The sequence below is a fragment of the Acanthaster planci genome, linkage group LG10 (genome assembly GCF_054643075.1).
Source record: "Acanthaster planci isolate LZ-2023a linkage group LG10, COTS_SCS, whole genome shotgun sequence".
Taxonomy (NCBI): domain Eukaryota; kingdom Metazoa; phylum Echinodermata; class Asteroidea; order Valvatida; family Acanthasteridae; genus Acanthaster; species Acanthaster planci.
In genome coordinates this window covers 10,302,431-10,374,051 of record NC_141786.1, presented here as the reverse complement: position 1 = coordinate 10,374,051, position 71,621 = coordinate 10,302,431, and the positions used below count along the sequence as shown (strand labels likewise).

The 71,621-nt window shown below is 42.5% G+C and overlaps 5 protein-coding genes across 31 annotated transcripts in view; 3 read left to right on the top strand and 2 right to left on the bottom strand.

The window, feature by feature from the left end:
* LOC110983906 (uncharacterized) overlaps nt 1-1,812 on the top strand; it is a 47,807-nt gene extending 45,995 nt beyond the window's left edge. The window contains exons 19-20 of one of the 4 annotated variants that reach the window (XM_087141978.1): nt 582-650; nt 804-1,812. In XM_087141978.1, coding sequence (XP_086998104.1) covers nt 582-650; nt 804-904 — 170 coding nt within the window. In that variant the 3' untranslated portion in view covers nt 905-1,812. The remainder of the gene's footprint in view (nt 1-581; nt 651-803) is intronic. The other 3 variants (XM_087141977.1, XM_087141976.1, XM_087141975.1) reach the window with 3 other exon arrangements.
* The window catches only part of LOC110983904 (tereporin-Ca1-like), a 49,932-nt gene extending 28,660 nt beyond the window's left edge, over nt 1-21,272 (top strand). For 2 of the 21 annotated variants that reach the window (XM_087141986.1, XM_087141985.1), the window contains 5 exons: nt 9,999-10,067; nt 13,017-13,058; nt 14,961-15,011; nt 15,797-15,933; nt 18,477-21,272. In XM_087141986.1, coding sequence (XP_086998112.1) covers nt 10,028-10,067; nt 13,017-13,058; nt 14,961-15,011; nt 15,797-15,933; nt 18,477-18,899 — 693 coding nt within the window. In that variant the 5' untranslated portion in view covers nt 9,999-10,027 and the 3' untranslated portion in view covers nt 18,900-21,272. The other 19 variants (XM_087141982.1, XM_087141988.1, XM_022243561.2 and 16 more) reach the window with 19 other exon arrangements.
* Nucleotides 21,273-24,966: 3,694 nt separating this feature from the next.
* Nucleotides 24,967-35,645, top strand: LOC110983924 (UDP-glucuronosyltransferase 2B33-like). The gene is made up of 6 exons (XM_022243601.2): nt 24,967-25,152; nt 28,858-29,499; nt 31,014-31,329; nt 33,765-33,993; nt 34,479-34,698; nt 35,003-35,645. The coding sequence occupies exons 2-6, from the start codon at nt 28,886-28,888 to the stop codon at nt 35,289-35,291; spliced, it is 1,668 nt and encodes a 555-aa protein (XP_022099293.2). The 5' UTR covers nt 24,967-25,152; nt 28,858-28,885; the 3' UTR covers nt 35,292-35,645.
* A 1,539-nt stretch (nt 35,646-37,184) lies between these two features.
* LOC110983913 (solute carrier family 15 member 4-like) lies at nt 37,185-62,382 on the bottom strand. Of its 4 annotated transcripts, none has more exons than XM_022243580.2 (9): nt 57,565-62,382; nt 50,971-51,431; nt 49,108-49,315; nt 47,826-47,995; nt 46,784-47,001; nt 43,704-43,890; nt 43,089-43,289; nt 40,975-41,106; nt 37,185-39,019 (listed from the first exon to the last, which is right to left on the bottom strand). In XM_022243580.2, the coding sequence occupies exons 2-9, from the start codon at nt 51,326-51,328 to the stop codon at nt 38,778-38,780; spliced, it is 1,716 nt and encodes a 571-aa protein (XP_022099272.2). In that variant the 5' UTR covers nt 51,329-51,431; nt 57,565-62,382; the 3' UTR covers nt 37,185-38,777. The 4 variants fall into 4 exon arrangements, with proteins under 4 accessions (XP_022099272.2, XP_022099274.2, XP_022099273.2 ...); XM_022243582.2 differs by having other exon boundaries at nt 50,971-51,419; XM_022243581.2 differs by lacking the exon at nt 57,565-62,382 and adding an exon at nt 53,913-57,553.
* Nucleotides 62,383-62,553: 171 nt separating this feature from the next.
* Nucleotides 62,554-71,320, bottom strand: LOC110983918 (uncharacterized). The gene is made up of 4 exons (XM_022243589.2): nt 70,977-71,320; nt 68,508-69,499; nt 66,935-66,997; nt 62,554-64,023 (listed from the first exon to the last, which is right to left on the bottom strand). The coding sequence occupies exons 2-4, from the start codon at nt 69,442-69,444 to the stop codon at nt 63,872-63,874; spliced, it is 1,152 nt and encodes a 383-aa protein (XP_022099281.2). The 5' UTR covers nt 69,445-69,499; nt 70,977-71,320; the 3' UTR covers nt 62,554-63,871.
* Between the last annotated feature and the right edge of the window lie 301 nt (nt 71,321-71,621).

The following is a 71,621-nucleotide window of genomic DNA, read 5'->3' as shown; positions in this document are numbered from 1 at the left end:
ACTTCAGCTTTGTTCCCTCCTAACTAGTTAAATATTTGGTAGAGAACTTGGTTCTCAAAAAGTACTCGACTACATCACTGTTGCTTTGGTTATGAGTGGAACAACAGTCTTAGATGAGTTTTAACAATGTTTACCTTGGGGGCATCTTTGGTTTATACCACAACAGACTGTATTCATGTGTCGACCATCTTGAACTGAAGGTGACGTTAAACTTTTCATTTTTGGAACATGAGAGAACATTTGAATGTTTAATTAACACTCTGATATTTTCATTGGCGCTCATATTTTTGTAGGCCCTTGTTTCTTGCTTAGGCCCTATATAGTACCAACGTGTGACGTCGCTGTGAACCAGGCAAAGCATAGCAAACGAATGGAGTAGCCGCACGTGTTTGTCCATGCGCTGGTTCTCGCCTTTCAGCCTTTTACACAAAAATCTTGGGCGAGACTTACTCCCTTCGTTACTCTATGGACACAGTGGCCGCTGCAACTATTTGATTATCTTATACTGCTAACACATCTACACCGATTTTCTCAATATAAATTACGGCTTACATTTTATTTCTCGAACTATACCTTCGAAGGCCATAACCAGTCAGAAGAGGTGATGAAAGCACGTGATGCTAGTTTTGAAGAACAGCTTGATTCAAGAGGTAAGTTAATGAAATGCGATTGATGTATACTCCAACGACGTTCAGGCATCATCCAGTAAGTTAGAAAAACAAATAACAGATGTTCACTCAAGTACTTCCAACGTTGTTCAGGTTCTTCCTGTGATTTGTTTTTGTCAACTACTATCCCTTCAGGCCATAGCCAGTCTGCAGAGGCGATGGAAGCTCGTGGTGCTAGTTTCGAAGGACAGCTCGATTCAGTTGGTGTGTTTTTTGTAAAAACTCGATTGTTGTAAATCCTGGCAACCTAAACAGACAATTCACACGGTCATACTTTTGTAGGATCACATATTTTTTGTCGGTCCTTCCATTTGCGTAGCCCCATAAGCGCAATACCTGCTGTAGACATTTCATATTTCGATCTTAATTGTTGACACCTCTAAATTCCTTCTTTTAATTAAAAAGTACAGCTGAATGGAATTTCTCAAACTCTATCTCTGAAGGTAATGGTGGCACGTGGTAGTTACTAAGGACAGGTCGATTCAAGAGTTCAGTTTATGAACACACGATTGTTGTAAACCCTAACAACATTCAGGGATAATTCACTAGGCAGGTGAAAGACATGGTAAATGGTAACTCATTTACCTCAAATACTTTGCAGGTTCTTGTGCCATTTTTGGAAACCCTAAAGACCCCGTTCAGGGATCATTTACTTTGGAGGAGGGAAGATATTCGCTAAATCCTTGCAATGCTATTCAGCACTCTAGATAATCATGCTTTGGGGAATTTATTTAAAAATACCAAACAATATAGACGGGTGAACAATATAGACGTTGAACAAGTATTATGTTTAGCCCCTAAGAGTCTTAATGGCTCCCATTATTGCTATTCAGGAGTAAAGAGAGTCCAGGCAGCATATTGGCAGTGTTCCGAGGGCTTCTGCTTGTGTGTTGCCGGACGCTTCACCCAGAGTCGATTTGGCTCAGACAGGAACAACAGGGCATGGTAAACAGACACGTAGTTGAAGGGTCAGCGGGATTTTAATTAATAATCGAGATAGCTTGTTGGGCCTACTGATACATTGTAGCCTTTTACAGTTGTCCTCAAAATTATTTATACCTTTTGGAAAATAACATAGTTTTCTAAATTCTTCATTTGTAAAAGCTTTTATGTTGGTACTTCCACTGTATTTTTGTCTATTTGTTGCAATACACAAACCCACACGCGTATTGGCTAAACTTCATTTGCGTAATAATAGATACGGCCTGGGTTTTTTGCTTTGCTCCTAGTCAAAATTATTCATACCTCAGGTTTACATAGTCCAACGTCTCTTCTTAATAATCAATAGCGTGACTTTTGTTCACGATGACTGCATCAAGACGGTTTCTATAAGTGTCCACAAGTTTTCTGCATGTCTTCTGTGGGATGTTGGCCCACTCATCCTTGGAGAAAACCTCCAGCCGGGTCAGGTTAGATGGTCTCCTGGCCATCACTCTGGTCTTCAGCCCCCGCCACAGATTCTCTACTGGATGTAGGTCAGGACTTTGACTTGGCCATTCCAGTAAATGGACACCATTGTCCTTGAGCCACTGCTTTACTACCTTGGCGGTGTGCTTGGGGTCATTGTCCTGTTGGTAAGTCCAATCAGGTCCAAGCTGGAATTTCTCAGCGGACGCTTTAAGATTTATTTTAAGGATCTTGGTATAATCCTCCTTTTCCATGATGCCCTGTATCTTATTGAGGCTCGTGACACCTTCGTCCCTGCCTTGTCAAGGGTATCCATTAGGGCCTTGGTTGTGATCCATGGGTTGTTGTTGGCATCTCAGTAGATCTGTCTGGCGAGTCTAGGAGATACTTTGCACTTCCTGCCACGCCCGTTGAGGTTTTTCACTGTGTTGATGGTCTTATGCTTCCTGATGATACTCTGAACTGTTGCAACAAGGACCTCATATTGCTTGAAAATTGCCATGTAGCCTTCACCTTCTTTCTAGGCATTCACGATACGCTGGCGCATATCCTCACTGAGTTCCTTCTTCTTGGCCACGGTGACGAGTAACTGAGAATGATCTGAGAACTTTTTTTGTTTTGATACTCTTTGGGGGTGACATTTCATCAAAATCTTGAACTTAAAGTCATTAAAAGGAGATATATATTATATTGGAATATCTCGAAATAGCTTCCTGCCAAAGAGTCTTGCAGTCATAGAAAGTGAAAAAGAGCAGCATGAATGAAAGGACATTTTTGGGGGGGATTTTGCCTGGAGCAAAAAAGAAAGAAACGGCCATATCTATTATTATGCAAATGAAGTTTAGCCAATACACATGTGGGTTTGTGTATTGCAACAAATAGACAAAAGATATAGTGGAAGTACCTACATAATAGCTTGACAAATGAAGAATTTAAAAAGTATGTTATTTTCCACAGGGTATGAATAATTTTGAGCACAACTGTAGGTGGGCTGATATAATTATTGACTCCAATTATTACGTTGTCTACTCTTACCTAATTAGAATATGAAATAACAACCCATATCGATGGTGATGGGTTGACTTCATAATCTGTATGAAAGCCTGATTTCTGACTTATTTAGTCGTTTTCTTTAGTGCGAAAAACTGAAACAACTTGATAATTTAACGGGAAATTCAGGAATTTTGGGCTCCACATGCTACGACATGGCAGACCACGGGCAAGGTATTACCTACAGAGGACATCGCACTGCTTTTGTATGTTCATCACAATACACCGGTTGTACAAATAGCGGTTTATACACAACTTTCACCTTATGTTTTCGAAAGACATGCATCACAGAAAAAACACTTTGATTCAGACGCTAAATACAAGTTACGCCAGAATACCAAGTTAATATCATATGTGTATCAAAACGTATAACTGTATCACTACGAAGTGGGTAGTTTGTAGCCGAAAAACGTGGAACGTAAGTGTCTATTAACTATTGTCTTGGGGGCGACTTTGAACGTTTCATTAGGTGTGGAACTGTTTCCCCGTCGAGTATGCAGATCCTTGTCAACAGTGCAAGTCCCCATTTCTGTTTAATCGGCTAAGTTCTTCGAGAGAAATGTAGGTCTCATATAATTGTTACCTGTATGTGGTTGCCTGGCTTGAATAAAATAAAGTGCGTTGCAAACTTCAAGTATTTGTACATGTATTTGAGTTCATCATTGCCATTTGTATAATATGTTACCAAATTGACCGTAATGAAAGGCATGGTTTAGAGCAGAACCGTATTGGTTTCTTCAGAAAAAGAGATGCAAACAAAGTTGCACATGTGGCATGTCAATTATACAGGTCAGAGAATTTGAATTAGATGTGAATCTGCTGGGACGCTTACACAATTCCGGGCGAACGGGAAACCACTTTGACATTCATATGGGTTTTGCCGATGACTTTCGGCAAATAAGCAGCCAATGAAACCTCCGTGCCATTCCCTTTTGTGCTATAGGCAAAAGTACTATTGGTTAATTTGATTTAACAAAATTATCACCCAAATAAACAATTCAACCAAAAAGCATTAAATTTTGCAGGCGCTTTTGTGAGGCGTGTGTTCATTCACTCTCATTATTGGGCAGGCAGCCCTGTTTCTGTCATTGTGCAATCTCAACAACTCAGTCTTAAACATGTTGGAGACAGGCAGGTTGCCCGGTAAGCGCGAATGAACCTGCGGCCTTGGGAAGTGCGATCTACACTTCAGCAAGCAACCATTCAGAACGTTGATGCTATCACTCAATACCTGCGATTCACAGTAGTGCACCTCTAAGAGTTTGCAACACGTTGGCCAATCACAATGCGCGAAATCTGTCGACCCAATGCACGTTTGAAAATGGCCAACAAATTGCGCGCGTTGTGATCGGCCAAAGCGTTGCAAACTCTAGGAGGCGCACTATTGTGAATCGCCCGTATTGAAGTGCATGCAGTGGCATAATCATACCCAAACATGCATGCCTAGATGTGTGGCATGCCTACAGATTGATGGTTGAGGAAGATGGAAACAACACAGATAAAAACCAGATATGAAACCAGGATAAATGAAAACCATGAAGAAACATACTAGCAATAATAGAAACGGGATATTTCATTAACACAATCACAGAAACAAAATAAGAAACCGTCAGCTTTTGACGTAAAGACCACACAAAAAATGAGGATAAAGAAAACAATTACCAGTACTGAGGTCCAACATCTTCGGGAAACAGACAGGAATAAACAAACTGTTAAACGTGGCGGGGCCTTAACTAATAGAATACAATACCGTGTGGTTAAGACTGAATCGTTGTACTGCACTATAAATGCTGCTCTTATGAAAATGTTTCAGCTTCCGGTTGTGTTTAAATGAGAATTGACCAATGTATTTGGTGATTCTCCGAGACCGCTTTCTGAGAGCGACGAAGGACAAAATCGTCAACGTGTGTCATGCTGGAATATCCTTCAAGGTAAGGCCTAAGAATCACAGGTTTGGATTTTGCCTCTCCGGTCCTCCGTAACGTCTCTTGTAGACCACTCTCTTTCCGTTTAATGCTCTCCATCGTTTGGAGTGCGTTCCGCGTGTGTTCAGACATTTTGTTCAATATCTCGAAAGTGGGTCGACGGTATACGCACTGACGAAGAATTTACGCCATTCAACGTCGACGCCGACTTCCTCTTCTGGGGAAAGCGACACAAGTCTCTTCTGGCACCGAACTTACCAAACTCGGTTTCTGCGATTGACTCTATGGTATATTCACCAAAGATTTCAGGATGCAACTTTCAGGATGTGTCCAACAAAAAGAATAACAACCAACCACCTGTTATGGGGCCTGAGGAGAATTACTCTTCACGAGACACTGGTTGGTTTGTAGCCTGACTTGGACACCGCTGAAGCAAGCCTCGAAAGTCATTTCCCGGGGCTTCGTAGCGCGGAAAACGGCCGATGCTCCTGAAACGACCCACCGTGCACACACTACCCTTTGCTTGGCGATCTTGTTCATTTCCGTCACACTCACTGAACTTTGTTTCAATAACATAACCTTCAAGTAGGAAATGGAAACTGTCTGCAGGAATGATACAAGTGAAAAGGGAAATGTAATATAGTCGACATGAACAAAATTGCCTCAAATCATTCTACTTAACTTGTGTGAGCCCACAACGTCTGTATCACCATATGTCTGCCCTCAGGCTGGTCCATGCAACCGCTGCATGCGGAATAGGCGCCGAGAGGAACGATTTGGAACTTTGCTCTTGTTTGTTCCTAGCCCATCTAAGGTCAAATATAGCAGTCACGAGAGCCGTATGCGTCACAACAGAACTGGGTGAACTTGTAAACCGTAACTAAGAATACCGTGAAATTCTCCAGGTCATTTTGCAAAACTGTACGGTGCCCGAGAACGGCCGCAAAAAAGTAAAAATCTACACGTGACTTTGTGTTGGCTTTATACTGTAGTTATTTTTGCACAAACGAGTAAAGAATGTTCTCATCTGCTCTTACCTATTTTAAGATTAGCTCTGTAACATGATAATAATTTGCTCTTTTTGCGAATTGAAGGTCATTAATTAGTCATTAATTAAAGGGTTACAGAAATGGAAAACATTTAGTTCGCGTGAAGTATTTCAAAATAACAATAAATACGTAATCATTTTAAAAAATCATAAATTCACTGTTTACCCCATTAGTTGTGACCGCAAAATGAATAAAAAGATCCTGCGTTTCCCCGTCCACAAAAAAATCTCCTTTTGGCCGTTCGCACTCCCCGGCTGATTGGATGACGTCATCGTCAGAACAATTCATGTACAGTGTACATGTACATAGCGCACAGTACATGCAGTATCGCACGCAACAGACCACTTTGTGTTCGATGTAGCTTAGCCAACAGGACAAACACTATCTCAGTTCAAGCAACTCACGGCAGGACTGTGTCCTTTAATTGTTCTGCCTTGAAGTGATCATAGTGTTTTCCCGTGGACCACAATGCGGTCATCATGCATGTGTATATCACATCCAAGAAGCAAATGCGGCTTGCATCAAGGTCAGATAGTAATAAATTGACTGTTCGATTTCGTGCTCAAGGTGGTGCGCAATAAGCACATATTGGACGAAGTCGGCGAAGTTGGGGCACGATTCAGTATACAACGTCGACCACTTTTTGAGGCCAAAACGGGGAAGGCAGCAGGAAGCTACGCGGTGAGGAGGTTGTCACGATGCTGATGCACGCTGATGATCTGACTTGCTGGCGGCAGACGCGGACGAGGTGGTAAAGGTCATAAAATTCCTGCACGACGAACGTCAGCGTTGTGGATTGTACGTATCTTTAAAGAATGAACGTAAACTCAAATATGGTCACTGGGCACAGACAGGCCAGACAAGATGAATAATCACAGCCCGATGACAGTAGATGGGCATGAGATTGGCAATGTACTTCAGTTCAAGGTGCCATAGGTCAGCTGCTCCACTGTAGCCTCCACATTGACCGTTACATCATGAAGAGAATTGCGGAGGCGGTTGGGAAATTTAAAAACTATCGGCAGGTTCCGAATGATTGATTGGTGTGCAAGGTGGCGAGAGTGAGATTCTTCAGTTGGTGCTGTTTGCCGAGTGCCCAAAAAAGGGCCAGGTAGCAAAATAGACGTCATTTTGGTATTAGTGTTGTGGTTTTAGCCAAAAAAGGCTGATTCCGGAGAGGATATCATGGCACTCAAGTTCACAAATGATGATCTGAATGTGTATTTTGACGCCGTCCCACTCAAGGATTTCATCCATGTCAGTTTTCTCAAGTACATCACGCATGTGGTCAGACGCGACCCCTCGCATCCAACAAAGCAAGCCTTGTTCATTCGTCCAGCCCCTAAAAACGCACTAAGCATATGGGCGAAAGTCTAATTCTTACCAGGACTTGAGCGGGTCGACATCATCAAGAAGAAGTCCAACAGACAAGCATTTCAGCAAATTCTGGCACGATAATACATGCACCTAGACCAGAAACGCAAGCTAGAGAAACCTTCAAAGTCTAAGTGAGGAGCAATTAATTTGCGAAGGTATAACAAACGAACGAACGAATGCTTGCGTTAGAGCTTAACTTAAAAACATTTGCCGATGCGCCATACAGTACAATTAAGACACCGTGACATTTCTTTACAGTTCTCTCGCCTGCGCAGGGTTCCCTGAAAGCCACCGTAAGTAAACACGCGCAGGCGCAATACGGTGTTTTGCCAACGGCCTAATCTAGGGACGTATTCGAGTGAAAACCATTTTGCCACCAATGGTCGATTTTCCCTGGTATCCCCGCACAAAATATCGCCTGGATACCAGGTAAAACAGGTTACAGCGGTTGACAGTTGCTTCCATCGAACTTGGACCTGCAGAGTGCATAATATCGGGACACGAGTCTTTGTTCAGACGTTAAGCGAAGCCTTTCAGCGTAATCCAGGGCTGATACAAGGAATGCCGTGAGGAGTCTACATTGCACAGGTATTTCTGATTTAGTTAACACGTTTTATACTTTTCGTTACAGCGCTATTTTTCCAGCTCATTTGAAAAGGAAGGTTAAGTAGGCCTAAGACCCCAGTACAATGACCCCCTGAAATTTTGCCTTTGCAGAAGGAGCGATTTTTCAATCTATATTTTTGGAATACTTTTTTCCTCAACTTCACAATTCAAGTTAATATATCGGTGGTCACATATTTATTCTAACAACTGTACCTTTTATAGACCCTGTCTACGGAGAAAATATCGATGATCCTCTTAACGACAGGTTTCCACCAGTGCGGCCATCTTGATTCGATGTCAGTAAGATAGCCTTTTCTGTATGTTACTAAGTTTATGCGGGGTTAAGAAGGATTGTGATGTTATCTTGTTGAAGAAATACGCTCCTCCAAGTTTTCACATAGGTCATGTTGAATTAGGCCAAGAGGAAGTGGTTTTGACTTCCCATTTTGAAAGCTAAAATAGGGAAGGTTTTCAAGCACTTTATCCTTTAAAATCGCCCCGGAAATAACAATAAAATTGTCAAAGGAACCACATTATTTTCTGGAAGCTTGGACGATGGAGAGAACAAGGGACCGAGCTTTTTGGGGAGGGGTCTATTTTAAAAAAATTAGTGTATCAATGTTTATATTATTTTTTTTGGAAAACGATGTTGCAATGGTACCCCAATGGTGATTTTCATGATCATATCTGATGTTACAATGGGAAAATGATTGTACACAGTTCACGTAGGTAAGGAGTATTTCATTAAGTAATTTTTACTCTCCAAATGGAAATAGGCCTAAGTAACAATGAAATTGCCGGTGCAGAGTCTTGTCCAGCGCTCTGAATTATATAGGCTTATTAACAGAGAAAAATACCATTGCGAAATGTTAACATTTTAGGGGATTTCCAAGGGAACAAAAACAGCCATGGCAATAAACACCTTCTGATCGTGGCGGCAACCAGACTAATAGTCTGATGCCGGACATCCTTTACGGGTAATTGTAGTTGTCCATTACCAGACTTAGTCTGGCGCGCGGTATGAGCGATCGTGCTCAGCCATTCCACGTTAACGTGCCGTGTGAAACGGGATCCATTCAGTCTATTTGATAAATGTCAAATGTCAAAATGGAGTAATTGCAGAGTACCCTGCCACGCGAAAACACTCCCTAAAAATCTATGGCTGCGTAGTCGAGTGGTGGTTGTTCAACTTCCGGGTTATCCTTGCTGCGTCGAGGTACGTGTTATGTAGTATTGAAGTCATTTTTGACAACAAAGCACTCACTTGACATACATTCAACTCACTAGGGGAAGATTAAAAATAATGTCCAAGTCCAAAGTGGGTCCCGGGGAGCGGCTACGCGGATACGGGGATACGACGTGGGCCTTGTGGATGGAAGCGTGAGTCCGTATCCGTGTATCCGCAGCTACGAGGTGGGCAAGGTGAGTGGCGGGATACTCTATAATTGTGCCTCAAAAGGGGAGTAAGTGCAGAATGATGAAGAGGCAAACAATTGCCCGCGTATTGGACATATTCTCAAACACAAGTAGGAATGCTTCCAATATTGTGGAGTTTTTGGGGAGGTTTGAAGGGTATTGATTGTTCAAGGGTGTAGCTCTGTAACATTCATTGAATTATGCCACTTTCAAACCGGCAAGCCAGTTGGGCTTGTATATCTGCAATATTTTAGTTTCTGCAAGCGGACAAAACTTCTGCTCTAACCAGCATGCATAGTCATATTAAGTCCCATAAAGGTCAGCTACATGTGGCAAGTGCACGGTCAGCTAAATGCTAAATATATTGCGGATACGATTGGGAGTCTTTAGTGAACTGTGGGTGAGGAGCACAATAATAAAATGTATGCATTGTGTGGTGCTTGTTTGTGGTTATACACATGTACAGTGTTAGAGTGAAAAAAATAACATTTCTCTTACAGAGTTGTATCTGAGGATCTTACTCGGCAGCATGTCCAAAAGGCCACTGATGGTACAGGACCCTTATCGTGGTATGTGCACCGAAAATTAATTCATTCACACTTACGTACGGTGCCCCCCAGGGCTGTGTACTTGGACTACTTTTATTCAATGTGTATATGTTGCCATTAGGGGATGTTATTTAAATAGGCATCGTGGACTGAGGTGTCATTTTTATGCAGATGACACTCAATTATATTTGTCAGCACAGCCATCTGTCAGCAACATACAGCAACAAGTGTCAGTTTTGGAAAAATGCCATGACGACATCAGATGTTGGATGGCGATTAATTTTTGAAGCTAAATGATAAGACAGATCTGTTTATCATTGGATGGCATATGTCGTTGAGCCAAATTCTTAGAACTGTTGTGAATATCGGTAATCACAATATTACCGCAGTCTCTGAAGTCAAGAGTCAGGGTGTTGTTTTTGACAACAAAATGAATATGCAATCCCACATCAAGAATTTCTCTCGCACTGCAATGTATCACCTGTACAATATAAGCAAAATATTTGGGTCAATCAGCCAAGGAGCATATTATTCATGCACCTGTTGCGTCTCGCATAGACTATTGTAACTCTGTTTTTATCGGTCTATCGGCGCCAGCCCTTGCTCCTTTGCAGTGAGTCCAGAATTTGACCACATTACTCCTGCGCTGATGCAATTACATTGGTTGCCAGTAAAATATAGGGTAATTTCTAAAGTGTGTCTGTGTCTCCTGGTCTTTAAATGTCTCCACGACTGTGCTCCGAGTTATTTAAGTGATTTGCTTGATGTTAGGATTCCTAGTCGATTCGTTTCACTCGTTCCACGCTGGACTCGTGTAGGCTTACTCTCCCAAAAACTAGGCTGTCTTCTGCTGGCGAGAGGATGTTTGCTGCGGCTTGTCCCCATCTCTGGAACCAGCTTGAAGTTCATCTTATAGAGTCTAGGAATGTGGAGAGTTTTAAGACCGGGCTGAAGACGCACCTTTTTAAACAAGCATTTTTAGTCTCTTAATATTGATTTTAATTGTGGTACATGTAGGTTTTATTTATTTATTTATATTTTGATGTACGGCGCCTGGGAGTAGCTTGATGGATTAGGCGCTTTGTAAATGTCAATTATTATTATTATTATTAGTCATTAGATGCTCAACAAGCAAGGATTTGTTCACATTGATACAAAAATTATAATGGGCCCAACTTAATGAGGAGAGGATTATGAAATTAATGATTGATTTACCGGGGTAGTAAGACACCGGCAAACTTGCCTATGTAAATTTTGTTTTAGTGTCTATAGTATCTGGCCTTCTTCTGTTTTAATTTCAAGTTAAGTGCAGGCTCAAAACCACTTGGTTCCAATTTATTACGTCCTTCTCATTTTTTTTTATATATATGCCTGAAGTGTCTTTAATTTATTTGTTTATCTAACTTCTTCGCCAAATATACAGTATTGCCATAAGTAAGGCCCTCCCCCAAAAGACTCCGGTTTCTGGTCATGGGCGTGGTCCAAAAGTGGTGCCGTGACGCTTTTTTTTTTCTCCTCTTTTTTCCCCCTTAGAAGTGATTTATACATGCACATATAATTTAAAGCGCATGGCCTTGTTACTACGAGACGTGTGAATTAATAACTTTGAATTAATAAAAAGACCATAAAATATGACGAGAGGCGATGGTTTCAGTCATCTCACTCAAGAGAGGCTTCTATTCTTGGCAAGATTGAGCTTGTTAAAAATACAGTAGCACAACCATGGAAAATAATAAAATGTGAAAAATAAATTTTCAGCTCCAGTTTCCGGTTTTAAATGAAATTCTCATGGGGTAGAAGTATAAGACATTCTTTGCACATTGCTTTCTGCTTTAGCTTACAGAGGAAACAAGTTGCACATCAACTAGCCTATGAAAAAAATTAATAAAAACAGTTCAGATCCAGAGTCAAAATGAGATTAAAACTCTCCTGAGGTAGGGGAAATTATATACTGTGCACATTGTTTTCTGTTTTAGCTTATAAGAAACAAGCTGCATTTAACATACTGGGGAAGAAATTCAGCTCAGAAAAAATCTCCTCTCACTCTAATCTGCTTTTGTTCTTGGCATGAGTTGTTACATGTATGGCTGCCATAACGCGATGTCCATCGCCCGTGCATGCACTGCATGTGTATGTAACCGCCACTGCCTCACCGACACTGAAATAGACTGGCCCCTAACGGTTTATTGCTCAAAAGCGTTTTCAATTTGCATACTAACTCAGGACACAAGACCACTTCGTTTGTCTGGTTCACAGACGTACGTGGGCCTGCATGGGTCGAAATCAATTGGCTACTGCCGGAAATCACACTGAGTATTTGGCAGCATCCACGGCTAGTTCCCATAGAATCATGCATGATATCAAGCCGACGCCAACTGATTCGGACACGGCCTTCGTGTAAAGAAACACAAATGACGTCATCTGATAAGAGTGCCCGACTGAAACGCATGGAGGCCTAGGGGGATTCTTTCACCGTACATATTACCCAACCCCACCTATTAAAAACACGTTAAAATTACGCGGTAGCAGAATTCCTGCCGATCAGGTAACGTTGGCGGCTTTTAGAAATCGTTTTATGCAAAATAAAAAAAAAGTATTTTGCCAACGCGCAGGTCTACGGCGACGCGCGCAGTGACCAGAAACCAGAGACTGCTTTTTTTGCCTAATAGCAATATCAATATGGGTTCCTGAGGGGCGAATGCATGAAAACATGGGACAAAATTTGGGACGCTTCAGAATTTCCTCTTCCAAACCAAAACTAGTCACGTCAATATATCGACTGCGATCTAGACAACCTCCACTCAAATTACTGATAAGCATCATGGATGCCATCACGGAGAACGACTCAGTGATACCATTTTGGGTTTTCTATCATGACATACCGAGAAATGACGCCTCAGGCACCGTGGTAAGCGTACTTTGTGACATTTGCAGTGGTTTTAGTATAAAGTGTATCATTCTTGTTCGCAGAAGTCGAACTTGCAATGCCGGTTCAAGTTCAAGACAATGAAGGTAAGATTTTGAAGATTATGTTCACATAAAAGAGCGATGATCAGCATGACATTTCTTCAAGGTCCCCGTCATTCAAGTGACACACCCTGCACATTGAGCCGAGAACTACAATGGATCCATTCTTTGTGAAATTAAAAAAGATCATCTATACATTTACACGAATACGAGGAAACAGTTACGTTTTTTTGTTGACGTTGATCACTGTTAATGAAAGATTCTCTTACAAGGACATTAAAGATCCCAATCCGGTGTTCTTTGCTGTTTTCTTTGCACCTGTACAATGCCAGAGTTCCTATTGTGACATGCTAATTGACAAAGTCCGAACGTCCTCTTATTAATGAGGTTGGACTGTATTTGTAGTATTTAATACAATGGATTATTGATGCCCAATCACTGGGTGCAGCGTCTGCCTTTTCTTTGGCACAGACAGTCGTACTTTTGACCACCAATGGCTGATAAAACTATAGCTGGCAGTCGGTGAAAAAGCTGACGAATAATTCACCGGATCCCATGAATCTACCAAAAGCACCAAATGATAACACTGGTACTAAATAATAAATGAAATCGAGACCTTCTTTAAAACTTGAATCTGACCCCTGCTTTTATTTCTTCGAATTATGGCTACCCATACGAATGTTACGCAAGATAATGAGAGCTGTCCATAGATGGATCCCAATACGAAGCTTTTAGCGTCGATCTGCGCACTTCCGCGTTTGAAAACGAGCTGTATGTGTCAGCTTCAATTCTAAATACTATCAGATGCTTGAAAGTAAGGAGTTAAAAACACAAAATACATATATTATGTTAAATTCAGACTTTTCAGGCTGCAAATTTTTGTGGAAGAGTCTTTCAGGATGACTCCACATGTCAAATCAATCGAAAAAATAACGGCAATTTTCCGCGAACTGACGTACCTGCGATGGTCGTGTATCTGCATGTGCAGTGGGCATGGTTCAAACTGAAGTGGCATCACACTTAAGAACCGGATACTCCATGTACTGTGTCGACTCCGCGGGCGCGCGCGACTGAGTTCAACACAGAGAGCCTCGGTTTCGATGCAGATATGCGCAAACAGTGCTAATATGAAATTTCTCTATAGAGAAACATTTGTAGATAAACAGCTGAGTACTGGCATGGCTAAGTGTATGTGCCTTGTCTAGCACTGTGCCTATGGCTTTGATAACAGACGTGTGTTAAGCCAGCTGCACAATAAGGACTTGTGTAAAATAAGTTTTGATCGGGCGGAGATCCAAGAGGTGGGGGTCAACCCCCCCTGCCATATGTATTTTTTTGGGGGAAGGGGCTTCTTCAGGTTGGAAGACCCCTTGATAAGCACAAACCATGCAGGTGTCTTATTTTGCTTGTATACGTTATACGATTCGAACCCATACCCCAAGCATCACAAACCATTATGTTGTAACCGCTTGACTACCGCAATTTACACAGTACAGGTTGACGGTGTTTTTACTGTTGATATACCGATGAACGCTGCAACGCGAGTCTAATACACATTGGGCATGCGCAATACAAACACAACCACCGCGGTTTGGTTTCATACGTAAGGTTGCATATATATCTCCGTCGGGGGGAGTCCCCCCCCCGATACGCCACTGAACGAATCAAAAAGTCTGTAACTGCTTCAAAAATGGCAACAAATACAATACCCCGTGCACCAAAATGTTGGATCTGCCCCTGTAAGATACCACGATAAAGAGGACAAATGACTCCGTGTTGAAACAATGAAAGCACAATTAATATTTAATCAGTGGTTAAGTTTGAAAAACACATAGGCCAATTACCTTAACAGAAATGCTGGCTGCTGCTTGTACAGAAAACAACATAAATTCAGTCGCAGTTTTGAATCAGACTCGTTTTCAAACTGAATTTTCTTCATTTGTACAGATTATTTTCAAGATATTCATCGTTCACTTCGAAGTAATGGAAATCCTCAACGTAAGTTTTCGGACAAAACGGAACTCTACATTTACTGACTGATCGATCGAGGTTGACAAATATCTGCCGACCGACTGATGGAACAACCGACAAACGGCGACCGACCGTTGACTGACCACTCAACTGACTGTTGAACCGATCAAGCTTTACTGGCCGACAAATGGAACAATTAACCGAGGGACTGACTGATCGACCTATCGATCAACGGATCAACTGACTCACTGACCGACGATTGTGGTTCATTGACTGACATGTCTGCCTCGATTGACTAGACTGACTTGACAAATACCGTCTCACATTATCAACTGCAAACGAAAAGGACGTCAATTGGAGGAAACGATCATAGTGTTTCTTCTTCCAAACTGACCAGCGGGAATGTGTGATTTCAAAGTCCACTCTTTGTTGGTGGAATGGCTTGTTTCGATATAGTTTTGTTAATTAATGCCTGGTTTCCAAGTTCTTGTAGTCTCAGGGAAAGCGCACATTGCGAAAGCTGTGTTTGGTATTAAAATAAACACTTTTCAAACACCTTCTTTACAGCATGTAAACATGTTTAAATTAATGACACGTTTAGAGTTGATGGCGATTGAACATTAATTTCAGATATTGGATACTTGATGTTTTTATAGATGTCTGAAATGTAGTCGCTAGATTGCTAATTGCCCCACACAGTTCTTAGAGTGTAATGAATGCTATATTTTACAAACTAACTCCCTAGAGCTTAAAACTAAATCAAACTTTTCCCCATAGTTCGAAACAAAAAAGTTGTTATAATTTCTCTTCAGATGTACACCCACCCATCCGGCCTGGGGTCAGTCTGATAAATACTTCAGTCTCTCAGATGATAAGAAATGCCAACAGAATTCGAGTCTGCGCCGTGACGGTGGTCAACCACACCCGCTGGAGGCTGGAGAGTGCTGGGGTAAATGTCTCACTCTGGCCTGTGAATGACCAGACGAGAGTCTTATCTAAAATATGACCCTTTTCTGGTTATTTACACCCCCTGGTTCACACACGTGCATTAATGACCAAATATCGGCCGGTTTGTGTTTAGTTTAATACGGAAGCTGGACTTTACCACCCCAACAGCTGTTATTACCCAACGTTCGAATTCCCTGCAGTTGATAGAGTACAGCACATGGATTAGGGCTTGCTGCAAGGAAGTTCCTCACAGTCAAAGTGTGGGCGTTTTCTTCCCTCATCTGAATAATCGAAGAGGCTTTAGTTTTCATCTTTCAAGAATTCCTTTGCCCCTCTGGAGCAGACAAGACAGCAAATCCACGGTTCACGCATGCATAAATCATTAAAACAAAGATCTAAAACGCTGTGGCGCACAAATATGCCTACAAGTTGCTGGAGGATTCCTCCTCCCAGGACCCTTAACCACAAGAATTCACTCCATACAATAAGCCTTTCGTGAGTTAAATTTGAATAAATTCTGGTACACTGATTTTTATTTTATTTTTTTTCCCTGCCCGACCTGTATATTGCATATGCTGCAAGGTATGAGACGGAGAGAACCCCCCCTGCTTTGTGTTGGTCATTGTCTCGCAGGAATCTGGGGAATTCCTTTCAGACATCTTGGGGGATGTGTTAAGTAACAATAGTCTAGAATGTGTATAGGGATTGGACATGTTGGGGGGGTACCCCTCGGTCTCATTTCTTGCTGGGTATAGTATATTGAATAATTTATGCTCAGGGTATGCCCCCGAAGGCTTGTGAAAAAAACCACAAGCGTACTCGAGTGAGACTCGAACCCTCGACCTCCTGCTTACTAGTGCAGACGTCTTAACCACTCGACCACCAAGCTTGCTGGGTCGGCTGGCTGGTTCGAATCAGATACAGCAGCGCGTACCGCGAACAACTATTTCAAAGGTGGACTTGCTGCGGGGAAATGGAATTAATTGTTATTAAAGAAATTAAAAATTAATTTCATCTCCCCGGCGCAAATCCATCTTTGAAATAACTGGTGCACTGAGTTATCTAAGTGCACATAAACATACCAATTTGAATTGCCCAGTCTGAAGACGCTGTTGCTGTACCATGTGATTCGGAGCCACTGATGTCTACACATTGGATAGGTCGGGCGACTCTGCCTGTGAAGACCACGGACGTATATAAAAAACCTGGACTTGCAACGCCTTTGTATGAAATACGTATACAAGACAAGATATGGGACGGAGGGTTACCCCCCTTACCTGCCCAATCCCTGTACACACTCTAGACTATTGTTACCTAACACATCCCCCTAGAAATCTGTAAAGAATTCCTGAGATTCCGATCAAACAATGACCAACACAAAGGCTGGGGTTCTCTCCGTCCCCTATCTTGCTTCAAATGGAAATACGTGTAGAGGCCAACCAGCGGCCATTTTACCGAGCTGAATACAAATGCGCGGGTTGGCTCGCTTGCCAGGGAGAACAAAGGCGGGCATTAATGGCCAAGCTTTGTATTTGGCTCAGTAAAATGGCCGCGTGTGGATTCACTTATCTCCATAAGCTGATTAAGGGCATTGCCAGTCCAGTTGTTTTATATACGTCCGTGGTGAAGCCATCGGGTCGCCATGTCGGGATATTCAAAACACTACCATGGAGTGGTAGAAGTCACACAGTGTCGCGGTGGCACACGACCGTTGACAAATTGTTTTTTTTACGATGGTGGAAACCCAGTCACAAATGCAAAAATAAAGCGTATTTTCAGGAAACCACAATTTCAAACTGTTTATACATGGGGCATTAAGGCAGTGTCCAGATGTAGAATTTCTCCAGCAAAACCTTGACAACTTTTCCAGATAATCAACCCAAACATCAAGGAATTATTTTCTTTCAGTCAACAGAGACAGTAGTTGACATCGCTGTGAGTCTTCTACTCACAAGGGCCAAATGTATAAAATATCCAAAAATGGCTGCTTGGTGGCTTCAAGGCCAGCAATCCAATCACTGTACGCGGGACCTGTCCAGTGTGTAAAGATCTGTGCTGGGGGCAAGCGGTTGTGCAGCGATATACCCAGCAAGAAAGGAGACCAAGGGGCACCCCCCCCAACATGTCCAATCCCTATACACCTTCCAGACTATTGTTACTTAACACTTCCCCCCCCAAGATGTCTGAAAGGAATTCCCCAGATTCCTGCGAGACAATGACCAACAACAAAGCAGGGGAGTTCTCTCCGTCTCATACCTTGCTGCAATATGTGCAGCGACCACTATCTCCAAAACAGACTGGTTCCTTAGTGCTTTTTTATCCACTGAAAACAGTGTATCGGTGCAAGGCGTCTCTTGTGTAGCCAGCAAAAGCTTGCCTCAACTTACAAGGCATGGCTACAGTGTCTTTAGCACGGAGAATTCATATTATTATGTTCACATGAATGTAAAGAACTTAGTGTACCCGATTTTATTCAAATTCAACTCGCAAAAGATCTGTTTAACAGCTGTCCAGTTTCCTTCGGTAATTTGTTTTCCTGACCAGGTCTTCGTGGGAGGCGGTAATGTGTTGCTGCCACAACAACCTGTTGAGCCACAAACTGCTGAAGCCTTTGTAGCTCAGAAGACGGCTAGCACTGCAACGGGCACGTATGGCACGGCGTCGTACTTGGTTCAGGGCTCTCCGGACCACCCTCTGTTCATTAATGTTATGTGGTCAATCGCCTTTGACCGGAACATCTTTAAAAATCGCCTCGGAGTGGAAGTCGGTCATCAGTATAACCGAGACGATTTTCAGCGCTTGTATAGCCCCCTTGGTAGGCGGGACGATTCCGAAACCCGTGTTTTTAGCACACGTGATGACCTTGTTCCTATCCGGATAGAAAAGAACCATTTGTTAGTCACTGGCAATTTGGGCAACGACTCTAAAACAGAAGCTATCATTCATGTGTACGAGAATTGGGCATAACAGAAAGTTGTTCATGTTGCGAATAGGTTTGGGGGGGTTATGATTTGAACGTGGGCGCCCAGATTCATTGTTTATATAAAACCAAACCAAACATGTACACCTTGTTTATACTTAAGTATTGTGGCATATTTAAAGGACAGTTACTGTTCCTGTAAGTTTTTTCAATGTTAAATGGACGGTGTTACAGTAGCATGGCTAGGATTTTACTAGGGGCACAAGGGGCACCAGCATCTTATAGGGGGGGAGCAGTGGTGTGTTTTCAGGGGGCAAGCTTTTGCTAGCCTTGTTCGATATCCATTCATCCATTGACTTGATTTTTATCTCGTTTTCTTAGCCGGGGGGCACTGGGAATTTGTGCGGGTGGGGGCATATGCCTCCATCCCCCTGTAGCTAAGCCCTACGGTATTACAGCAATAGCAGCTGTTACATTTTCCACGTTTTTTTTCAGGATATCCAAAGGAATTTTCTTCCAATACGGGCGTTTCACAATAGTACGCCGCTAAGAGTTTGCAGTGCATCGACCAATCACGATAAGCGAAATCTGCAGACCCTTTCCGAACGGAAGACACTGTTCGAGAACCACCAAAATGACATCGTCACTATGCACACTATAGTGACTCACCGGTCAAACAGTAAAGCACGCGCTATTCAAGAAATATCCTACAACGATGGCATTTTGGTGGTCCTCGAACAGTGCCTTCCTTTCAAAACGCACATTGGGTCAACAAATTTTGTGCATACTCTTGGAGGCGCACTCTTGCGAATTGCCCATATTAGATTGAGTGCGGTGTGTTTCTACGATGCTTTTTGTCACGGAGAATAATTATCCTTTTCGTTTTGAGAGATCGGGATATGTCAGCCGTACCTTCCACTTCCGATGTGTTATCCAAAAGACAAAAATATTGTGCCGAAACGGGGACAAGGTTTTGAATGCCTCTTTGAATTCCATGGCGGCTTTGCTATATTCAGTCTATTTATTTACCTGTTTTCTCTTCATATTGCAAAACCATTCAATTTATGAAAAATTTCAAGTCCCAGTGGACAATTTGAAAAAGTTAATTTTGAAAATACGTGCATATGAGAATGAACATTACACATAAACAGAAACAGCGACAAAATTACAACATACATTAAAATCGTGCTTCTAAAACTATTAAGCTTGTATAAAAAAGGATTATTTTTAAAGGATAAATAACATAAAAAGCAGTGTGAAAACAATTTATCCCATGCAGTACGGTCAGTTCACAATAGTGAGCCTCCAAGAGTTTGCAACGTGTTGACCAATCGCAGTGCGCAAAATCTGTCGACCCTTTCCAAACGCACATTGGGTTGACAGATTGGGGCGCGCACTGTGATTGGTCGTTATTGTGAATCACCCGTATTCTGAAATATTAGTAGGTACAGGAATACATTACGATAAACGTAGACTGGCAAAACTTACCTTGGACGAAAATCACACAATGACAGTAAAAACTGCACTGTCATAGCCCCCCTCCAAGAAAAAATACAAGAGAGTAAGATTGTATCCAATATACAAGCCTTAATCGAATTGGTCACCTGTTACAAGTTTTAACCAGTTGTCATGCCAACCAATCAATGCAATTTAGTTGGACTAAAATTGGGGAAAATTACCAGACTGTTTTAGATATATCAGATTTTGTACTTATTCGGTCCAAATGCATTGTTTGTAAAATGAACATCTTTAATTATATATTTTATTTTCATATTACAAATTTGGTTTTTAAATTTACAAAATATTCTGCTCTATAAAAGTGATGTCGATTTGGATAGAATCTTTTGAAGTTACAAAATGACAGCCACCAGATAGCAATCGTTTATATATACGATTCTTCATCGTTTAACTCCAAGATATATATATACACCGAATTTTAACGTTGCTTTGTTTCATATAATGTTGTTGTTGTTTTAGTTTTAATGGCGCTTTCAGCAACTCGGGCTATTTACGCCAATAACTGTATGCTTATTCATGCACTTTATTAATCAGCTTGTTTCATATAATTCAGCTTGTATAACTTTTATACGAGAAAGTCATACCGTTTGTGTTGTATCCAGTAAGCCTAATCGGTGTCGTTTATTGGTTTTCATGTCGGAAAGAAAATATCAGTTGTCATTCCAATTGTGATCAAAGACCAGGGACTCAACGGCCCCTTAACCGATCATGTATATTCTAAGGCCATTTTTTTGAGATGCATGTCATTAAGGGCACCCAGAATTCTTGTCAAAAGGCCTTTTTTTCCCATTTACAATTTTACACAACACAGTACGGAGTCATCTTTAATTTCCTGATGTATACACGCTCAAGGTCATAATGTACCAGTATCAAATAAAATTACAAATGTTAGTTTCCAATGATGGATTTGCAACGGGGAGATGTTAATGGATTTTGGTTTTTTCCCTGCCCGACGTGTGTTTAAAAACACTGCATACTCAGTGTATGCCCCCGAAGGCTTGTGAAAAAACCACAAGCGTACTCGGGTGGGACTCGAACCAACGACCTCCTGCTTATTAGTGCAGACCTCTTAACCACTTGACCACTGAGCTTGCCGGTGTCGATATACCAGTTTCGGTACAGCGATGACTCCGAGTTTGTCGGCAGGCGCGTTTGGCTTTTTTTCTTTTTTTTTTTCTCCATGCATCATGGAAGCTTCTTGCGTTGAAATGGCCGGACTCCCCTTTGAAAAATTCCTCCACAGCCTTAAGTATAGCCTTTATCTCTTAATCCCAGCTGAAGAACAAACAGCGCTAGCCACAGTGGATATTGTGTAGTTGATGGCGCTGTCCATATAGCCTCTTTTGACATTGTTACACGGGTGAGGCTTTGAGCGAGGCGCTCCGTGCATGGAGTCGCTGCGCAAAACTTTTGCTGCACAGAAAACCCGTTTACAGAACATGGAAATTCGTTCATGGGTAACTGAAGGGAGCCAGACGCGTAGTGACGTTATGCACGGAGTGCATGGCTTATAGCCTCAGTCTACCGCGAAATAGGATCCGATAATACCAAAACAAGTATCATAGAATTATGCTGCCGCCGCCATTGTTGCTGTTGCTGCTGCAACCTCAGTAGTCTTGACTCAAGGCGTAGTGTGTGATAATACTGCCGTCTGGGAGGGAAGGCACATAGGGCAAAGCGCGTCCACACGTCTACAAAGTCTTGACCCTTAAGTCTAATCCCTCGATTGCTACTTTGGAGAGGGCTTTTCCAATCTAAAGGTACATTACTCAATTAGCGAATGTTGCTCGAATCCGTCCTCATACGAATTCTTGGCCAGCTTACCTTTGGTTCACAAATAAACAAGGCAAATGAAATGTCAATAAATTATCCACCTGGAAATGGACAATGCATATTTGCCAGACCTGTCACGGTGTGGGCTCCCTAGTAAGCACCCCCGGGAAAAAGGCTAGAATAAAAACTAAAAAAAAAAATCTATTGTTATTGTCATGTGTCTACTCGCTGGTACTTTGCTCCCCCCGCAAGAAGCCCTCTTCGGGACTGACAACTGCACTTTACGATCAATATGCTATATATACTTTTATGATACAACGCCGTAGTTTGCTTACTCTAAGACTTAGTGCCTCGCATTATAAAAAAAAAACCACTTTTCATTCCATAGATTCGATATTTTTTTACCTGCCGAAATTTTCACTTTGGTGGTATTCGGCAGTGATGCTGGTACTCTTTGCCCGACCTTGTCTTGTAAATTTCACGATTGAGTTTATTGCAAAAACGAGGCAGCACAGTTCCAGAGTGCAATTCATGCCGTACCGTTTATTCTACTTGGTATTGGAACACGTGATAGCTCTGCGCCATTCCCAATGAGCTCTGACTCGATGATTCTGCAGGCACCAGCAAAAAAGGAAGAAAAGCAGTGCCAAAAGAGGTTGAAGTTGCCGCTTTGAAATAAAAAAAAGACATGTAGCGCTATGCTTTCATACTACCTGCACAGGAAACCACAGATAAATTGACTCACAAAGTAATCCATGGGCACAGGAATGTTCAGTGCGTCCTCCTCATGACCGAATTCGAGTTTTATTGACTACTGTAAGCGCTTTGATTCTGCGTGTTTTTATATTAAACACTAATGTGAGCCGTGGTCAGGTTATCTTTTTCAGTCAAGTGCGCGGTTTCGATTCTTTGTTCTGTTTTGTTCTCATTTCGTTTTGATCTGGTTGTGTTTCAAACCATTAATTTTAATCTTTTCATGAGAAACTGTCGTGATTTCTTTTGCGTTAAAGAGTAGCAGCCATAGGTTTTTCTTGGACACAATTCTTCTGCAACCGTGGACCCTTCTTCAGTGTATGGAAATTGCTTGCCATCCCCTTTTTATTAAATGCACCAAAATTTGCACGTTTTGAAATAATTGATGAGTTGCCTCGCAAAACGCTATCCATTTCATTGATTCTGAAATAATGCGCAACTATTATCTGCTAATGTAGGCCTTATATCCGATGTACATTTTATCATATATCTAAACTTACAAATCGAAATTCAACTGACAAGGTGTCAATATGCAGATGTTTTTTATGAACAATACATCAGTCGTCCTCTTCGTTTAAAATTGTCTACGCTTTTCTGGAAAACTGGGGGCGCTGTTGCTGTGATGTCATCAGGGAATATATCAGTGCATATGTTTTTCTGTTCAAATTGTGAACCCGGAATTTTCTACGGAAAGGGTGCGTGCGAGGTCATTGCTGTGTACTCAAGCAGCAACGGATCACAAACAAAAACAAAAGGTGGGTTAGCAAAAATCAAACATTCGTGCACAAACCAATTTAACACTTAGAATATCCTCCCAGGATGACACCACAGTTTTGCTCATGAATATGGAAATACGTATGAGCATATAAACCCAAAAGTCAGCAAAATATCCTTTTAAAGTAATCCAACAAAGCTCTAAAACTGAGGTTCACTGAGACACAGAGATGCGTTTTGAGGTTTGTAACATAAATACCAAGCGGCTACCTTTTAAGGCCTGTCATTGTCACCGTTTTCACGTGTGGAAAATGGATTTTTCGATTTTGATTTTCGTTTCACTATTTCGTTCTAAACCACCGTGCTTGACCATTTTGACAAGATTCCTTGAGAAAAGCAGCATATGTCAAAATTTCATTAATGTTGTTATTGGAAAAAAAAACTCAATAACTGCATTGAATTTCACGACGAGACACAAACCTGACTGCCCCTCATACATGTTCAGAACGTATTGTCGTGAATGGCCGAAAAAAAAGGTCAACTGAGATTTTCGTTTTCAAGAACACACAAGTATCTTTGTTACATTCACAGCCCCCGTGAAAAATGCAGTGCCCCATCCCTGTGGAACAAATGCATTGACCAGAAGGGCCAGAAAATAGGAAACTGTGGATTTTCGATTTCACGAACGGACACACTTTTTACTAATTCATTTCGGCTGATTAACCACTGTGTGCATTTTAATTACTTGGTTCAGGTACGAGTTTAGCTTTAAAAGAATCCTTTGAGTGGTTTTCACTGTCCACTATTCCATAAAAGTGTATTTTGCAGTTTTAAATAGGAGAAACTTAGCTAGCGATAATCTCGAAAACCATTTTTTTTTAAATCTATATTTGTGGCTCTTTGTGAAAATGGTGACTCTGTGCAAAAGATAGCCCAAACGCGAAATTTTAACGTCAGATTAATCATTCGTCTGCGAGTAAGATATAATTTAAATACACCCAAACCAAACTGAAGTTTTCTGCAAATCTTAAATGGCGTTAAAATGGCTTTGCATTCGAGTTTGCCTGAATTATACTTATGAATCTGCCCGTGAATGACTCCATTCCAAGCTTATAAGCGATCTGTAAAACAAAAGAACAAATGAAGGCATCACCGAACATTTCTTGTATTATATGCCAGTAGACAATAGAATCGTTTCTTAAGGTCAGTGCTGGGCTTTTATGATGCTGGATTGCTACGTTTTGCGGAGTTGCATAACAACATTGTGAACAATTATACTGGTAGGAAGTGCGCGGTGTGTCAGAGTACGCCCCAGTCGATGCGTTTTACGAGCTTTAAATGGCCGGTATAACTACAGTTGGTTTTAATCCACAAAGGTGAACTGCCAAGTGGCTTCTATTGTTCTTCCGGACTTGAGATTTCTGCAAACCTTTGGCTACCAGCACCATTGGTTATCATCACGTTGCTGGGTGACACTCCGTGTGACTATCGGCCACTTTATGTTCCACCTTAGTTTCTGCTGCGGCGTGCTCTTCGAAGGAGGTAAGAATGCACGAGTCGTGATTTTGCATTTCGTTTCTTCTCTTGTCAGTACACGAATCGTTTCTAAAACATCAGTTGAAGTTACTTTGGCCAATTTCGTTTAAAGAATTAAGTTTAGTTACTGCTGTTCAACGCGTGGTTGAACAAGTGTTTTTTTTTCAACCTAAAATGCGGTAGTTAACCTCATACACGTATCGCACCTGTCCATTTACAAAAAAACCACTAGGCCGACATTAAAAGGTCGTTTTGGGAAAAAAATGATAAATTATTTTCCTTTCCTGCAGTATAGGTTGCGATGAAGCACTAACGCATTCATGCCCAATAGTGCTTCAGTCAAATTTCACGTCAAAACAACTCTCCAGCAGTGGCGTAGCTAGGATTTTACTGGTGTGTGTGTGTGGGGGGGGCATTTTTTGTTAGCCTTATTCAGTATCCATTCATCGGTTTTTTTTCACTGGGGGCACCAGGAATTGGGGGGGGGGCATGTGCCACCGCTCTCCATTGAGAGTGGGAATGTTTTCGATGTGTGACCCGGTACATTGAAATCAGGAAAAAGTTGTCAATTGACTTTTTGAGATGTCGTCGTATGCCCCGCAAAAGATCGTAAGCGCTCGTACGCCCTTTTGCTGGGAAGCATGATCACAGCAGAAAAATGTTCCCGGCAAAATGGGCGTAAGAAACACACTCTCTTTATTTAGTAAAAATGGATATAATTTACTACAAAATCAACACAGGATGTACCATACAAAAGCAACCTTTAAACAACTCATTGAAGGACTTGGGAATTTTTTTTGTACTTTTTGCAAAGAAATCTTCATATTTCGTTAAAATATAACAGTTACATACATACGTCCTTTTGCCAGGATTTTTTTTCAGGGATCATGCTTCCTGGCAAAAGGTTACAAGCGCTTGCGTCCTTCTTCTAGGCTAACGACGATACATGGTCAGAAAGAGAATTTCATCAGCTTTCAAATGGTACGCATTACAAGTGTGTTGATGGTAACCTTTCATACATTGGCCTACACTTCCAAAATATACAGAAATCGCCACGTCGATTTTTTAACATTTACCCACATTCCACTTCACTCGGTCATCACGTGAAACGGCCTCAGCGACTTTTACGATCTACCGGGTAACATATGTGCCGATCCGCCCTAAAAAAATTACTTGGTCTGACGTCATATTGGCGTTCGTGTTCTCTTGTATGCCACTGTGGTAATCAGCCTCCGGGCTAAATTTCTATATACGAAGAAACAAACTTGCTGATCATGACTGTGGTTGCTAGACAAATTAAAGTGAAAAATCCTGTCTGTCAGTTCTGGAATTGAGTATTGAAGCAGGATAATACTAACTGCAAGATTAAGAATTCTTTTTTGGTTGGTCTTAACTTTTGTGTAATATTTCCTGACTATTTTTACACGCGTTTAAAGTTATTGGTCTTATTTCTTGTACTCATAAAATATAATAAATGAACACTTTTAAGCTTTGTGCAACACTGGTTGTTCACAACAGTGCGCGTCTACGAGTCTGCAACGCACTGGCCAACCACGATGCGCGAAATCTGTCGACCAAATGCTCGTTTTGAAAGGGTCGACAGATTTCGAGCACTGGATTGGCCAACGCGTTGCAAACTCTTGGAACGCACTATTGTAAATTGCCCGTATTCAAGATAGTTGACAAGCCGTTAATGTTCGTCAGTGACTGACGACCGTCAGCTGTTGTTTGCGCTATTCAGGCTACTGCCATACCAATTAAAGCCAACCATCCAACCCAAACTATGAGCTCGGTGGCCCAATGCAATGTTGGCGCTGCTAAGCTTGAGGTAATGAGCTTGAAAGCTTGCAATTTCCTTTTTCAAGTGAAGAGTAAATCTTCAAACATTCACCTTGCCAAGATGAAAACGTTGATTTTTATATAGTGTACACACACACTGAGAAAACCGTGCGGTGAACAATGTTCCTCTAATCTGTGCCAGTAATTTATGCACGTATGCATTGTGAAATCTGGTGCATTATAGAACTGATTTGGTTGTCAAAAACTGATACCCAAGCATGTAGAAGAACTAAGCAGATATACTCTCCGGAGGCAAATGAGTTGCAGGACTTAACGTGAATATATTCAGTCCGTTTGCTGGTGTATGAAATAGCGATCCGTACGTAACAAATAGTGATCTGTAAGAACGAAATAGTAATCTGTTCGTGCGAAATAGTGATCCGTACGTACGAAATAGTGATCCGTACGTACCAAATAGTAATCTGTAAGAACGAAATAGTGATCCGTACATACGAAATAGTGATCCGTACGTACGAAATAGTGATCCGTAAGTACGAAATAGTGATCCGTACGTACGAAATAGTGATCCGTACGTACGAAATAGTGATCCGTAAGTACGAAATTGTAATCCGTACGTACGAAATAGTAATCCATACGTACGAAATAGTAATCCGTACGTACGAAATAGTAAGCCTAATCCGTTGCCGAGCACAAGTGTAACGTAGAAGAAAAGATGAATAATTTGTCGATAAAAATCGATCCTGCAGGCTTAACAACATCTACCTCTCTTTCTGAAAATGGCTTCTAAAGAATTACATAGGACTTACCACACCGCTAGTAGGGAACTGCCCAAACTCTCCGTGCAGATGACATGGCTCTACCCGTCACAGTCGTACGCTAGATAGGTACATCTCGTAGTCAAGGAGTGCGCCCTCTCTTGTACTTTACAAATGGATGGAACCATTTTCGCCGTCGGGGTGGCCAGAACGTTAGATAGAGTACAGAAGTAGGCTTCGGAAACAGCATGTTCCGTCTTCCCGCGTCCCATCTTCCCCCAATGTACCCTACGTATGAATTAAAATATTTCTTACTATTTCCTAACTACATTTCCATAAGAATCTCCTGTTAGTTCAGAGAGAAAAATTAACAGTAGAATATGCTGTCCCAAAACATCAACTTCTGTAATGCCAATTGACAGCTGTTACTTTTAACAGACATTTTTTTAACAGTGGTATGCTTCTGTATGATTTTAATTTGAAATTTTGTAATCTGTCCGCCCCGAGGGCTATGTCAAATAATGGGTTGAACTCTTGGAGATAGACTGGAATAGCTATTCTTCAACTAGCATGAGGGTCGTTGATTTACTGAACGCACAGGAGTTTACATTACTGAAGCAGCAATTTCACGAGGCTATTGCCGTAAAACAGAACTGAAACGCTGTAGATTTCCAAATAGATGTAAATTTACGGTATGGCTGCCGCATTTTTACGAATCATCGATTTTAAATTACATCAGCGGGAGCGTTATTTGTTAACTTTAATTTAACGATTTATGTAATTTTACAGTAAAGAGTAAAAAGGGTTTTACGGGATAGTGCTGGCGTCCAAACGGCCATGAAATTCCCTTAAAAAAGATTTTGTGTTTTTGCAGTGTATGTAGGATACAAGATCAGCCGACCGGGACAGAGTTAAGGTCCAGTTATTTTGTCATGGTGACAGAGTTGCCCGCATTTTCCTTGAAACGTGATATCCAGACGTCCTTGTACGTATCCATGAATATTTATGTCCGGTGAACTTTCTGCGGGTAGCTGAAATCAGAACAGCACTTTGGTACATTATGCTTCCCCCCAAATAAGGAATTGAAAACAAACCTCCCTTTTTAACATTTGGTTTAAAACATTGATTTCCCTCCAAACGGCTTCCTTTTGTGCAGAAATTAGAGTGGCAATCCACGCAGAGCTATGGCTCTCTATAGCACAAGGCTTCTCCTGGTAGTCTTTCCCATGGTGGCGTTCCTCCTCCCTTGGCAAGGCGAGCTGACCCAGGCGGCTGGGCAGCAGCGACTCAAGCTCCTCTACTACACCGCCTCGGACGACGGAAGCCACCACCTGACCAACACCAAGATCGCCGAAGCCCTGGTCCGGAGGGGCCATGACGTCACCTTCCTCCTCAGCAGCAGCTGTACCAAGTGGAGAAACACCAGCGGCGCCAACCTGTTCAAGTTTTTCGTCTTCCAGTCAAGGTACACGGAGGAGGAACGGACTCAAAACCTGCGAGAGATCTCCCGCCTGGGCCTGAGAGGAGAGCTGAGGGGCTTCGTCAATGCCATGAAATTCTACCTCAAGCAGAGGTTTTTCGGCGACAAAAGGTCCAGCAAGGTGCTGTTTGATTTCCACTTTAGCGAGTGCAACAGCCTGCTTGGGGATAACACGACGATACAAGCCCTGAAGCAGGAGAGATACGACCTGCTGGTCGGGGAGGATCTGTCTGATTGCCAGCCGCTCTTGGCGGAGATCCTGGGCATCAGGTTTGTCCTGATCAGCGGAACGGGAATTATTCCGTCCAAGGGAAACTGGTACGTGCTGGTGTATACTTTATTTTTGGAAAAAGGGCAGTCGGTTGATATAATGAACCAGTTCAGAAAATGCCTCTCTTCTCGACAACTGAACATCACATTGAGTGTTTTGGGGAGACGTGAAGTTTCACCGAGACAAATCTCTGTCTGGTTCCACGCCTACTTTATTCAGACACAGTACTATTTGGGACTTCTTTCCGGTTAAAACATCAAAGATAAAAAAAATTACATACCCTGCAATTTAACCTGGGATTCCATTTAAAACATGAAAGGATGGATAATGTTTTTGTAGGAAAATTGCCCACTTCCGATCTAATCCTAGGATCCAACTGTAATCACGCACCTTTAACGCCCGCCGCCTAAGAATGTCACCCACTCAATCCCGAGATCAGACGGAGGTGTTAAGCATTTCTTTCGTAAAGTATGCTTATCGGTTCAATAACAGCTGTCTTTGTCTTCTTCACAAGAAAATGTGTGCTTTGTCGACGCCACAAAAACTACACTTGAAAACGAGAGTTAATGTTTTATTTTTGGTTACACGGTGTCGGAGCTGTTGATTAGACGTAACTCTGTCCAGATCTGTCAGGTAATGCATGTATTTAAAGTAATAATCGAAGCGATTAACAGAGCCCCGGCGTTTGTTCCCTAAAGTTCTATATCGAGCTTGAGGGACTTGGACCAAATGGTTACCTACGCCACGCCTTACCGGCCAAAGAGGTTACAGCGGTCCCAGATTTGAACATTACTTGTCTACATGTTTTTGCAACTTAATTTCTTCTCCTCTTTAAAGTGATCAAACTATTTGACGTCCCACGTAACGATTGTCATTGAACAGGACACTATTCATTGTGTGTGTGTGTTTTTCCCAAATTATGGATCCAATGTTGGCTGATTTAAAATATCTGTATTAAACTCATGCTTACTTTCTTAACATTAACAGCATTACAAATCATCAAAGTACATAAAATTTTCGAGAGTCAAGACCCTAAAACTGGCGAAGATGTTATTTCAGAAATAGCTGTCGGACTGAGGTCTGTACCTAGGATGATATCACACCTTTGTTGTTAAATATGCAAATTTATACTAGCACAGCAATAAAAGCCACTTAAATGCCCTCGAAATTCAGGCCGACAATGCCGGAAAAGTGTTTACAGAATGACAAATTTACATTCCGATAACAAGTAGATTACACAGCCCCTTATTGTAACCTAATCCCAAATGTAAAAGACCAACCCCCTTGGATTATTAACTTCACTGCAAAGCATGCCCCAGAACTGTTTTACGTGGGGTGTTCCTTCTGACATTCTCTTTGGAAATTTAACTAATTATAACTCTGATTTAACGGTTACCAAGTCTTTCTGACATGTCACCAATCGATCACATCTCACTGATTTAATGACCAGATTTGCTTATTCACACACTGTAAAGATTAAAGGTTTGATCAATCAAAATGCCATCGTTGCCTGACGATATATCATCATTTTTGTCAGCAACAATTTTGCTCTACGTAACAGGTACGGCATTCCAAGGCATCCAGCCTACATTCCCGAGCGCCATGTGGGACTGAGCGACACCATGGATTTGCCGCAGCGGACACTGAATGCATACGCGTACATCATCTACGACGCCCTCAGACGAGTGACTCTCTGGAAATATGAGGACCTCCAAAGGCAGTACAACCTCCGCCCGGAGAAGCGAATGCCGGAGATGTTGGCTGGGGCCCAACTGTGGCTCTTCTACGGGGACTTTGGGTTAGAGTACGCCCGGCCAATGCAACCGAACGCAATGTTCCTAGCTTCGCCGATGCTGGGGCTTCCTTCCGAGGAAACGGTGAGCACACATTCCATCTGAATCAATCGTTCGCTAGCATAATGCCTAGGGCGCTCTCACTGGCTCAGGTGACCCAACATAGGCATTTTCTTTTAGATTTACATGTTTTATGGCAAGAGTTTTCATTAAAAGTGAAATACTGCTTTCGTTTTCACTTACAATTTTCATGTGTCTGATTCATTTGGTTGGCTCGTTGGTTGGTTTATGGTTTATTACATGTTGCCTTCTTGCAGCCATATGGCTGAATCATATACAAAGGCATTACAAAACAATCTATTTATACGTTTAAAAACACCAATTCACATTAAAAACATGCGATCAAACTTACAACAATCAAAGAAACTACCTGAGGAAGAGAAAGCAAGCTTGAACTCCGAAACACTCGACCACTAATCTTGAGCTTCGTTTGTAGTTAGCCAGCTACGGAAAACATTAGACATTTATAAAGATTTGGAAAATTTCACACAAATTTGTTCTCGTCTTTCTTGAAGTTCCATAAGTCGAGTGCCATCAATTAACCAACCAATAATGAATGACTCAGCAACTTTAGCAAAAAAGATCAGTTAACTTTATCCCAAGACGGAGGATTTGACTTTGGTATGGGAAATAATTGCCCGCTTCCATTGAAGTGGGACCACTCCTTGTTGGAACGAGGCATCCAGTAGTACTGAGTTTGCCGGCAAATTCTCGCACCAACTTAGCAGAAATTCCACTAGGACCGCCTGCCTTGGTGGAACCTAACCTGCGTAACTTATTGTACACTTCCCGTGGGTAAATCGTTGGGACGGGTGAAGGGGCAGAGAGAAATGCAGATAAGGCTGCCGCGGAGAATGGGGTCAATATCACCACTGACGGTGGTGAAATGTCCATTCAGGGAATCGGCAACACCCATCTTGCCATCGGGGTCTACATCAGGATGTGGTAACATTGGCAGTTGATGTTTACTTTTTGTGGTCACAACATGAATCTGTTGATACCAGATTTATGTAAATACTCCTTCCAGTCTATTTTTATTTCATCATTTTCGTCACCTTTACTTATTTTTATTTCGTGTTTTGTTTATTAATTGTTGTACCGATGAAGTTCTGTTGTTTGTCTTTGTCGTTTTTTTGTTTTAAAAACTCGCATTCTCTGCCAATTTACCTTCAGTTTTACCCCAGTTTCAACTCTCCCTCTGTTATTCAAGAAAACAATTTTTAATAACTATAACGATGACAATTCATGTATAACCTTTCAGAACAGATTGATTGGAAACCTACCTAATACTTCCCGGATGACATTCCAAATGCATGTATTTTCCCAAGGAAATAATTTTCTTCGCTGACAGTGGGATTCCGATGAGTGAGCATGTAATTCCATGGTCGTCAACGTGGTCCTCGTTTCAAAAGACAATGAACTCCGGGGAGTCCGGTTGGCCTAGTGGTTCCTTCTTCGCCTTCCATCTATGCGGTCCGGGCTCAATACGGGCGATTCACAATAGTGCGCCATCAAGACTTTGCAACACGTTGGCCAATCATAACGCGAGAAAGTTTTCGATCCTTTCCAAACGAGCATTGAGTCGACAAGTTTCGCTGTACCTGAGCACTGCGGTCATTTCGTCCATTTTAATTTTCACAAAGTGGATCTATTCTGAATTTCCCAACTTGAAAGATGTTTTTCTTATTTTTCTGTACTTTGGGAGCAAATTTTTGTAGAATCCTGGCCAATTGGCGCGTGTCACTTTGTGGAAACAGAAACATCATTCTACTTGTCACTAACTACCATCGGTAACTGGTTGTTTGTCCCCGGCGTTCGAGCGGTCGACCCACGAACAACAAATCGAGCTGTTCGTGAACATTCAAGATTAAGCCGCCCGAACTCAGCCATATAAACACATAGTATAACCGTGATTTTAAAAACCGTGGGCAAGCAGTGGACGAAACGGCAAATGACGGGGAGTTCAGTGCGAAATGCCCGTGATGTACTTAAGATTGCTTATATTTGTTTACATGTGCTGTTCCCTTTTTTACTCTCTGGTACTGCTATCTCTTCTTTTCAAAATTAATGTTCCAGCCGCAGTGTTTCGAATCTGCATGGGCCAAGTTAAGTAAACAGGGGATTTTGTTTCACGATTGAAAAATGGCTTCATAGCTTCATTTTATTGCTGGAGTTCTTCAACCGTGCGTACATTCCCTATACCGAGGGGTGAATTTGCCCCGGCTTTTTGGATTTAGTCGGGTGCCGTCTATGCTATGGGACCCCACTGTTGTTTTGAGTAGGAGCTGCCCATCTCGGGGTTTATATGTTTGTGGGTCGACAGATTTTGCGCGTTGTGATTAGCCAAAGCGTTGCAAACTCTTAGAGACGCACTATTGTGTCACATTTCGAGGCATCATTTTCCAGGTTAGTGTGAGATTCCGTGAAGATTACCAAGTGTTTCTCTCTTTGCCAACCAGGTGCCACAGGACCAGCAGGAGTTTCTCGATGCCGCCCACCAGGGCGTTGTTCTGTTTACACTAGGCGGTCACGTGAACGAGATGCAGACTGCACAGGCTCAGATGTTCGCGAACGGATTGGCCAAGCTGTCGCAGCGCGTGCTCTGGCAGTTCAGTGGCAGCGTGTCACATCTGCGCATTGGAGACAACACCAAAGTGGTGCAGTGGATTCCCCAACAGAAGATCATGGGTAGGTTCTGCCGCTGAATGAGGTGTGCATTCATCCGGCGTACTCTCCTGCACGAGGACGCTTCAGTGTATTCAATCTATATAGACCTTTTTCACCCACGTGACAGGATTGCTCTAATTGTACACCACCACGTGTGGACCGCCTCGGCCAGGGTGTGATAGCATATAATTCCCACGGGCAGCTTGAGCCACGAGCAAGCGCACGTGCGAACGCCGCGTGCTTGACTGATTTATCTTGAATAGGTAGATTACCGTCACAACACTCTCACATTACCATCACAACACGTGGCGGTCTAGCACGATTGTGACATCACAGGAAAAAGGTCTTTAGCTGCCTCCCCGGCGTCTTTTCAAGAATCATATACACGTGGGTGCATCAAGAGTGCCCGTATTTATATTACTGGAGTGTGCTTGCATGCTGGTATTACAAGTGATCTATTGTACTACTCACACGCATATTTCCACGTTTCTTTACAAAATTTCCAGCTCATCCCAACACCAAGGCTCTCTTGAGTCACGGTGGGCTGAACGGCATGTACGAGGCGGCTTGGTATGGTTTGCCGATGGTCGGCATACCACTCTTTGGAGACCACTTCGACAACATGGAGCGAGCCGTGTCCAAGGGAATGGCCCTGCAGCTAGACATTGTCGGGCTGACGGAGGAGGTCCTGTCCCAGACAGTTGATCAGGTCATCAAGGATCCAAGGTGCGTCATAATGTATTATGAAATTATTTTCGAAGATGCTGGCCATTGCACTTTGGTGGCCGTGAGGAAATTATGTTGGCCTCGATCAACCGGTGGATCTTTGCGATCAGCAGATCGATTGCGCCTGTTAAGTCACGAGACCTAGAGTGGGCGTTAAACATCAGCCTCTCATAACAAAGTGTGTTACAAGTGTTTTTTACCAAAAAATAAAGCCGGTGGTCGGAACCATGCTGACATCCGGAGTACTGTACTGACAACTTGCTTTAATTTTGGTAAATCGTTCTTGGTACATCTTTGGCTGTAGATTTCGCAAGAGGGCGCAGCACATCTCGAGAATTCTCCGCGACCAGCCAGTTATCCCGTCCGAGAAGGCGGCCCACTGGATCGAGCACGTGACCAAGTACGGTGGGGAGTATCTGCGCCCTCGTGCGGCCGACCTCAGCTGGATTGAGTACCACCTGGTGGACGTCTATGCATTCCTAGCCGCTATTTTGTTTATTGTTCTTGGCCTCCTGTTCCTCTGCCTCAGGGTCTGTCTTTGGCTTGCTTGCGGCCGAAATAAACAGGGCAAAATCAAAAGTAAAGCAGATTAGGAGAACAGACAAATAATCACCTTAGAGAGCACACAGCAAAACTAAAATGTTGAGCTTTTTTCGCCGGCCGACATAGGAAATGATCCTGCATGCGGTAGTGGATCGTTACCAACGACGTCTTACGGGCCCAACATTTTGTTAAGAATACTTTCCTTTCATTTTAAACGAGTCCGGTAAGATTACCTCATCTACGGAAAGCTCACTGGGATGCCACAGTTTTAGTAGTCTGCGGCTACGGGTTGGTAAATGTGGACTTTTGAAGTCGGTCTATGCACATATTGACCACTTTTATATCTCAGGGTGATTTGGTGCCACTAATCCTCCGATGAACCAGACAGCATTGTATTTAATCGAGGCCAGTGTTTGTTTAAATGATTACCAAGGACTGTTTCGCTCCCGCAAACCTTGCTAGTGGTTCTAGCACCACAAAGTTTGTACATCAACATCAACAGAGTAATTTTATCTAGCTCCAAGCCTTTCTGGCTCGTGCCTTCGTCATATCCGCGCACGCAGACTGAGTGCAAGCTCCCATTGGATGATCACTTAAGTTGCCATTACCCTCCGGTTCAATGGTTCCTTGTAGCTCTTTGTGCAGTGGGCGTGGTTTGATTTGAAGTGACGTCACACTTACGAGCTGGATGCATATGCAAATTATGCACATGCAATGTCTGCCCCAGACACAAATTCTTTAGCAATTTATTCTTTTTGTACTCCAGACCACTAATAAAGCTGCCAAAGACAATTAAATGATAGAAATCCCCGCTATAAAAGAGGGGTTTTTTGTTCAAATTTATCAGGTGTACAACACATATTTTCAAACCAAAGCCCATTTCCTCATATTTAATTTATGAAGATATTTCTCTCCAGAGATGATCATCCTTAGAACCAGTGGTTGAGCCAGTCGCCATTTTGAAAATAGCTGCTTACACTTCGTTGGAATTAGAGCAATACGGAGGACCCCGTTCTGTCTAATACTTTCGGAAAAACAAGCTAGCAGTCCCTCCGATAGCTTTTATTATTTTTTCTTCACAAACTCCCTGGTCCACATGCCTTGAAATGCTCTACTAGCAGAGAATTTGACAGCTTGCAAATCGTGATTCGGTCTGCGCAAACAATCTATGGCTTATTTACTGGCCTGCAAACTTCAGCATAAAAGCAGACTTTAAGGGCAATAAGCTTTTGGAAGTTAAATTTGAAAAAAAAGTCTGCTACACGAAGTTCTTAAAGTCCACGTGAACATGGCATTTTGAATTTTATATACTAAAGACAGTGTTGCTATACCTCGTGATTCGGGGCAAGCTTTTGCTTAGTTAGACGCCTTGCACGATAACACTGTTTTCAATGGATAAGAAGGACACAAAGGAACCAGCCCATTCCAGAGATGGTGGTCGTTATGCAAAAGCTTGCCCCGAATCACGAGCAACAGTGTCTTTAATCTGGGGAATTCAAATTGTTATATTCATTTTCAATCAGATAACACAGTGTACCAGATTCTGTTCAAATTTAACTGGGAAAGGGCTTATTCTTTTACATTGCCAAATAGCCATTTTTGCACATCCGTTTCCAAGCAAAGCCAAATGAATACACTGACATGCACACTCTCGTCAGCCAGCATAGTTGGTTCCATACACACTTCAATAGACCTGTAGCATAATGATGTCGTGCTTTGTTTACAAGTGCGCTTGCCTGTGGCAGAGATGTGGGACGTGATCTATCAAGCTCCGACTGGAAAGCGCGCACATGTAAACAAATGGTGACGTCACGATGTTTCAGGTCTATCAGAGACAAAACACCAGCCTGCATGCGAGGCACAACGTAACCAACAAACCGCCAACGTAAGTGCATATAAACAAGAAACCCTGAAGTCTTAGTCAGAGGAATTAAACCAGTAACTGTCTTCCTAAATTCTCTTTATTTTGGTGATTTAAAGTTGTGAGATTCAATATTAGAGAACCTAACAGCAGGTTGAACATTACTAAAAATGACTTAAAACCATTGTAATAAAACTATAGCACTTCAGTTTACATTTATAATAATGATACAGTTCTAGGATTTCAGTAAAGACATTTCAGTTTAATGTAATATACTGATACATAGGCACGAGTGATACACAGATCTGCCGGATCATGATTTGTATTTGCAATGTTTTCTTTATAATTCAGCGTTCATTTTTTGTAGATATAGTGCACCACTTTCCATCTGTATCACATTATAATATAAAAAGACAAAATTCCTCATCTAAAGTATGTAAGATGTCAACTAATCGTCTATCACATTACAGGCACCATGCACAATGAAAAGTAGCCATGCATCCATTCCTGTATATGCAAGAATTTTGGGGGTGGGGGTTGGTGTGGGGTGGGGTGGGGTACGGTGGGGATCAGCTCAAGATCATGGACCGATACGAGCGATTCACAGCAGTGCATCTCCAAGAGTTTGCAAAGCGTTGGTCAATCACAATACGTGAAATCTGTCGACCCTTTCCAAACGCGCATTGGGTCGACAGATTTCGCGCGTTGTGATTGGCCAACACTATGCAAACTCTTGGAGGCGCACTATTGTGAAACGCCCATACTCATGCAAAGCTCACTGGTGCCTGAAACAAATTGGAAACATCTTGTACTTTTTTTTTGGGGGGGATGGACATCGGTCCAATAGTGTCACTATAGGCCTAAAGGTTTCTATTTCCCGGCTCTCGTTTGGCTCCCGGCGCTCAAAATACATAATATACACTCTGTCTTGCGCGTCATCAATGGTTAACTATAAAATGAACGATTTTGCCTTCGTGGCCTTACATCACAGTAAAGCCACTCTTGGGGCGTATTAGTACCGCTTAGAAAAATCAAAATATGTATACAATAATCAACACGTAACAAGAAGTCCATGTTAATGAAAAAAATTGCCATTACCCCATTGCTGCTTGTTTAACATGTCTTCAAATATTAGGGAGGGTTTGTTTAAGAAATCCTTGCAAAGGTTACAGATTTAATTGTAGCAATAATGTTTGAATGGCAAGACTGATTTCCAGAAAAAGATTCCGATTTGATTTAGTATACATGCACACACGCCAGATATTGGTGATGTTTCTGCAGTTGTTTTGCTCAATGAGAGCTTTTTACAAAGTGCTACAGGAAAACCAGAAGTTGGGGATCTATACTCTGGTGTTCAACACCTGCTTCCAACTGAAAAGAAAATTTCTGAACTCGAAATTTGTGTGAATGACTGTCAAACTTGATTCTTCTTGTCTCCTCTCTGTATATGTCGGTGGATGCGGGTCGTTTGGCGGCTGCCTGATGAGGCGCCCTCGTATGCCATTGGCTCGACCACGTTCAACGTTTTCATCTGCATGAAATTTGCTCTTTATAAATGAATTCATTAATATTTTATTTTATTTTACTGATGGATGTTAGTTACTGAGTACGTGTATTGTAGGGCTGTTACAGCCATGAGTTTGTGTAGTAGTGGCTAATGAAGCAGGGTCTTAATCTACACCATTCCAGTATCGCTCAAAAGGGGCGTGGTTTCTTTTGGATTACTTTGCCGAATGCCCCTGTGAGAATTCTCACAATCAGAGTCCGGGGGTCGGCCAAGCTCAGTGTCTTTCACGTACACATAACTCCTCGAAATCAGCAGAAAGCAGACAAATCCCAGGGTCATGATCGTGGCAAGAAGGAGAAAGTAGTACTCCAAGTGACCGTAGTTGACTTCATTGGGGATCCACTCCGCCCCTGCAATTACAAATGGAGCGAAGTGCAAATTCAAATTTGATTTCCCCAGACCATATACCAATGGTTTAACTCCGAAATCAAAAGAATTTGACTACACTTGTAGCGGGACAGATGGGAGAAATTCCTTTCTGAAAACTGACCAGATGGTTTGAAATTTTCCAAATCCATTCTTGATTCTCCATTCTTGAGGACAATCCTACCCCTTAGTGTATGTAAAATCATACTGCAATCGGGGGATAAGCTTTGTCAGGATTAATGTTTGGAATAATCCACAATGTATAAACTACCTTTCTTATCTGATTTCCCAACATACCACACAATAATTTTCTTGTAATGCTTCTGACCACCTCCTGCTATTCAGCATAGAGGTGAGATGTATCTAAAAGCAAAAGCACGCAAGCTGCATCCAAGAAATTGTATCACTAAGCGATCAGACCGCTCATTTTATAACACTGCAGTCAGGTACCTAAATGAGAATTTTAAATAAATTTTAAATATATATATATATACAGTCTGTGTTTGTCTCTTTTTTTAAATCTTAACCTAATTTAATCAAAAATAGACTGTAATTGTGCTTTTGTGAATATTTTAGATATACATGTATTTTAGGTTTTACTGAGCGAGCAGTCAAGTAATTTCTACTATTTGTACTCTTTATGAAATTGTAGCAATAAATTTCTATTCTTTTCCATCACACACCTGGCATTGCGTCATGCTCTCTTCTGGTCTCTGGTGACTGTATCAACGCTCGTAATGTAAGATCAAGCGCATATAGGCCTAAAAACATAATGACGTCACGCTTTGTTGACGTGCATTTTCTGATGGGGACTCGACAGATCGCGTCCCACATCACTATCATTGGAAAGCGCACACGTAAACAAAGGGAGACGTTATAGTAATGCTGATCTGTTATTCTTTGTCTTTTGGAAAGGAAAAAAAGAGCTGGAAGAAGAATAATAAACATTGTATCCTACACCAGGCAAGATATGAGACCGAAAGTTACCCCCCTTCCCTGTCCAATCCCTATACAAACTCTAGACTATTGTTACCTAACACATCCCCCTAGAAGTCTGTAAAGAATTCCTGAGATTCCCATCAGACAATGACCAACACAGAGACGGGGGGGGGTTTCTCCGTCCCATATCTCGCTTCAAATGTTGTATCCACGTACCAAGTCATCTATCTGTCATATGGATCTAGCATCTAGACTAGGACCTGGCGCCTTACGCTGTCAATCAAATTTGACTATAAATGCTCTCTGCATCGACTTAATTACACGTATATATATACACGTATTTGCATATGCAGGCTTTGAATGCCTCGAGTTGTTCCACTGTTTCTCGATCACGTGATTCAAGGCAACTTCTGGACCAGGTGTTTAAGAAATGTCCAGCATTCACAAAACTTCAGTCATACTCTTTGTGCCATTGTGACTGATGTTTTGTGAATGCTGGACCTTTCTTAAACACCTGATAGAGGAGTTGCCTTGAATCACGTGATAGAGAAACTGTTGAACAGCTATACCCAGCAAGAAATGAGACCGAGGGGTACCCCCCCAACATGTCCAATCCCTATACACATTCCAGACTATTGTTACTTTACACATCCCCAAGATGTCTGAAAGGAATTCCTCAGATTCCTGCGAGACAATGACCAACACAAAACAGGGGGGGTTCTCTCCGTCTCATACCTTACTGCATATGTGAAGAGCTCAAGGAAACTCAAAGCCTACATATGCAAATACACTGACTGTACATCAGGAAAAAGTTGATGCCGTGAGAATTAGTCAAATATGCATTTTATTGAGAGTGTCAATCACATGCAAAGAGTTATTAGATGCATCAGTCAAACCGGGGCTTGATCTTTAATTTGGCAAAGAGACGCATTTCTTGATCCACGTTTTCACGTTTGCCATTAACTGAAGTGAATCAATTTCTAACCGATAACTGACTTGCCTGATGTGATGGCATTGGCAATTGTGACAAGCAGTGATCCAACGTAGCTGCCAAGTCCAAATGTTAAGAGGAAAAGCCCCATGATGACTCCTTGCATGGATTCTGGAGATTCAGAGTATGCAAACTCCAGGCCTACAGCGAGGAAAGACATTTGCAAAGCAAGAAATAAAATGCTCTTAAACGGGATGCCACATTTAAAAAATCAATTTCGCACCTACTACGTCACTATGCACTTGTTTCCATCTCGAATAAACAAAATAATCATATCTGGAAATCATTAGTGCAAATATATTCCAAACGGAGGGCCCATGAACGTGCTAAAGTATAGGCCCCCACACTTAGATGCACGTTTTGCCACGTGGAAGTCAGGCGGATTTGCGCTAAAAAAAAGCTATATTGTATGTTTTTTACGCCATTCACAATTCCCCCATTTTACAATAGCGATTATGTGGAGATCACACACAGCAACGTATCCGGGCTTTTGTAGAGCTTGTGATGAGGGTGATTTCAATGGGGAAGGAAATAATACAGTAGGCCTATTGTGCACGGAGTGACAGAACATGGGAACTCAATGTTTCAGGCCACCACCAAGAAAGGTATCTACATCCTGCGTCTGCGGCTTGTTAAAGATTTGAAGGTTTGCGTGGTAGAGTGTTGCTAGGCAACAGGAGTAAGTTTCTGGGAACACCATGTAGAAATTCCCTTTTGTGGGCTCGTCAGGTAGTCCAATGAACCGCGAGGGGACTCGATGGTTCAGACATCATGCTCTGTTGAAGAGGTTGATAGCAGCTACCCGAATGATGAAACCACTGAATACTTAGCTGCATATGCTAGCAGCTCATCGCCTTGCAGGGAAATAACATGTGGACATACGGGAACAAGTCCAAGTAATGCAGCATCCAAACCTGATCACAAGGCAGTGGGAACGAGAGTAGTCTGATTACAAGCGGTCAATTGGATTATTATATTACGATTTCACATTGTTCAGACAAAATTTGCGTTGCAAACAAATTAATGCTTGGGACAGCTTCTCGTGTAACAGGATTTTGATGCTGTGCATTCTTTCAGAATTCTATCGGTGTTCACAGGATATCCAGTGGACCTGCACTTACGCCCGTTTCAAATGTCGTTTCAAACGTCGAATTTAATTAAAAAGCCCAGTCAAACTTAAATAAATCCAGCATGGCGGACCAGCACAACATGAAACGTGATACTGCGATCTTTCAGCCAGAGTCACAAACTAAACAGATTTAGATCCGGCGAGCACTAGGTCTACTAGTACTTTATTTCTCGAAAAACATCGAGGCCTTTTTATTCTCAAGGCCAGATGTTATGGTTCCCGGCGATCTTGCAGTGACGTCTCAATGAAATACGCCTAGTATCACCCAACCCCGGGTGAACAGTTCGATATCATTTGAGTCTTATTCTGGCATTTGGACGGGAGTTTTAGTTTAAAAGGTCAGCTTTGAGTTTATCTTATATCAAGCATGAATTTGAAAGAGAAATGGTGTAACTGAAACCCCATCTCCCACAAGCTCCGTCTAGCAATCTGCCCCGTGCGTTTCGAGAAATTTCTAGTTTAGTCGCCATATTTGTTGAAGGTTTGTTTGTCGATGATTATTTATCGACTCTACTACACGTTGTGAACATGCGCATTCCTAATTATCAACGAAGATTTGGACCAACTTCGAATAGCAATTGTATTCGATTCGGTAGCATGACACAGCGTGCTTCTGCTTAATGACATAAGTACGGCAGGCCCTGTAAGAGCCAAAATCCTCTGCTGTGCCGAAATCAATTTGCCGGGCCTAATTGGTTTCAAACGTCGTGCTTATGCCGTGCCGAAAAAAAAATCAAGTTGAATAGACCGTATTCGCGGCGTCCCTAATTTCAGTCGTATTCCCCGACGTGGTGTATTTTTTTGAAAACGGTAAATAGAAAAAAAAAACCAACAACAACAATAGGCCTATTCTACGATTTCATTCCGACCCCCAAAATCACCTGGTACCATCCAATTAAGGGTTTCAAATTTATACTGTACTTTCAGGAATACGGTCCATTGTATTCGACAGGGCACAAGCACGACGTTTGAAACGGGCCTATTAGCTCCTTACCTGTAATGATCGTGAACACCTCACTGGCTCCTATAAGTGTGTACTGAGGAATCTGTGCGAACACGGACAAGTAGGACGCGTTCAAAACCTTGTTGGCCACTTCCTGTTCGAAATATCCGTACTCCTCGATGCTTGCTTTTCGGGCAAATTCTACTCCGGCTGCTAGCACCATGGCAAGTACGATCAAGACCATTCCAATACCTGCATGACAAAAGGTGTACAACAATTCTTGTATCTTAATCCTAACAGTCCCAAATCCTCTAATTTCAATACGATTTTACATACACCCTTGGGGGTTAGTGTTAATGGATGACTAGTCAGAAGGCACACCCTTTTTTATGTCCACGTATGGCTGAATTTCTAACAGACGACCCCCCTCGGAGACAACTGTACAGTGAATCCTTTGTTTGTGTTAAGTTTATCCCTCTGATGGCATCTTATGGGTGGGCCTACCTACCTAAAGTAATGGTAATAGAAGGGTTAGCGTTTGCTCTGTGAATTCATTAAAATGAGCACATTTCAGATTGATCAAATTTTGAATCGACGGCTTTTTAGCCTCAGATTTGCATGAAAGTACTGAAAATCAACCATGCCACGATGTGCTTTTCATCTTACCAATTCGTTTCAGTTTGGTGAGAGGGTATCCAATCCTGGCCATAAACGGATAGAAGACACGATCCACGAAAGGAATGAGGACAAGAATTATTCCAATGTTGACGAGGTTGATAGCTGCTACCGGGACGGTGAAACCGCTGTAGACGAGACGCATGCGCTCACCTTGCAGCAAAAAGGTTGTGGAGTTCTGGGGACAAGTCCAGATAATGCAGGATTACAAGATGTTCGTATTAGGCGATGTGAACAAGAATGGTCTGTATCTAGCAAGAAATGAGACCGAGGGGTACCCCCCAACATGTCCAATTGCTATACACACTCTGACCTATTGTGACCTAACACATCCCCCTAGCTGTCTGAACAAATTCCTCAGATTCCAGTGAAACAATGACTAACACAAAGCGGGGATTCTCTTTGTCTCTTATCTTGCTTCATATGTTACAGGCAGTCAAATCGAACCGAACAATCGAGTTAGTCGCAGAGTTGTAGCCTCGAGTCTCGAGTCGCTATTTTTGTGACTCGTGACTTTGACTTGTAGGCTAACTATCAGTTTTTTTACTTGTGACTTGACTTGGGCTTGCACATTATGACTTGTTACCAACGCAAGTCTCCGGTCTTTTCTGCCCAATTCACGCATGTATCACCTTGCTGTTGCTACTCTTGCAGGTTGTTAGGCAGTGCTTTCATCCTTTTCCCCGACTTTTCGGGGGGAGCCAATCAACAGCTTCGAGCCTCATATTGAATTATTCATATGACTTCATTACGTCACTCTGCCCAGAGTTGGAAAACAAACGTGGCCTTCCGATCTCGAAAATTTCTGCGTAGTATGCTGCGTTTAGGTGCATGGTTGCAACATACCTTCAATACACGCCAATTTTTTTATAACAACTACCCAGGTTAAGATATCTGTTGAGCATTAATCCTGTAAATCTTCTCGGGGGCGGGGAAATGGGCCAAATCGCGATACTAAAGCGAGTACATGTAGAGATTATACCAAACTATGGAGGAACACTGTGACCGTGTGCGACAATATGAGACAAGGAAAAACTTAAAATTGGCCCCAATTTTCGGTTACCTACGATCATCGTAAGCTACTTCCCAAGCCTATAGAAGGATATTTGTGAGTCCTCAACTCAAAGCGTCTTAATGTTAAACATGATGGTCGCTATTACTGTTATTATTACAGGCCAACACTGACAAAAATATAATAAAACATTGTGACTCAACAGCCTGTCAATTCAATCAGCTGTTTCAGTTTACGTCATTTGTGAACGTGAAGCATATTGACATGTTTAAAGTTATTTGCACAACTTCCGCCAATCATCACTCAAGTGTATGAATAATGCAGATTTTACCATTATTAAAATAGTCTGTTGCCCCCCTGCTGGTGGAACAAGTATTAAACATGTACGGAGCTTTTTTCCTGTGATGTCACAATCGTGCTGAACCTTTATGTGTTGTGATGGCAATGAGTGCATAGTGTTGTGATGGTAATCTACCATCACAACGAGACGGCACGACGCCACGGGGCGACAGCAAGACGAAACGGGTCGTCGAGAACAGTACGACGCGACAACACGACGCCACAGCAAGACAGCAGCACACGGCGCAACTACGCAGCGGCACGGCGCGACAGGACGATATGACAGAATGACTTCATGCATTATACACAGCATAAAAGTAATGAGAAAGGAGGCGAAGCCACGACGCCATGGCACGATGCGACGGAGGCGTCGTGGAGTTGCGTCGTGGCGTTGGGACGACGCGACGCAATTTTGGTGGCTATAGAACACCATACTTACAGCTCTTTGCAAATACCCAAGTGTGGTTCGTGTTGCGGATTGCGGAATGAAAGGAAGGTCTTGGAACCAAGGCTAAGCTGTGGCTTGAAATCACACATCGCGCAACTTGACTTGTACATAGACAAAAGACTTGTGAATTGCTTGTGCTCTGATCAAATTGACTTGTGACGTGACTTAACCTGTGATCAAATGATTTGAGACTTGACTTGACCTGTGATCAAATGACTTGTGACTTGATTTAACCTATGATCAAATGACGTGTGACTTGATTTGACTGCGATCAAATGACTTGTGACTTGACTTGCAATCAAAATGACTTGTGACTTGACTTGCGATCAAATTGACTTGTGACTTGACTTGACCTGCGATCAAATGACGTGTGACTTGACTTGACCTGCGATCAAATGACTTGTGAGTGGACCAAATGACTTGTGACTTGTCTTAGACTTGCTCAAAATGACTTGTTACCACCTCTGGTTTCCCCTCTCTTATATCAAATTTTCCACACACCCTTACTAAACATTAAAAAATGGTTTAAGTAGAAAACGTACATTAAGGACTGACCATGACGACTTTTGATAAAAACTTTACTTTGTTAAGGAAAAACGGCCAATACGCAGCGCTGTCCGTATTGCTCATGGGAGGCCAAGTAATCCTCCCCCGCCGAGGAATGTTATGGCCACAAAAGCAAGGATTTTTACACCGAAAATATTTCATCAAAACAAAAACCATAAAACTGTATAACGCAGAAAAAAAGATGAACTTGTGTAATCAACCTCACAAAAAAATCTTTGAGAAATATTATGTCAGTTTCGATCATTATCAACAAAGCTCGCTTGAGCCGACATTTCTTATCTTGTCGACTTAGCATCGGAAAACCGGTGTATCCATTCCGCGTGTCGCATAAATTGGCTTAAGTACTGAAGACTCAAAGACCGGGGAACTTAACTTTACGTGGTGCTTGGTCTTCCCGTGATAACTACCCAACAAGTGAATTTTTTTATTTTTTTTTTGTAAGTTGGAAGTTTGTCGGTCAAACGGGCTGGAGCCTGTAAGGATGCAGGGTGATGGCGCCCTACCGAAAGACATGCAGCTATACCAAATATTTTGTGCGGACCCTGTCATATTCGTCATAGCGACAATGTAGTAAAATCTAACCACGTAACATGTGTAATATTGTTGAGGACAACTGTTCGTAGACTAATCCAATTTGAATGAGTTCTGTAACAAGCAAAGCAAACTTTATCAGTGGTTTTAAAAGACCAAATGTAACTCACACACCTGGACGTATACGGTCCAGTAGAAGATGATGACGAGAAAGACAGGCACAATCCTTCCCAGGGCTTTCACCTCATTCACCTTCACATCGGGAAAGTGACCGCCAAAGCTCTGCTTGGCACGATCAAGCCAGCTGGTCATCCGATCTTTCCTAGTGTTGGGCTGACGAAGTCTGGTGAAGGCCTCCCAGATGATTTTGGCAACTGTTGTGAAAACACTCCCTTGACAGAGGACCAGAAAATATAGTGAGAAATTCTCTATAAAGGTGTCTGTGCATCAAGGTAAAATGCTGGATGATTATCGCTTGGGGACCAATAACCAACAGTGTACAGCCACATTCGTCCAGCCATGTTAACCAAATTTTTCAGGACAGCGTGAAGTCCACTTATGTCACATTTCACTGAACAAGTTTCCCAGGTGAGGACAAATTTTAGTAAAACACAAAAGGAAAATCAGGAACTTCCACAAAACACTGCATTGTCATTTACACAGGAGGATGGATCACTCAAAGCAGAGCCACAATACGGGCATTTCACAACACTGCGCCTCCGAGAGTTTGCAACGCGTTGACCAATTACAATGCGCGAAATCTGTCGACCTAACGAGCGTTTGGAAAGGGTCGGCAGATTTATTTTGCGCGTTGTGATAGGCCAACACGTTGCAAACTCTTGGAGGCGCACTTTGGCGAATCGCCTGTATTGACCTCGGGGCTTCATTATGATTATCATTTTTTATCAGGCATCACAAAGAAGATACATCACCATACCGAACAATACGAAATCCAAACACCAATACAACAGGAAAACTAGTGGAACATGCCAGGAGTAAAGAAAACTTTACTTAAAAAGTATGATCCGAAAGGCTCTTACTCCTAAGAATTCGGGCATTCAACTAACCATGGATGTAAACCTGCCGTTCACGATCTAAAATGTCTGACTTTCAAATACTCCATTGCAACTTTAAACTGTTTCGAAATGCTGTGAAGAGTTGACCAGAATTTTGCATTTTCAAGAAAAGAAATTGAATATTCAAAAATTTCTCTCACCCTCTGGTGCCCTCATTCGATACCACTTTCGACCAATCAAGAGCGTGATAATGGCCAGAACCATGGAGATGGCTGGGATGGCAAACCCAACATCAAATCCAATATTCTGTTGCACATACACCACGACTGAAAAGGAGACGGCGGAACCCACGTTGATGAACCAGTAGAACCTAAACATGAAAAATGTTATCATGCAATCGTCTCAACATTGGAAATTAATGTCAGTGTATGTATGCTGTAAGCTCCGAGCTGGACCAGGAGAGGGCGCAATGATCCTCAAGCAATGCAGGCGCCTTTGGTAGGAACTGCATTTCGCTGGTTCACAGACGACTACATGTATGAAAGGCACGCTTTACGGTGGCATCGCTACCAGCAAAATGAACAGTCCCCACCAGCATGGCTCTTTTCAGCCGATGAGGGGGCGCTTCTGCTCTGATTTAGCAAGGTATTAAAGCCGATGAATATGTAGGCCTATTCACTGGATGTATATGTGACGATCTCCGATGCCATTTTCTTCAACGAGTTTGCTTTGCTTGCAATAAGAAAAAGCAAATTGAGCTCTGTGTATTTACGTACTGATCACTGAGTTTGGCAACCCTGTGAACTTGAAAGTGGACATTGTGTAGATGAAAAATGTTGAGGGGTCCTACTAAATTACGCTGTACAGCGCTTTTTAAAGGACTTTCAATAATTTCCAAAGTGGCAGCCTTTTTTTGGCAACTTTCGATTATTGGATAAGTCACATTATGTGTACATCAGCCCGAACAAGTTCCTCAATCCTCCAAAACAACAGGTGAAGGATGAGGAATGTCAGCAGCCAAAAGCGTGGGGCAGAATCCCCCCCTTTTGTTTTTCCTATGTCATCGCAGTGCAAATATCTTTTAGTCATTTTGACACCCACTTGTGGAAATTGGAGACACTGTACTTGCACAACGCGCATTTTCTCAAGTCAGTTCAACCTAAAATCCATGCTTTTTCTCAATGCGTGTACAAAGAGTACAGTGCACACGGGATGACAGTTCATGAGGTCATAAACTTTCAGATGATCGCAAAACCACACGACATTTGGAATGGAAACTGCACAGTTGTATCGATAATGAGTAGCTTTGCATGCATGCTATTAGTAAGTTTCACCGCGACCAGGCATGTGACAGCTGAGTTAAGTTAGGCAGGCAAACACCACTTCCCCCCGGCAGTGAAATGGTCCCCTAATCCGACTTTTCAACTATGTGACAATGCACTTAAATACGCATGTATAGACTATCAGACATCACAATCTCACCAGTTAAAGAAGGACTTGACAGGTCCTTCTCCAAGATCATCCAACTGCTGAGCTCCGAAAGGGCCAACGTTCGATTTGATGCCTCCGGTACCGATAGCAATCACGGCAATGCTGAACAGGAAGAAACCTCGATGTTGGCTGTTTGTCAGCCCAAGATGAGCGCCGTACTTGGTGTAATCAATGGAGACGATGGGCAGCAAAGTTGTGCCTGGATGTGAGAAATAAGACCAAACATGGAAGAAATTATGCAAAGTTCTAAAGGCTGCCATTACTGCGCACTGCAGTTGCAATGTCTGCAGAATGACAAAAGAAGTACATTTATTGTGTTACCTTCTTGCAATCCCATTTTGGTACGTGAAAATTAAAGAAATCAATTCATTCAAGGAATCAAGTTCAACTGCAAATACATGTACACGTACGCTACATGCATAGTATACGGTGGTTGACTGATCTTGTTAACTATTTGTGGCTATATCCACCAACCGCGGTTAATGGCATCAGTAGTTAATAAACCGAGGCCTTGAGATTCTGTGATGAAGCAACCAGCGCCAGTATGCGGTTCTTAGTTAACTTTATGCATGTATTTACCGGTAAATGTAATACAGGACGTATGTTCATTAACATTTATTTGCTGACATCATGGAGGAAGGACACAGAAGGAGTTGTAATTCAGGCACTTCAAAGCGTCCAATGATGGTAGCCGCCGAGTCTGACGAATAATAGAAAACATTCCAAAAATGCCTTATCGCAGCCTGCATCCTAGCTGGACAAGTGGGGCCAGTAATACCCTGGCGATACTTGTAGTTTTTTGCTTGCAATTAAATACAAACCATCGATGTGACCAGGAAATAGAGAGAAAAAATCCTGATATTAGACCTACTTTTACCATCATAAATAAACTTTTGACATTTTGACACACTGTTTCATTATCCATGCAAAGTTTGTAATTCTAGTCTCCTCCGTCCAACATACATCAGTGTCTAAGACTTGGAACGAATTTGGCTAAGACTGGTCACAAAATGTTTACTACTACTGGAAAGCTTAGTTCATTAGCAACAAAATGCGTTATTTCATTATAAGGAGTGATCGTGAAATTTCATAAAATACGCCTTTGTACAAATGCCATTAAAAATGATTCAAACAAAACACAAAATCTTACAAACAGCCTGGCTATTTATTCCTAAAAGAAGTCCAGAAGAAAGCGTTCGATAAGGGCAACAACTGCACTTGAACACTTCGGGTATACAGCCTAATAAAAGCAACTGCGCAAACACTACATTTGATGATGTTGTCGGTTCATATCAAGCACCCACGATGGCATGAATATTCAACTTCCTATACTGCAGTACACAACGTTTTAGGGGGCAGATTACCAACGAAAAATTGCGGCGACGATCATGGGGTACAAAGGGAGCTTATGGTTGCAAAACAGGTGGTGGGTAGCAGGCGTGCGCTGCGCTCCGGCTATGGACATACCGGGCATGCCAGAAAGTGGTAATCGGCCAGATGTTATAGCCCAGGCAGTTCAAACTCCTTCTGTGTCCTTCCTCCATGCTGACATCATCTTGAAGATCACGCCTATCAGACGGATATGAATTCTTTAGACTTTGAGGAGACTCTTTTGCGGGGGATTCATGTACAATTGTACAGGTGCATGTACGGATATCAAATCCAAACGGACCAGGTGCAGACAACAAGTATACTGTACAAACCTGGACGAACAATAATAATTTCCACTGTAACCAGGTCAAAACCTGAGCTTGCAATAAATGAGGCACACCAAGCTCGCTTCTCATACATTCATCTTGACTGTCTAACTTTAGCATGAACGGATGAAGGAATTTAACACCTGCACTTACATACCTACGCAATAAATGAGAGCCGCTCCAAGGATAGCATTGAATTTCCCCGCAACGGTGTCCGCAATCCATCCACCAATCACCGGCACAAAGTAGGATGTTCCCGTGAAGATCAAGGCGATCGTAGTTGCCTCGGCACTGGTGAATTTCAGAACATTGGTGCAATACAGCACCAGATTCCCCGCGACGCTGTAATAGGTCAGCCGCTCGCACAGCTCACAGAAAAGTATGCACAGGACCACTCCAAGCCGATCCCGTTGGAAACCAAAAGACTTGGTGGGAGCCGGGGTATCTGCCTCCACGGAGGCTGTCCTCTCTCCCTTCCTCTCGCTTTCATCATCCTCCACCGGGTTGAGTTCCATACTCTCGTTGATTTCGTCGTAAATGTTTGACCTTCACAGATATGCGTTGGTTGTATTCGTGTGGTGGCACTTAGCTTCAACCCGACTGCACCTGCAACGAAACCTGAAAGCAAATTATTGTAAACGCGAAATTTTACAAGCTGCGTGCAAGTCTAATAGTTATTCTGACACAGAATGTGAAAAGTCTTCAGAACTACCTCATTTGGCCTAATTTCTGAAAATAATGTCTAAAACTGTTGCAAACTTGCATAATTCGGTACCTTACGTGCTGAAACTATGTTTGGAAAATGGAAATTACTCATGTGATATGTCCAGGGTGACTACCCTAAAAAAAAGCTAGCCTGTTAATAACAATAACAATAACAAAGCTTTATGTAGCGCATCACACCAAAGTCTCGTGCGCTTGAACAGAAACAACAATTAAAAGCAATTATTGGAACAGGTAAGATTTAAGGAGTGTTTTAAATCCATTTTCGTTATTGACAGTTCTGATCTGGTGTGGAAGAGGGAATTAGGGTATTCAGGGAATACGATGACCTACCCCAGGAATTCACTGGAGCGGGGGGTCCATCCCCCTAATAAGAGGAAGAAAGACCGGTGTGGTTAGTTACTTATTCCTCGTTAGACGTTCGACATTCAATTTTGAACAAGTGACTGTTTGATATTCAACGTTGAATAAGTAACCATTTAACTTTTGGGATGCACATTCCTAAGAGAGATGGAGTGCAAAAGGGAAAAACAAACAAACAAACAAACACCCCAACAAACAAACAAACAAACAACCCAACACCCCAACAAACACCCCAACAAACTGTGTCAATTATATATATAACGGTTTTGCCCGTACCCAACGTATGTTCATAAGCACTGTATGCTCAGTGCTGTCCGAGAGCTTGCGAAAAAAACCTCACAAGCTTACTCGGGTGGGACTCGAACCCACGACCTCCTGCTTACTAGTGCAGATGTCTTAACCACTCGACCACCGAGCTTGCCGGGGTCGGCTGGCCGGTCCGAGCCGACCCCGGCAAGCTCGGTGGTCGAGTGGTTAAGACATCTGCACTAGTAAGCAGGAGGTCGTGGGTTCGAGTGCCACCCGAGTAAGCTTGTGAGGTTTTTTTCGCAAGCTCTCGGACAGCACTGAGCATACAGTGCTTATGAACATACGTTGGGTACGGGCAAAACCGTTATATATATAATTAACATCTCCCCAACGCAAAATTACATCTTGAAAAACTGTGTCAACCACATATAAATCTTAAGGGCTTGTTTGACCCAGAAAAACCCCAAGCCCTGCGTTGCCAAGAATCGTCGCTGATTGAGGAGAACAATAGCATCAGATTCAATGTAATCTCCAGGCGGGGCATGGGGCTTAGCTATTTTATTTCGATTTGAGAAAAGTGTGGTGTGATGCATTCACTTTCCCACTCTGGTTTGCAAGTGGAGAACTCCACCGACAACACAAGTTAATTTCGCCCAAGCTGCTTTGACTGTGGAATTTTATATTATTTTGATTAACTGAAATAGTTTTAATGTAATAGCAAGTATGATAAAAACTAACTTTTAGTTTTCCTCATAATTACACTGCCGTAAAAAAACGTCGCCAACATTTCAGGGCTTGTTTGACCCCGAAAAACCTGCTGCCCTTGGTTCTCTCTGAGGGAAAGAGTCGTAAATTGGGTACATGCGAATGGACCAGATGCATGCTGGCGGAGTGTTTTTTTTTTGTCCCTTTTGCACTCCATTGTTAGGGCCTATCAAATAAAACGGTTTACTTGCTCAACACTGAATGTCGAAACTCGATCGAGGAACGAGGAACTAACTTCACATCATGGAAGAAAGCTGGAAACTCTCATTCGCATGTTAGTCTCTCTTTGTGCAGATTTATTGTCAATCACATCCAGTATAAGAGAAATGATTCAAAGTTGTGCCGACTTATTTTGATTGCAATGTAAGGTAAATGAAGACCCTGAAATAAAATAACCAAACCCAAGTTGGTCACACTTTACAAACATCTAACAAAAGAAGCACTTTGCACTAACAATAAGCGTCCATTGTTATTGTAGCGTACTTCTTTTATTACAATCATTTGCAATAGTTTAGGACCACTCATAGAAAATGCAGTAACTTGAAGGAAAACCAAACTTAAACCAATCAGTCATGGCAACTTATGTTTATGTTCAATGTGTAACCTTGGTACCTTGGTTCAACATTTTTGTCTACATTTCCATGATTTGACTTGTTAACAGTCTAATATTCAGCGTTCCCTCCTTTATTTCTGATTGCTTAGACTGTTTGTTTTTCCCAAGCTGCCTTACAGACAAAGAATTAATTTGGGTAAATAGCACTACACAGATGCACCGCTGTAAAATCACGTTAAGTAATCATTCAGTGAGACAGTGTAATGCAGGCCTAGTGACAGAAATACCAATAACATTCCAGGGGGGTCTTAAACTTTTGCAACTGACTGTAGATGTTCAGCGTGACAGTTGCTTCAATTACCGGTATCGTCACTGAACTGCAAATTATTCATTAAAAAATCACACAGATCTCTAAACACATGTACAATGGTATACTTCAAGCTTACCCCAGTATCCGGGTATTAAAGTCACATTTGTTCAGGTGTACATGAGTGCACGATTCGACGATCACCCTCGCCGAAGATGACACGAAAGCGGCAGAAAGCGGAGTGCTAATGCTCTGTCCTGACGTTGGGCAAGCTACATGTCCTACAATCATGTTTTATGGCCCTACATGTACTGAACAATTTGGCTAAGTCACATGCTAACGTGGGGAAATTCCCGGAAGCACACAGCATACAGAGGACCGGTGTTGCAAAGTATTCGAACCCCCCAAATAGATATGGTGTCCTGTAAAATACTGAGCCCCCAAATTGTCTCCCCAAATTATCGTCAAAAATAGCTGTCTTGGAATCAAATTAAAGCCTGGTATTATTACCTTTTGAAAACTGAAGGCTTCATTTAAATCTGGTGATACGTTTGTGGAAATAAAACGGGAAGTGGAAAACAAACGTGAAAACACTTACGTAAGTGTAGGCCTATAGGTCTACACGTTCTCACCCGCAAATGTTGTTGGAATTCTAGCGCCCCCTAGTGTTACTCGTTCTCGGTCCTTGTATTTCTCAGGGTCTCTTATTTAGCTCAGCTATGCATTATGGAAATGTAGCAGAGACACTAATTTTGTATTAAGTTGTTTATGCTGTACTCTGGCGTGATCGTGTTCCTTCACTCCTTTGTCCTTGTGTTTAGTCTGCTAAGTTTGGCATGTCGGAAATTCCCCTTCACGTCGCTGCGTGGTTGGGCGTGGTAAGGTTCCCTGAAATGGTAATGCTCAGAAACCTCAGACTTTATAACTGTCAATCATTCGCCACAGATGACCGGGTAAGCACTTTCACGCACCCGGCTCTACACTTTGTACGCGTGACTTCTTATTCCGTCTCCCACCTTTTTACACACGACACTTGGATTCTTGCACACGAATCTAGCAGGAAGTCATGTGACCCATTGGTTTAGCTGTTCAACGAAGCTCATATTTTATTAATTTATAAGCCTCTATAAATAGAGCAGATTTTTCCTAGCTCGTCGGTCAGGTGAGGCGGATCAAACCCTTGTTCCGAGAGTGAAACCTTAAACGTAGTGCGGTGGTTGGACACTTTCCGAGAGAAGTGCGATAGTAACCATTTTTATGGCGAAGAACATGATGTAACCATGTGAATGCCCAGGTAAATGTAGCTTAGCTTGGACCGATGCGAGAGCGGTAAGAACTCGCCCAGGGTGCTAGTGAGAGTCGTAGCGGCCCGTCACCGCTACGTCCGAACCGATTGCCGGACGAGACACCCCCGTGTCCCTCGCCATCCTTGCCCCGCTAACTGAGCCAGTGGTACATAGTGCGGTGATTCTATCACATTGCGGTGTGAGCGGCAATGTGGTTGGTACATACCGCTGGCCCAGTCCAGCTATTGCTAGTCACCGTGGTGGCCCAGGACAGCTCCCATGCAGGTCCACCACGGCCCGGCCATATGAGTGTAGCCTAGCTGAGCGATGCTACGCACAGTACAGTACAGTACCTACTCCGTCTGGCTTGCATTTCCAATGGTCCTGCCAAACCGTAGTTTAGTTACACTCGTATACAACTTCGCCTCTCTATAACTTTGCCTTTTGTGTGCTGTATTATGTTAAGCTACACCTTCTTCAACCCTACATTGAACTTTGATGAAGAGAAGTGAGAGCAATAAACCAACCATACAGTTTGACTGTCACCCAAACCCCTTGTTTCATGTCCACCTTTTAATAAATTGTTGACCCCAAATATCACATCCTGTAGACACTAGTAAAGCCCATGCTACCATCGATTTGATATTTAGAGAACGTAACAGTTCTAAGAGTAGGCCTACATGCACCAAAAAGAATTGCAGGTCACATGACCACACAATATCGGTTGGCAGGAGCATTTTCTTCAAATCGTGCCCTTTGTTTTTATTTAAATCAGCTTTCTGAATTCAATGCATCAATCGCTACATTATAATCCTGATTGAATTCAACTGAATTTAAAGAGTTCCCCCTCTCAAATTTAACATGGTAAAGTAAGCGAGTACGAGTTTATCTTTTATCTCCGTTTTTAGCGGCAGGTCCAAGATTATTTGCTTGGGGGTTTGGAGAAAATCTTTGTTTCTACATTCGACCGAAATATTTACCCCCAATTTTGTTCTCTTTGGAATAAAGTAATACGGGGTATTTGTCGCCGTTGGTGAGGGCATGTGATCACCTTTTTGTCTTTAATTAACTGTACCGGCAAAATAAGACGAGAACAGGGGGGGGGCTCAGGATAAGCTTCTGGTTTTATTAGGATTTCTAATTATGCTAGTCATTAAGCAGTGAAAAGCCTACCCAGGGACAACAAAGTTCTGAATATAAAGTAAATTTTATTCAAGGCCTCCAGAGCGAGAAATTCGTTTTAGTTCGTTTATAGGAACTGTACAAGAAATATATTCTCCAGTTCGTTTGAATGACAGCTATATTTCGAAACATCGTTTCTTTCTTTTTTGAAACAAATCGATTTTGACGAGATATAATTTTTCCAAGTTTGTTTTAATGCGTTATTTGAAGTTCAAAATCAACTCGAAGTAATTAACATGGAAAATATCTCTTGAAATTAGATTTGGTAAAAAATATATCTCGTAAACACGAGGTTGAAATCAATACCCCTCATAAAAAGAACTTCGAAAAAAAAATTCCACTTTTTGAATATGCTTGGTGGCACTGCAGGGCTACCGTACATAATACTTTGACAATAATCATGTACAAATTTCGGCCGCAAGTTATTTTTTTGCTTTCGCAACTTACAGAGAAAAACGTGTACCACACTGCGAAATCACACAGAAAAGAGAGGCACTTACGGGGCTTCGTAATTCTGTGTGCGATTGTGTGTACGTGTATTTTGCAACCTGGACCTGCTCCTCTCAGCTCAGATATCGGGTAGCTCGGCGTGCCAGGATGACTCGAGAGATATCGGTGGCCTTCCACCGACGCGACATGAACCGACCAGTGATTTTGAGCTCAGTCCACACCGGGAAAGCTATGGTGTTGAGTCAAATCTACTCAGACCTGCGACCTCACGTACATGTACATTCCAAGAGGAAGGAAACATTGGCATGTGGGGGGGGGATTTTCGTCTTCCATCTGATCAGGATGGGGGATCGGATTTCTTTCACGGGTGAAACACGGAAGTCATTTTTGAGAAGAAATCCACCCCATCCCAGCCATGGAGGAAAAAACACATTCATTATTCCTCCATGCCCCAACTAAGACCTGGATATGCCACTCTAAGCCCTTTAGGAGAGGTGACAATCACCGTCAGATACGAGTAAAACTTGCGGTTGGCGCAAATAGTCGGAATAGCTGAAAGCGCCATTAAAACGAAATAACAACTGATAAAAATTAAAATTTTCAAGCTCCAGATGTAAGGTACACCCTTACTTGGATGCAAAGAGCATTCCAAATCGCTCAAAGCATTGTAGCAAATCGATGTCCAACATCTGTCAACTCGACTTGAAGAAAATTCATTTCTCTTGACAAACTTCAAAACCCACATTTAGCGCTTACACTACATGCAAGTTAATGTTACTGGGAAACAAACTCCCCAAACAATCTTTGGTTATTTGCACCTCGACCTGTGATATAATTATGTAAATATATGTACTGTCTAAGCTAAAGTCTTACAGTTTCTGGCTTGAACTGGCTTTTACATGAAGTCATCTGGTTCCACGTCCTACGGGTATAAGGCACGAGTGGCAGTTGTACGCTCCATGAAGGAATCATGGTGGCGATCATGAAGGCAAGTGTTACCGTGGCTTAATTTGCACACGACATCTAAAACTCTAACAGGATTACTCAGGCGTATCTCCGCGATTTGCCCGCTTATTATTTACATGTCAAAGGAATTGAACACCGCTCTGTGACACGGGCTTTGAAATGTGATATCGAAGTCCGTGAGGGCAGTGGGGCAGTTCCTTCCTCTATGCTGGGAGTCGATACTGTTAACTTGCAGTCAAATGGGAGCAAGAAACTTGAAGGACTTTTGAACTGATTTTTTTCCAGGCGCAGATCCAAGGGTTCGACCCCCCCCCGACAAATACGTTTTTTACAATTGAGGAAAATAATTTCCAAAAATTGAAGTAAATTTACAAACAAAATAGCATTCCGCAGATTCTTAATAATGTGTGCACGGTGTTACAAAAAGGAAACTATAGTCCGCAAAAATGAGACATAAAAAAATGGCCTAACCCTGTTAAACATTCCTGGATCCGGCCATGTTGCCATGTTCATTTACCCCACTCTGGTTTGTTTAATAAAAAAAACCTGCTTGGGTCAGATAAACTGATCTCTTTTTCCTCCATGCATGAGCTTATAAGCATCAAAATATGTTGGACCATAGGAAGTTGTCAATCCGATACCGTTGGTTATCGACCGCACCGCGCGTATCACCATCACACGTACATTACACGTATACCTGCGTGTCTGTCCCGGCAGTTGTTGGGATATACACTGGTCAATTAACCCATTATGAGGGGACCAAAACCGTTCTAGGGACAGAGATATGCCTAATGAAAGAAAAGAGGAATTTCACATTAGCGCCGTCTGCGCATATCTGCATCGAAACCGAGGCTCTCTGTGTTGAACTTCTTCGCGCGCGCCCGCGGAGTCGACACAAGTACATGCAGTATCCGGCTCGTAAGTGTGACGCCCCCTCAGTTTAAACCACGCCCACTGCACATGCGGATACACCACCACCGCAGGTACGTTAGTTCGCGGTAAATTGCCGTTATTTTTTCTTTTGATTTTACGTGTCGAGTCATCCTGAAAGAACCTTCCACAAAAATTTGCAGCCTAAAAAGTCTAAATTTAGCATACCTTTATGTATTTTGTGTCTTGACTCCTTACTTTAAATCGTCTGATCGTATTAAAAATTAAAGCTGACACATACAGCCTCGTTTTCAAACGCAGAAGTGCGCAGATCGACGCTAAAAGCGTCGTATTGGGATCCCTCTATTTATTTCCTTAACCCGGTAAAAGCCCACCCTATAGAGTACCAAAGTGTGACGTCATTTTGAACTGGAAAGTGTAGTGCAAACGAAACGTGTGCACGTTGTGGTTCACGCGTTATGCCCTTTACACACACTGCGCGCGTTTTCACTTTGGTACTCTTTAAGAGTATTCAATTCACAGTTGACCGAAACGAGCGTACCGACAGTTAAACATCACCAGATTTATGTCCCGACGTGTTGAGAAGAAATCCCCATTACATTGATGAAGTCTTTGGCACTGTGAAATTGGATCTCACCTCAAAAAATTTGCCTAATTGTGTACTGCGCTACACGTAGATGTATGAGTAACCTTGCGAGAACTCAATTATCAAGTCATTAGATAAGTCAGAACTCGGTTGATTATATCATTCTCTAATCTGAAACTGAAGCCAATCATTTCGACTGGCGTTCATACAAAACACGACGTTCAGACAACTTGTCATCAAGTCTCCACTCAAGCAGATTCACGAACAAGCACTGAGCATACAGTGTTTACCAATTTATACGTTGGGTAAGGGCAAAAACCCCTTATATGAATTAACATCTCCCCAACGCAAAAATAAATCTTGAAAACAGACTCATGCATCTATATGGGCCCAAAGCTGGACCGAGAGAGGGCGCGATTTTCCTAGATAATGCTCGCGCTCATAATGGCGTGTGAGCTAAATAAAGTGAAAAAATTTACATTTGCTTCCCGAAACGATGATCACACTACTTCACTGCCATTTCTCACATATATCTCATTAACTTTAATTTCCACAAAAATGGCATTAATTTCAATAAATATTCACCTACAAGAATATTTGACATCTATCAAAATACTAGTTCATGTGCATTATTGTTTATTAGGTCATACCGAAGATTGATTTATGACGGTAGTGTATGATACTACTCAATTATATTACACACATATTTAATACTCAATATGCATAACGTTGGTGACACGTACAAAATACAAAAATACCACCCTTTATTCAACACACATGTAGCTGCACATCCGCGACGGGACTTCTACCTCCACGTTAAATTCGTACAAAAATAGAGCGTTGAAACAGTAGGCATATAGGGATATAATGCATTGTCAAAAAGTTTGTGCAAATCAGAGAGACAGTGAAACAAAATTTACATTCTTTACAAATTACGCACACTTCTATAAAATAAACAGTGCATGAACATGCAATACAAAACAAATGTAATAATAAACAGGGTCAGTGAAGTGCACGCTAATTTCAGAAACACAGTACTTCAGTTCGTGTAAATGCATAAATACTTTTATAATTACAAGTTACAAAGACAGCCATGCACATGGACAGATACGATGCTTAGGTGCCGAGTACACAGTAGAAACTTGCCAGATCCAGTTTACACATTGTTCGTCATTCCTCTTGAAAATGACTAAAACTAAAATTTAGAAAATTATGAGGGGCATGGCAGGGTTACATCCCGTCCGATCGGCTGCTGCTTTGGCGTTTGGACTTGAGGGAAAACTCCTCACTCGATACACACGTAGGCCTACACACAACGAAAGAACATCGCATTTCTGAGGCAACAATACGACGTAAATGGGTTGGATGGCGCAAAAACACCGTTCTGAACGTGTCTGAAGCAACTTAGTTTCGGTAGTTGGTGTCAAAATGCTACCGCAAGATGTAGCTGAAAGAAAAAAAATCCCTAACAGAAGCGGCGTGTAAAAAATTGCACAGCGACGACAGAGAAGAACAGTGAAGGAACCTCTTCCAGGGTTAATTAAAAGGTCAAAGACAGAGAGCGCCATTTCTGTATTAACGTTCATGACGTTTCCGTAATCTTCAGTGAAAAAGGGAAATCTTGTGAGTTATATGCCTAGGAAGGGTGGATTCAAAACCAATTACATGTATTCAGGGAAAAACTTATTTGGATGGCGCAAAAAAGTTTGGAAATATTTTCATATAACCTTTCTTGCCTTCCTAAATCAACACTTTGAAGCTTTTTACAAGCTTTGGGGAGGAAAAGAACTGAAAAAAATCTCCTTTCTCGCATTTTAAAAATATATAAGCATTTTGGTTCCCTTTTGGGGAGAGAGGGAGGTACGGTTGGCCCCCTGGATCTGTCCTTAATGCCCCAGGTACAAGTCATTTACGAGAGAACCTTCAATATTTCCCCCTATCTTTACACAAAGAAAACCAAAACCCGAATAATAGACTTACGAGCACCATAACAACGTTTCTAACAAATGGCTGTACGAACACCGCATTCATTACAATAAATAAATAAATTAAATACTTGTGAGCCACTTCATGCACAGAACAAAAGTAAACAGTTCACTCACACACCATCAGCCTTACATCAAAGCTCTATCATGTATTGGTCATTTAGAAGCACTTTAAGAGCATGTACCGGGAGAAAAAAAAAACGGGCACAGACGAGTCTCAATAAACTACAGCAAGAAGATGCCCCGGACCAGCAACCATAACGCTGTCGTAACTACATGTACCTTGTTACAAGTACGGACAGGGCAGAGAAAAGAGAATATTATACATGCCAAAGAATTCAACAAATCAAGACCCATAGAATTTGTTCCTAAATATACAATGTACATGTATGTACAATGTATATGTATTGACCGCACGGTTCTGACAGGCCACCAAAAAACTGACTTTTTATGCTACGACAACCTCACTCTTTTTCACCGAAAATTCATGAAGTAAGGTTAAACAGATATATAAAATTACAATTGCAGGACCCCCCCCAAAAAAACTCCTTGTGGTCATTATACATACTGGCATACATGTATGTACATGTTCTTGCATTCAGTCAAACGAAAGGGTCTCTGGAGACAACAGAATGAAACTGCTCGTTGAATAAACTCTGAAGTTATTGCATGGAATCTTTGGTAGGGGTCAGCGTAAGGAAACCGCTCCTGTAACTTCCTTATTGTCTTAAGCAGAAAAATCACATACCACAGCCTCAGCTCTTTGGCAAGACTCTTTGGCAAGGCAGTCAAAAGAGGGCCGGCTCCCAACAGGAAAACCTTTATCTTCGGCCGTAGCCACTGCTTTCCAAAATGGCCTCAAGACTTGGCAAACTATCCGAAAGCTGCAGCATTCTGCAACGTGACAAGTGTTCAATTTATGACATTCTCTCACCGATCCCTCAGTAACAACAGTGGTGTAGTTACTGAGGGTATTAGAGGCATGTCCCTCCATGAAGAGGTCCATCCCCCAATCGAGGTCCATCTCCCAGTAGAGGTCCATCCCCCCCCCCATAGAGGTCCATCCCCAAATTACAACTGCAGGACCCCCCAAAAATATCCTTGCAGTCATTTGCATGCAATCTTTGGTAGAGGTCCATCCCCATAGAGGTCCATCCCCCCACAGAGGTCCATCTCCCCCACGGAGGCCCATCTCCCCCATAGAGGTCCATCCCCCCATAGAGGTCCATCCCCCCACAGAGGTCCACCTCCCCCACGGAGGCCCATCCCCCCCACAGAGGTCCATGTCCCCCACGGAGGTCCATCCCCCCCACAGAGGTCCATCTCCCCCACAGAGGTCCATCTCCCCCACGGAGGCCCATCTCCCCCATAGAGGTCCATCCCCCCATAGATGTCCATCCCCCCATAGAGGTCCATCCCCCCATAGAGGTCCATCCCCCCATAGAGGTCCATCCCCCCATAGAGGTCCATCTCCCCCATAGAGGTCCACCTCCCAGTAGAGGTCCATTCCCCCCACAGAGGTCCATCTCCCCCACGGAGGCCCATCTCCCCAACAGAGGTCTATCTTCCCACAAAGGTCCATGCCTTCCACCCCCAACCCCACCTCACCCCCTTTAAACTCCTGAAATGCACACATGGTGCCTCCATGAGAAACGTGTGCACCCTAGGCACCCTCCATATATAGGTCTACAGTACCTTACTTAGTATACCACTGGTGACTCCATTCATGGGGACACTTGTCATCATTGTAACATACAGGCAAAAGAAAGGAGCACTAATCATTGGCACTCTGACATTTTAACCTTCAGGAAGAGTCTTGCTCTTATTAAAATACAAATTCATCCAAGACAAGACCTCATTTACGTTGTTGATATCATCATTTCATTACAAATGACAGAGAAAAGCTGTCAATTTTATGAAATTGAAAAACATTTGTCTCATGCTTGTAATTGTAATAATTGTCCAGCATAAATTATATCTTGAATTTTCTCTCTTTTCTTCGCATTTTGTCTTTGTAACAAATACTAATGATTGCAGCTACCTGTAATCTGTATGCACCTTAACCCTCGAAGAGCCGGGTTATTTTGACTCATCTCACAGCCGGGGAAGGGAATACCCCCCCCCCAAGAACTCGCCTGTTCTACTCCCAACTTTTTTCAAACTTACCATGCATGTACAGACACTCCTTAGCATTACAACAGTGAAGTTTGAACTCAATCAGACATATGGTTTTGTTGTTTGGGTCATTTGAAGGTCAGGGCGACATGCATGCCAGTAAGTGTGCATTGACCACCCCAGTGGAAAAGAGTATACATTTTTGGCTGACCTGTCTCGGAAAAATGCACGCTGCGTGACAACGGTACTTTATATTTTTGCGAAAAAAAAAACTCTTAAAGGCTCAACTTCAGAAAAAATGCACCACAGCGAAATCGGAGAAAATGTTGAGGGGGCAGATTCCACCCCCCCTCCCCCGGCTCTTTTAGGGTTCAGGCAGAGGCTCCTTCTCAGAGATGGCAAATCCAGTTTTTCCTAACTAATGCTGCAAGTATAGGTTTGAAAGTTGGTGCTTCAGTTGGCATTACAACACATGTCCCTATAGAAGGCAATGGCTGGCAGCTACCCACATTCTGAAGCTGCTACCAGTACACAAAGGCAATGCCAACATGTCAGAGTTAAATGATATAGCCGCCTTGCCTGCTTGTGTACACAGTCAGTCAAAAAGCCATGACTCACACAAGATCCTTCCCAGATTTCATATGTTCCCCACGCCGGCTGTTTTGATTGGGGCCTCCTGCTGGCTGTGCTTCATCTTGACCAACTTCTGGATAGTAAGGTTGCGAACCTTGACCTCCTGACCCAGGGAGTCTCGCTCCTGGAGGAGTTCCACCAGCTCTGCTGAGATATCTGGAGGATGACGGAAGGGAAGGAGGGAGGAACGAATGAAGGTGATTGTGACTTTGCTTCACGTCAGTCCATCAAACCTTACAAAAATCATACAAAACCTTAAGCTATGCTTTCTGCCATTAATGGGGGCCATCTGGGATTTTCCCATGAATTTATCTACATCTACATGTATATTATTATGTGCAAGCTCAACTCCCAAAGTTAAACCGTGTGACTGACTTCTGGGGAGATTTCCTGTGAGCCATGTATGATGCCATGCACTCTCCTACATACATGTAGACTGTATTATTAATGCAATGTGTCATGTCCCCTTCATCTATCATTAGCATGCAAGCATCTGTATGGGGGCACTGGAAATATCACAAATTTTATGACATTTCTCTTTATGGGGGATGAGGGCAGACTTCTTTCATTTTGTCCAGTTAAGATGGGCTATGCCCTTGAAAATTGGACCCACTTGGAAAGTAAACTTAATAAATAATTCAATAAATGTCTCTGAAACAAAGTGAACTTTCAACTTGTCACAAGTTTACAAATCGGATCCAATAAACCCTTTGAAATACATGTACTGTACATGTATGTGCATCCATCTTGGACTACATGTAGATACATGAACCACATGTAGCTTCTTCAGAAATTAAGGCTCTGAAGAGATAAAATAAAAGTGAACTGGTTCACTTCCCGCATGGACTGTAGGGTCAAACATCGAATCCAAGGCTTGTTTTCCATTCAATTACATGCACATGTACATGTATGTATGCACACAGCGCAACGAGAATGTCCAACTGGTTTATGACACTTTTAAAAAGGGACAACTTTCCAATCTCTTTTTATCCATAAAAGTCCTTTCTCCGCCTCACAAAAGGAGGGTGCTTTTACAGTTTCAACTGGGCAAAATATTCCCCTGGGTGCAATTTCCCCCTCCCATCTCATTGCCCAAACTACAGCCTACAACCCTGAACCCAAGTAGTGTTTCACATCAGTCTATGTCAGCTCCTTCGCCTATGTAAACACATCCAGCCTCTTAGGCTTAATCATACGAATCAATCCAGGCCCCATTAAACTGCAGTGCATTATCAGATGGGGATATGTGTCTCAGTACCTGGATATTGACTACAGAATACATGCACATCTCTTTGTGTACATCTGCAGTATGTGTATAATATTACATGTAGTTGAATTTGTCCTCTAATGGATTCAGACAACATTCCCAGAAACTGCTGCTCACAATTCTTAGAGTGGGAGTGGAGGTGGGGTGTGTTGGGCAAAAAGGGAAGGAACGTTACCCTAGAAACTGGTAGTGTCCAAGTATCTCTCTCACATTTCCGCATTGCAGGAAAATTTGTACATGGAATTAATCAAACAGATGTCTATGTAGGTTATCTTGGACAACACTAATTGGTTGTAAATTAATGTACCATACGTCAGTACAGGTTAATTCAACTTGGAATCAATCATTTTCATTTCAAGGCCAATTTCAGAGACAGATCCAGAAAAGGTGCCCTACCATATTCTCTCCCCCCCCCTTTTCTGGAGCTACATTTTACTTTTTGCCTGCGTCTTTGGTTCTGAACCAGTGATTTGATAACTTTTGATCGAGGCAGGAACTGTCATGAAAAGCGTGCCCAGCCCGTATTTGGGGCTTGCCATCATTTGAGGTGCCTGGCCCGTGCACTCTTTTGTATATTATGTACTGTGTCCCTGCACCCCCCCTTCCTTTTGTAAATGGCCAATTAACGAATTTAAAGTTCAACTGTCCAACAACTCGGAGTCAGCAACTCAGCATCACACCTATTCACAGGATGGCTTGCTCCTTTAACCATCATTACCAATCAGCCCAACAGCCAAAAGCCGTTCCCAACAGCCGCCTACTGCAGCTGTCTCAATTTAATCAAATACACTGCAGCCGTATGCTACAGAAGCCCCATCTCTAAGGAGATGTGTACACTTGTTCGATAATGCTGTGATCAATATAATGGACTCGTACGGCCCCATTATGATAATCGTAGCTTCTCTGATGTACACGATATAAGTAAATGTAAGTAGATGCGTTCAACCAGGAAGGAAGCTGAAAAAAATGTCTGCGCTGTTTGTACACAGCTACATGTATGAGTGCAAGTGTCACACAGTGCCAGTAAATTAATGTACGCGAGTCTAGCGTACAAAGCATGCACATATATACATTGTACTGTGTTCGTTCAGGCTTGGGGTCAGTGTACATAGGTCTTTAGCTGTTTGTCCAGCATACCTGTAGGCTAAAGGTAATTTAACAGGTCATTTGGGATGAAAACTGGACTTGAAAAAGAAGGGAAAGCTGTAGTGAAAAAAAAATATATATATATACAGAGAGAAAACTTAACGCAAATTTCTGGTTGGATGGATAGTCAGGACAAAGTCACCAGACACGACACAGCCCTGACCTCACTGACTGATACCAATATGACCCCTGCACTTGGTGACATACATGATGTTGGTGTCAGTGGTGTAGTCTATAATTACTTACAAACTATGTATATGTTTTGCCACAGCGACTGTGACAAGACTGTGAAGGAAAACAGGTAGGTTTTTTTATGATGAAAGAAAGTGCATGGAATTTCTGGCATTTCCTCAAAGCACTGACTGCGTCGCCAGTCACATCATAACAAACTCTAGACCTAAAATTGAGAGTGAGTGTTGGTGTCTTTGTTGTCAGAAGAAATAGGAAACTTGGACCGAGCTTTTAATTTTGCAAGACGGGGCATAGATGGGATTGGTGATGAGCTAGAAAAAATGAACGGTTTACTAGATCTTCTGACCTTTAAACATTAAACTAAGAAAGTGACTGAGCATCTGCCGCCGAAGGAATTCCTTCTCTTCCTTTTATGGCTTGTCATATATTATTCCCCCCCCCTGGTTCTGAGAGTACACCTACCTTTGATGATATGCTCCAATTTGAAAACCACTTTCTTGATTTCAGCCGGGCTCATGTTGTTCACTGGGAAAATGACACAAAATATAAGTAAAATACTAGTATGCTTCAGTTTATGGAAGGTACCAGTACGCGTCTGTAGAAACGTACCGCTGAGCATCATGTGCACTGCATTAGTGCACGAGGGTGAAGTATTTATGGGACACCCTGGGGTGCACAATTTTTCAGAGGGCACTGAAAGTCAATGAACTACAGCTCACAGGAGTAGGTAACGTACAGTACATGTACATATACATGCACCATGTACACTGTAAAGGTTGCATACATGTACATGTACATGTGTGTACAAGATATTGAATGGTGGGGGAGGGGGTGGGGAATGGGGAGAGGCAGGGCATAGCAAAGGTCTTTTGTTGGCAGGGGGTGTGCCAAAGTCAATTTGCCGATTGTAACTTGTTTGTCAACCTCCTGTTGTGTAAAATGGAAATCCACATGCGCTACATTTCCTGCTTGGGGGGGGGGAATTCCAACAGCAAACGTACAGTATGCCGTTTAGGCCCCTATGTACCACTTTTGGATTTCTTTGCCAAACGAAGAGTTTTCCGACTGGAATAAATCATTTGGGGGTGTGCCCTGTGCCCCAGCCCCCTCACTACAAGCCTGCATGGGGGGGGAGGGGGCACAGGGAGTGCAGAGAACGGAGAGAGGGGCACAGACCTTATCAGCATTTACATGTACACCTGGGATGTGGCCATGCGTCAACTCAAACACACTTTTGTTTTGGCTGGGGTGATATCAGCGAGGGGCTTTCCAAGACCAGCTTGCCTCATTCCAAAACCAACTTGGCTTCTTCAATTTGGTAGAATATATCCCAGCTCTGCCTCAAAAATTCTTTGCGACACCAGTTGCTTTGTATTGGCACAAAGGATGACCTGGGCTTTGGTCCGAGTTTAAAACGATAGCAGGTAAAGGCAGAGGAGGTACAGTACACATGTAAAAACATGTATAATGTACCTACTCCCTGTTTCTAGCACTTTCAAAGAATAGGGCTACACCGAAGATTTGAATATTCAATTGATTGTCAAATATTTGAATATTATTTTAGAATTTGAATATATTTGAATGCAAAATTCATGAAAAGGAAGGGAAAATTTTCTTTTCTTTTAAATGAGAAAAATGGCATCATGGAGGCTTGTTTCAAGCAGATTCAAATGAAAAGTCACAGAAATTGTACAACAATTTAAAAAGTAATTTATTCATTAGACAATATTTAAAATGACTAGAAATTTTCAACATGCAAGAAGTCTTGTTCATCTCTTAAATCTTGCTAAATCATGGCTGGAGATACTCCTAGATGTGAGAAGCGGTTATATTGATCATAATGTACAATTGTGTGTGTGATTGCAACTGATTTTGTATATGGTTTGTTCATCAACCATCTGCCAGTTGGTGCGACTGAATAATCGGATATTTGATCAAATTGAGATTCGAATATTCGAATAGTGGATTATTCGAATTGACTCAGCCCTTACAAAGAACAGCCTCATGTAATGTGAGTGGCCATGCATGTACTCACATTGATCTCTGTCTACTCTTTGTTTGTTGCTCCATCGCTGACTCTTTTTTCCTCCATCCGCTCTTTCCCTTCCAAGCTCTGGTATCGGTTGTGAGTTCAGTTTGGATTCTCTGGACAGCTGGATATCATTATTATTGTTGGAGGAGTCCTGAAGTTTGCTTTGTTTACTGAGTACACTGTCCTGCAGTGCATTCTCTTTCGCAGTTTTTGAGGGTGATTGCATCTGACCCTTGACATTACTTTCACAAGGCACTGTGGTCTCGGTCTTTGGTTCGGCATTGCTGCTAGTAACACTGATGCTTGGACAGGATTCCGTTTTACAGCCTACGTTGTCGTCGCTGTGCGACTTGGGGATGCTGCTGCCGTAAAGATATCGGGCGTAGCTCTTCCGCAGCTCTAAGAAGCTGGCGTCCGTCAGGTTGTTCTCGCTCTTCCGCCTCAGGAGGGCGTCCTCCGTCAGGGCCCGGAAGACGATGGGGCTGCTGGACCGGGTACAGGGGTTGCTGTGGACCTGCAAGCGGTTCCACTGGTTCTTGACGTCCTCGTTTTTGGCCTGGTTGACGATCCACTGGAGCCGGTCCCCAACGGCGTCGCGCAGGCCGAGGGAGGAGAAGTCGCCGGGCACGCTGGTGCCCCGCCGGTGCGGCAACGGGCTGTGGTGGTAGGTACGCTGCACCTGTGTGAGGATCTGATGCGACCGGGCCAGGCAGCTCTCGTGGGCAGCCACACCGGCGTGCAGCAGATCGGGCATCCGGTTGAAGCCTTTCTGGACGGGCTGGCGGGCGGAGCTCACCAAGCACAGCTGGCAGGCAGACGCCACCTGCTCCCCTGTGTCCAGGCCGCAGATGTCGCATGGCCCGCTTGACTCCAGGTTGATGGACACAAAACTATCATCAGCATCTTCGCGTGTTGGTGTGGCTTCTGTCTCATGGGACATGTTCCAGGAGTAAAGTAACTGAAGCCAGCGGCACTACTGATGACTGAAGGCAACTCTACAACATATAAAAACCACAGAGTACGTCGGGCATGTTACAATCTATACACATACTACTTGCTATTATGACAAAATTTCTGTAGGCCAGTTCTACTTCGAGATCTCAATGTCACTATTCCGCCATACTCCATGTGACTTTGATCCAATACAGTTTACACGGTGTTGTAGCGCTACAGGTTTTTGGGAATCGAACTTGATACATGTAGGTGAATGATTCACAGGTGGAACAAAGCTTATTCAATTAAAATTTCCCCTGACAGCATATCTGAGCAATCTGTAGCTCTTAAAAGGAGGGGGGTCAATGCTTCGGAGCATGAAAAAAAAGAGAGACTTTTCCTAACCAATCTCTCACTTCCACCCACTAGCGATTACTCAGTTCATATCGTTTGTGTTTATCAGATTGCACACGTGCCGAGCCCACCAATGACCGCACTTGCTCCGCATCTTGGTTTGACCATTTTTGGAGGTGGGGATGACATCGTGTCACTTGTGCCGATGGTACACAATGCATTTTTAGGTCACAGCATGCCAGGGCGGTCTGGCGATGAAAATAATAAGGTGGGCTCGACGGATGTGCAATCTGGTAAGTTTGTAAAAAATGGCATGAATGGAGCTATCGATGGTGGGTGGAAGCGAGACATTGGTGAGCAAAAATCTCCTTTTTTTCAAAAAATACTTGGTCTCATGCTCTGAAACCTTGTTCTCTGCTTTGGAAGAGCTATATATAGATTACTCAGGATTGCTGTGAAAATTTGATTGAATAGCTTTGTTCCCCCTTGCCTGTGAATCATTCAACTATCAAGTTTGATTCCCAAAACCCATAGTGCTACGGCACCATGTAAACGGTATTGGCTCAAAGTCACACAGAGTACGGCGGAGTTGTAACTTTGAATTCTTGAAGTAGGCCAGTTCGAACATGACTGCAATTCTGTGACCTAAGATCAAATACTGTATTTGTCAAGTGCAATCTTGACCCTTGCACGAATTTATTGTACTCCAATAAGTTGAGTTGCCTTGGAATAACCATATCTATTCACAGGATAATCAACTCAGAAGGGCACACAATAAATCTGAGCAAGGTTCAAGATTGCATTTCAGTCTTAATACATTCAAGGTAGTTGCTACAAATTCACAAACGTTGAGCCAATTATTAATTTCAACTTCAGCAAAATTTTGAAGAGAATGTTTTGTGACTTCAAAATTTACTCTGCTTGTGCATTCGCCTCAAGTTACCAACAGGCCTACGTGCCGAAATGAAAAGTGAAGTACTTTTTCTCCAAACCTTCTTCCTTTTTCGGCTGCCACCTTTTTTGTAAAATACGCAAGGTTCTTTCGCTTCAGTACGTGTACATGACAGAAAAGGAGGAAAAAGTCAGAAGACTTCAACATCATTAAGTCTTCAGTCGAATGACAACGCGTGAACAACACTGTGAAGTTTTTTCCCGGTAAAAATAACTTAATGACAAGATACTTACCACACTGGCATGGATTTGGCCTTTATTCAAAATGTGAGACGTGCATCTTCAATACAACCGGACAAGAAAGACGACGATCCACATTTCCTTTGTCGCACATCGTGTCATACTTTCGCTTAGAGTCATCCATCGTCACGACCGCAATGTTTCGTTGTTGTTGTCGACAGAAATAAGTCGAACGTGTAGTACATGAGCCATTATCCCTTAGCCCTGTATGGTATTTTCCTTAGCATGAAGTATCTGATCAAAAGTGAAACAGTTTGCTGGATATGACGTCATTGGCGTGCTGTCAAAGTCAATCAATTTAGTCACACAACAAAGAAACAGGTGGAAAGTCACGAAAGCAGGGCGGGCGTTTTAACCTTGTTTCCCTTGACTGGATGAACACACCACAGACGGAAGCATTTCTGTGCAACTAACATGGCGAAGGCCGGGTTAGGAAGTTTTCCGGAGCGGGGATTCGTCATGAATCCTGCCGGATTTCTGTGCTACGTGTGTTATGTGGAAACTTGTTGACATGCATTTTGGAGAATTTACCTTACTTTTTAGATTTAATGCTATTAGTGTTAATTAAATAGCTTCTGCAATATTAGGACATTTGGGGGGGGGGTATTGAATCATTCCCCACATTTTTGTGATGAGCAA

Bases quoted from the DNA above. Each gene is read 5' to 3' on its own strand.
- LOC110983913 (XM_022243580.2), bottom strand. From the start codon at position 51,328: ATGGAACTCAACCCGGTGGAGGATGATGAAAGCGAGAGGAAGGGAGAG. The intron at 41,107-43,088 runs GTAAGGAGCTAA...TCCTCGCTGTAG, and splicing joins GGTGTTCACGATCATTACAG to GCCTGGAGTTTGCATACTCT. The intron at 39,020-40,974 runs GCAAGTCAGTTA...TTGTAATTGCAG, and splicing joins TGCCAATGCCATCACATCAG to GGGCGGAGTGGATCCCCAAT.
- LOC110983924 (XM_022243601.2), top strand. From the start codon at position 28,886: ATGGCTCTCTATAGCACAAGGCTTCTCCTGGTAGTCTTTCCCATGGTG. The intron at 29,500-31,013 runs GTACGTGCTGGT...TCTACGTAACAG, and splicing joins ATTCCGTCCAAGGGAAACTG to GTACGGCATTCCAAGGCATC. The intron at 34,699-35,002 runs GTGCGTCATAAT...CTTTGGCTGTAG, and splicing joins CAGGTCATCAAGGATCCAAG to ATTTCGCAAGAGGGCGCAGC.
- LOC110983918 (XM_022243589.2), bottom strand. From the start codon at position 69,444: ATGTCCCATGAGACAGAAGCCACACCAACACGCGAAGATGCTGATGAT. The intron at 66,998-68,507 runs GTGAGTACATGC...TCATTTTCCCAG, and splicing joins AAGAGTAGACAGAGATCAAT to TGAACAACATGAGCCCGGCT. The intron at 64,024-66,934 runs GTAGGTGTACTC...GTCATCCTCCAG, and splicing joins ATTGGAGCATATCATCAAAG to ATATCTCAGCAGAGCTGGTG.